Raw genomic sequence first — 72,089 nt, 5'->3', positions numbered from 1 at the left:
GATCCTCCTTTTTCAGGGGAAAAAAAAGGCTACCTGGTATGTCCCAACACAAGGACTCATACAAGGAATGGGCTTGAAATTCCCTATGATAACTCTGTCAGACAAAGGTGGAAGGTTGGTCTTTAAAAACGTTTGTCTAGTTTTTTTGAGACAGTAAAGGAAAATATTTCTTTTTCTCTAATAGTAAGGTCAAAGAATTTGTTTTCTTCCCAGCTAGAGACAAAAACAATAATGGGAAGCTCTTCAAACTAATGTTCAAAAGAGGAAAAGAGAGCCAACAGATTATTAACTTCTTAGCAGGGAAGATATTATTACAGTCAAAAAGACTTCAAAATCCCTTTTCTTATGTGATTCATTAACAGATTTCCAGACCTCTTTGCCCTCGGAAGAGGAGTGTATATGTTTCTCCAGTGGTGTGTCTTTTGGGGAGTTGAGATTATCAGTGCAAATCCTGTTGTCCAATGATTTGTCTCAAATATGGCACTTCTGGAAATGTCAGTGCTAGATGGGTATTAAAGTCATTCATCTGTGCATTCCTCTGAGCTTTATTAAACAATAAAAGAAAATTATATCACTGCACTCTGGAAAAACAACAAAAAAAATTTAACGTCTTTGTTATTTCCTCACTACCCATCACATTAACCAAATATCTCAAGCAGATTCTACATATTAATGAAACTTCTAACACAGTTAATAACAAATTTGAAAATGGGAGGAAAATCCATCTGGTCTCCATCGCAACAAAAAACGTCTCTTGAAAAAATATACTGCAGTTCCTATTGTGGAGCATCATTTTGGGGGGAAAGGGGTGGATGCATTGAATTTTCAGGTAAAAACACATTTCAAAAACCAAACTTAGATTCTAAACTCTTCATATTATCTGAATTTTTTTTTTATCAGGCAATAATAAGCCTACTGGTGTCACTTAATAAAGATATCCCATTCTCATAATTAATAACTATGTTATACTAGTCTTGAGCATTCTAAAAAAGAGTTTACTGGTTAAAGCATTCATGGAATTTATTTTCTGAGACAACAAATACCTTCCCAATATTTACAAAAAGCTCACAACTATGAAGATTTTTAACAGAATTTGTTGTAACTTACACTGATCCAAAAGGAAAAAAGAAGTGTGTAAAATACGCTATCAATAAAATCCAGATATCAATTTCACATATGAATACACATAAATCACAGGCATGAAGAAACTATAATTAATATATTCAACGAAATCATGATGTGATTAAAATCACACAGAAATGCTGATTACATTCACACAAATTGATATAGACATTTGCTGTATTTGTGATATGCTTAAAAATAGCAGACTGGTTACCTCAAACACAAAGATGATGAAAAAATGTCCTCTAAGCTGACTCACTCTTTAAACCATCAATGGCGTCATTGTTTGCCTGACACTGTATAAACTGACTAACAAGACATTTAAAATACGTGGATGTTTTACCAAAAAAAAAGGTAATTGAAGTAGAAAACAAGTGAATTTTGAGTGAGTGTACAGTACAAACAAGTCATTCCTCCTGCTATCCAGCACAGCATGCAATGGTAGCACGTTCTGTAGCGGTCAGATATGTCCCCTGGTTTTGTTTTCTACAAATAGATAATTCCTCCCAGAAACCAAGTCTGGTGTATAATTTATGATTCTCAAATTTAAAAAAAAATTAAATGTATAAACTGCAATCATAGACAAATACCTTTATCAGTTGAAAAAAGTATAATTCCACATTAACAACATAAAAGACTCTATCTCAAAAGTGTTAAATTAACTTCAATAATATTGCGGAACAAGAACTTTGCCTGTCACACAAACCTTTTAAGAATGGCACCACATGCAGTATTTTAGTATAACTATGTGGCAGACCATAATAATTGTGACCATAATAAGTCTATTTTTGCTTTGTGATGGTGCACAAAGCTAAGCCTTTTTTTATACCATCTCTGTAAAAATTTTTAAATCTTTCAGATTTAAAATACAGAAAAAAATTGCAATGCTTTAGAGAAATATCCTTTCACTGAATTTTGAAATTTCTGAGACACAGTTAAATTTGAAGGCTTAAACCTTCTCATAGGAAAATCTTAGAGGCAAAGGTTAATTTCTGATCTGTGGAAATCTGTGAAATACTTTATTTCAAATTCCTTTGTGTTTGGCCTCCTGAACTTTGTGTGTAATACATTAAAATTCACTCAATCACTTCAAAGTCAAAAATTTTGTTAAGTTACTTCTTGCTTAGAAATTACTGTACTCACGGAGCAGCTTCAACTTAAAGGTACAATTGGATCCTCTTCTGCATCAAGGCAAAGCCCCATTCAGTAACCGCTTCAATCCTGTATTTTTGAATACAGCTAGGCTTATTCTCACTTCTGGTTATCCCTACTCCTCACTTTCCCCTAGCTGTGTGCTTACCCTGCTTGAAGCTAAACCTATGAGCCAGCCCTGCCCCAAATCTTAGTTTAGACCCAAATCTTGCCTGTTTTTACAACTTCTTCCCTGCTTTTGCCACCCTGTGTGAGGTATATTTCCCATCTGAGATCGAAGTCATGAAAAGAGAACAGTTGTGCCGTTTATTCTCTGAGCCCTGAATTTCAAACCCTGTGTTTCAAAACAGCCATATATATTTATTGCCAGCATTTTTTCCCCAAACACGGGATGGCTACTAAGTGACTGACATTGGCTTCTGGGGCCCTTACAGATGGAGGAGTCACAGGGAAATAACATGGTTTCATAACACAGTCTTCTGCTTGTCTGCTCATCCCTTTCTTCTTACCATATGATGCCTGTTATGAGTACATAGAAACCCAGAAGCCAAATGGATAATTATTGATATTTGTTTTGCATGTCACTCAAACAAAAAAATAATTAAATCACCTCAATTTTTAGAAATCTGCAGTATAAAGCATTTTCCTATAACTGCTAATCAATTACTAATGAAGTGTTTGGGAAATCATGAAAAGAGAAGAAGACACTTTCTAAAGAAAAATAAAATTAAAATTCACCTTAGCAACAGCTTTCCTGAGCCCCCGCAATGCCACTCACTGCGTGCTCCCTCTTGACAAACAGGCTGCAGGGTTTGTCACCAAAGTGGGCATTGATGGGAAAAAAAACAAGCTAGAATTGCAAAACACTATAAACTCCATGCTGGTTAGACCTTTCCATTCCCCATTACTCATCTCTGGCTCCTCTTTGTTGCAGAGAGACGAGAAGCTCAGGAAGGGCACGCGGCATGCGGAGCTGCAGAATGAGCAGGGAGTGGGAAGCCTCCTCTCTTGCACTGCACAGAGTTCAGAGACCTCTTTACAGGGAATTGCAAGAGTAATCCTGTAATCCACAATCTGTCAAATAATTGATCAAAAACGTCTCATAATTACTCTGTAACTACCGGTAGCCCTGTGTAGAGTAGATTCCCTCAGAGATGGAAGCTAAGAGGGCTCATGCTGGCATTTGCCTTGGAGATCAAAGTGCTCGCTTTATGGGATAAGACTGTGGCTGTGTGGCTGCAGTTCTCTGACTTGCCGTCAGCCTAGGTACATCACTAAACAGATGCACAAGAATGTTAGAAAATGAAGGATTAAATTGCAGGGGACACAATAATACAGATTCAGCACCCGTAAATGTTTCATCTTGTAGTTTAGAAACTTTAACAACAGATCATACTTAAGCCTGAATTCCTAGTCCTATTACTGTATTCAAACAAAAAATGCCTATATAATTTCTAATACAGTCTTGAGTTTTCCTGTGTCTCTTCTAACAGGACATTGCACAGGGCTGTTTCAAAGACGTGTTCATGGCTGAGAGAGAAGCAAACAGCCTCTTGGAAGAAAGAGCAGCAGGAACAAAAAACATGCATCCAGCTGAGCACTAGAGGAATGGAAGATGTTTGAGGCTGGAAATAAAACAGTTATAAAAAATAGACTGCTATAAGAAAAAAATATCCAAATGAGTACCTAAAGCAACTTTGCTTCTTTTGATCCCATGATTGTCTTTCCCTACAATGACAAAACAGCAGTAAAAATTCCCACCTCTGAATAATTATACATGCTGGTGTGCTGTCAATTCAATCAGAAGGTCCTAAATGCCCAAGTAGGTGAGAATGCTTTCCTCAACCCTTGATAGCAGCTGCCTCTTGCTGCTGCTAACACCAGCCAGGCTGAATCCAGCTGGGCTGAATGTGAAGAGAGCTGTGGTATGGATGTCAGACTGCTGGGCTATGGTAGAGCAGAACTGTTTTCCTCCAGCTCCCTCTTCAATTCCTTCCACACCTGACGGTGTGAGCAGTTTCTCAGTATTTGCTCCACAAAAGCCATTCTGAGCAGCAGTGATGGACACACTCCTCTTTCTGCCATTCCAGAGCTACCCTGCTGCAGAAGGCTGGAACAGACACACTGCAACACATTTAGATTAGGATGCAGCAAATTAATTTTGCAAAATTCAGGGGACCTGGCATTGTAGCTCTTGTAAAATTATAAATGAAAATGTGATGGATTACAGGTATGGATGTGATGAGATACAGGCATTATGCAAGTGAATATACATTAACATTATGTACATTAACATATGTCCATTCACCAAACAGCACTTATCACTCAATATACAGACTGTGTCTTCAGTTGTTCACAGAAGCTTACAGGAGGATATAAAAATCTACCAACTACTGATTATCATAAAAATAAATAATAATTTCTAGAAATTCTCAAGGCAAGCCGAAGAGTGTGCGTGTCTTTCTCAACTGAGACACTTAGAGAGTAGTCACAACAAAAATGCAAACTTCTGGGCCTGTTTAATGTTTGAACTCAGGCTAAGTGTAAAGGAGCAAATAGATTTATATATACAAGGTATAAAATGTGGATGAAATTGAAAGCAAGGGCATAGAAAGTATGCCAGAGAAAGATGAAGAATAATAATTGGGGCATTACATTTTATTCTCCTGTTTCCATCAAATTGTGCAATAAAGGACAGCTTGAAAAATAGAGTAAAAACAATCAATGTGATAGCATATATAAGGGAATGTTTAGAGTTTATCAAGGTGAAAAAGAGAAAATAGCCTCCTATCAGCTTTGAAATATCCCCTTTCACTTTCAATATCAATATTCACTATTAAAATCACTGCTCCCCAAATCCAGGGATTCAAACAGTTCTGATATCCCTATATTCGTTTGATCTGTCACTCTCTCTGCATTAATCCATTTTTATGGGCTGACAAAACATTGAAACTGGTAAGAAAGCTGTTTTCAAGGAGTCTCAAAACTGACATGAACAGTGAGGGATGCTACAACATATGGTCACAGTAAGCCTGAGGGCTTGAGGTTGTAGCTGATGCTTCCTCCCCTTGAGCAGGTGACAGATAAACAGACTACAAAGGATTTTTAACCCAAAGTTCATCAAGTAACAGTTCTGTATTTGTGGGTCTATCAGCTCCTCCTCTTCCACTATGAAAGTTTCCATAGTCATGCCTCTCTGAGTGAGGATGTTGTAAAATCACTGTTCCACAAGCAGCTTATTCAAGTAACTGATGCTCTTTTCTTGTTCTGACTGGTTGCTCTTTGTCTTCTAAACACCACCACAAAAATCATCTCTGTCCACATATGCTCCAACACTTCACCTCCACGGCAGTGCTCACGCTGGCTGCCCAGTGCCCCAGAGATGACTGCCAGCTGGCTGATAAAAACCAGGGCTTTCACAGCTGTCCTTGCTTTTTTTCACTTTTTTTCAGTAATCTCATTTCCTGTTTAATATGCATTCACCACCCTGCACAGAAATAGTGAACACATGGTTTGTAAACTTACTCAAAACAAATAAATAATCATTTCTCCTTCCTTTATTTAGAAAACCAAGCTAACACTGCTAGAAGTAATTTTTTTTTTTCTGTCATCGAGCACAATTATTCTGACATTTACTTTTCAGGTTCTCTTCTTTGGCATTAAGACAATACCAAGCAATACACTCCTTTCTGTTATAGGTAAGTTGGAAAACTCACCTTTACGTGTCTGCCACAAGCCACAGCATTAGCAAACAGCACTGTGAGTGGCATTTCAATGGCACAGAGTGGCAACACCTCTGTGCTGCAGATCCTCAGCTTGCATGCTGAAAAGTACTTTCATGGAGAAGGACTATTTTAGTGATGCTGGGGACTGTGAAGAGTGTAAAACATCAGTGTGTGATGCACAGAATGAGCTAGAGGGAAATTGAATATGCATTTATGTAAGCAGTTGTAAAAGTAACTATTTTATGCAAATAAATGCAAACTATGCAGCAGGGGCAGAATCTGACAGAAATTGAGAAGGAGAGAGGGAATGTAAAGATCTCAGACTAGAAAAGCTTGAGAGCTGTGCAATAGAGCACAGCGCTGGTGGCCTTCAGTGTGCCTGGCTCAGCCTGGGAGCACAGCTGGTGCTCTGACACAGCAGCTGCCCTTGCAAAGGACCAGCTGCCTGCAGGTGACAGAGGAAAAGCAAACAGTGTTGGGAACACTGGTACTTCCACTGGCGCTCATGTGACAGGTGACACTGGGAATGTGTGAAAGGCAGTGGGCTCACAAAGCAAACACTTGAGTATGGGCAACAGGAACACACACCGTGGTACCTGAAAGTATGACCATACATTTATCTTTTCTTCTTGGTAGGGCATATCTGCCTTCAAACTCAGTGAATAACCTGAGAAAGTGTATGCAGGGGTCATGCAAATAATTTTAACTTGCATCTTCTGAAAAAATTGTATAGCTACCCCAGCTCAATCCTTGCTCTCCAGCATACTAGTAATTCAAGTTTTAGGAGACAGTCATAGAATCATGGAATGGCATGGGTTGGAAGGGACCTTCAAGATCATCTAGTTCCAACCTCCTTGCAACGGGCAGAGACAGCTTCCACTAGACCAAGTTGCTCAAAGCCCCATCCAGCCTGGCCTTGAACATTTCCAGGGTTGGGATATCAACAACTTCGCTGGGCAACCTATGCCAGTGTCTCACCACTCTCACAGGAAAGAATTTCTTACTAATATCTACTCTATATCTGTCCTACTTCAGCTCATCCTTGCATAAAGGGCATAATCATCAGGAAATAAACCAAATTATTTGGCATTGTCAAAAGCAAAAATTTTTCATCAGATTTGAGATGACCTGTACAACCTGAAACCACCTCTAAGTTACTTCGAGACAGACTGTGCTTTAAATCTGTCCTTCTGGCTATAGCCTATTTCATCTGTAGGCTAATAGACCTATAGAAAGTAATCTTTAGAACGGAAATGTTGCAATAAATAGGTAGAAATGCCTGTCTTATAGGCAGTGGGGCTAGGCTCAGATGGTATTTCACCCTTACTTTTTTTAATTCCTTTTCTCACAGAAACTGGAATGATCAGTCTTGCTGGTAGGAGGTAGCTAGCATTTGTGTTTCCTTGCATGACCATCTTTTTAGGAGGTTGGGGGGATTTTTTTGTTTGTTTGCTTTTGTTTAACATATCTTTACGAACTAAGACAAACAAAGAAATAGGAGCACAGGTGAAAGTTTTCAAGCACACCTGGACAGAAACAGTGTTTCTGCAATCTTGTTTTGCTGCTGTGTGTGCAGGAACCCTTTCTATGTGCAAATCACTTCTCAGCTCTCTTCTTTTGCTTCACATATTTGGATTATGTTCTGTGAAAAAGATTCCTAGAAGTTTATGCAAATACCTTGGATGAAAAACTAAATCATGCTATTACTGTTAGCAGAGTCTCCCATCTCTGTATACCTTCAAACAGTATATATATATACTGTTATACTTCATTCAAGATATGCCTCACAAGAAGGATTAAAACACTGTTACACAAACAAATATCACAAAACAGAGAGGCTCTAAGGAATTCCTTCATCACTGAATCCTTCTTACAGGGAGTTAAGATTTGTCTGGGTGTTTGTCACGGATTGACTCTGGCACAGTGCCAGTGCCCCCATGAAAGGTGTATTTCCCAAAATGGTTACTGTGAGATGTGACCCGGGAACAGAACAAAGCAGGCTTTAACTTGGGAATGGAGGAAAAAAAACAACACTTTATTAATCTACATAGCCACAGAAAGGAAGGGGAAAAAAACTACACACACACCAATCCACAATAGAACACCTTCAAAACACTCCTCCTCCCCCCAGTCCTCTAACATTCAAATCCCCTCTAACACATTAATTCTCAACCCAATCCCCTCCTTCACACAAGCTCCCCGCAGTCCATCAGGAAAGATGAGCCTCCTTCTTGCACCATGGGCCTCTCCAGGAAACACAGCAGAACTTCTGTGCTTCCATGTCACCTGGTCTGCCAGCGGCTGGGCACCTTGTCATCGCCCCCCCCCACCCCACTTCTCCTCCCGACTGCTTTATCCTTCTCTCCCGGGGGGGCTGCCCAAACCATCCCAGGACTCCTCCACCCCTGCATCCCCCAGGGCTCCGGCTTCCCTTTCTCAGACTGCATGGCCTCCCTCTCCCTCACCCAGACACAGCTGGGCGGGGGAGAGGTCAGATCCGCTCACCTGCCGGACTCCAAAGAGGAAGTCTCTCTGGGAGTGCTCTGTTTTTAACCCCTGTGTGTTCTCAGAGGCGTATCCAAGTCCCCAGTGGCCACACCAGGTGCCAATTTGAAATCTGGCCACTGATTGGTTTGACCATAACTTCCCAAAACCTCACTTCCGGGTCAAACCATGACAGTGTTTACTTCAGTTCATTAAAAGTGTTTTGGCTTGTGTTAGATAATTATTACTGGAAAGATACAGAGGCAGTTCTACTTATAAAAAAGGGGGGATAAGAATAATTGCATAGACATTTGTTTCCCTTCTCCACAATGGAATTAGCCCTTCTCACAGTGCAAAGGAGTCCCCAGAGTGTCTAAAATGATGGGAAGAGAAGGGGCTGTGCTGAACTCAGTGGGAAGAGGAGGGAGCAGCCACTCAGAACAAAAGCACACGATGTACCAGGCAGTGTTTGTGTGAGAAGTTAAACATTCTCTACCTTTCCAGTCAATCTTGGGCCTGGAAGACAATGCAGCAGCCTTTCATTTCAGCTTTTAAAGCCAAGTATGAGAACTCATGACTTCCTCTTCAATATACCTACAGAAACAGCAAAGCTATGAAGAGCAAGTCCTGCATTTACTTGTTATCAGCACTACACTCTGCACCAATTGCCTTCTAAAGGTTCATCTGCAAAAGCAGATCCACCACTGTGGATAAGTGCCAAACTGTAGATGCAGTCCAGTCTGGGAGGAAACCTGCAGGCTACACTAGACCAGGACCTCAAATACTGCCTGCTCACAGCAGGCACTGATTTTAATCAGGGTACAAAGGATGCCATGTGATGAGGAATTTCAGACCAGGATATGCCCACGCTCACAGCTGAAGTTAGCACCAGCTGGCATCAATCTGATTGTGGAGCATGTGAACAAAGAAATTCACTCATGAGGAAACAGGATAGGCACATGCCTGTGACAATGAGGCAAAGTGAGATGCAATGTCCTGAGGACCAGCAGAAAGCAAAGGAGAGCTCACCATCATAGTGGCAAAATGCTGGATCAGCAGACATCCACAACTTTTCCCATCTAGTATCTCCTTCTAAAGCGACCTGAGCAATGGATTGTGTGGGAGGAGATCCAGAGAGGCACAGCAGCTGCTTCCAGTAAGGTGTGTGGGCTTGGAAAGGCAAATCCAACATTGGGAAGTAGCTCCAAGTCCTAACTGCCTTTCTTGTGTGAATTATAAAAGGAATGAAGAAGGGTTTGAAACAAACTGAAATACAGATTTTTGCAATGCGTTTGTATTTGCTTAATCCATTCAAACATCCTGCATAAGATAGGTTATGTCGTTCTTCAGCAGAAAAAATGTGAACTACTGCATTTGGTCAACAGGAGAGAAAAAGGGATTTATATTGAGCTTTCCTGGGCCTCAAATTGCTGAGGTACTGAAAAATCTGAATGCATCTTGGGAAAAGATGATAGCATATCTCTTGATCCATGAATAATTAATATTTCACTGAAGATTTAATACAGATCAAAAGTGTTTATTGCAGATCAAAAGGATGTAATATAGATCCTGGAGGTGTTCAAGGCCAGGTTGGATGTGGCCCTGAGCAACCTGATCTAGTGAGTGCCATCCCTGCCCATGGCAGGGAGGTTGAAACTAGGTGGTCTTTAAAGGCCTTTACAACCCAAACCATTCTATGATTCTGTGATTCTAAAACAAAAATTCACAATGTAGAAATGGGACAATTCACTGTAAGTATGCAATACAAACTGTATATGACATTTCCAGAGTTATTAGAAGGAAAAACGGATAAGCCTAACATGACAATGGCAAGAGTCATATTGAATTTCAAGCAAATACCAGGTCACAGTGTGTGTGGATGTTGAGTTTTACAGGCCATTCTCTCTGAAGATTTTCCCACATTGCACTATAGTGTGCAATCAAGTGATAGATAATGCCATGTAACCACAAAGCCTCAGGGAACCACTGATTATGATTGCCAGTGTCCACATCCCCAAAACCAGGAGACTTTTCAATTGTACAGCTTTGTATTAATCATGCAATTGTCTTCCCACTGCACTCAAAGGAGAATTTGTCCATAGTCTGTGGGGAGCTCGCTGACCTTCTTTTTCTCCAGCTGCCAAACTGCACTAATGGATTCAAAAACATACACAAGAGACATTCCAAAAAATATTTGTCAGTAAACAACAGCAGCCCTGCCACAGAGACATTATTGCAACTAAGCGCAAGCCACAATATAGTTTCTTTATTAACAGGAGGCCAATATACAAAGTGGAAAGCTTAGTTAGCTAGGCTTAGTTATCCACACTTGCTGTTCAATCTTCTTTTTGTTCACACCCTAGTCAAATTACCATGTTTCCTCTCTGCCCACATTAGTACCGACAAACCTTCATTGCAGCAGCTCAAATATCTGAACTTTTTGATAATTGCCAACATGGACTCACACTCTCTGCTCTCACAGGCCAGCTAGTTCTTTCTATGGACAATTTATGTCCAGACAAATAATTATTTTGTGCACTGGTTTTCACCATTTATTTCAGCTTTCTCAAGGGAGCAGTCACAATATTTCCTCCTCTCTGCAAAGCCAGTCCCTGTATTCATGAAAACCCTGGGGTAAGGTTTGCCATCAACATCATTTCTTCACTAATGTTTCCAGGTTAAACTGAATGAAGAACAAATATACCTCAAATCCTCTTTCCCTACAGTTACCCAGGATACATGACTTTGACTGGAGAATCATCCCACCTCCCTCCAAAACAGTGCTGCTTTAGACTCCATTAGGGTCCATCATCATTAATTGCTCTGCTCTCTTCTTTTCTGGGGGTGCAGGTCAAGAGATTGACAAAAATTTGAGGCTCCATCAAAACTATTCCAAAGTCCCATTTGTGCATTCTCATGAAAAATGCTCCAATGTCATCCCCCGCATATTTAGCTACCAAAGCTGAAATACCTGGAAATGATGCTAAAAGAAAGCACCCTTAGGGTTCTGAGTCACAGAAACCCTCTGGGAATTATTACTAGTTTGTGACTGTGGCCAGTCCACAGAGGTTATTTTTCCTAGCTGCAAGGTCTAAGCAACAGCACCTCAAGAAACACATTATTTTAGCTCTAGAGATCACTTTTCCAGCTCCTACACAATCTCCCAGTGCAAAATCACCCACCATAAGCGTGGAGATAGAAAAGAAGAGAACAGGAAATGAATATGAGCATTTAAGTAAAAATCCTTCATGACAAGACTGACTACAACTGGAGTAGATGACCCACAAAGATTGTGGCAATTCCACGCTGAAGAGTTTAAAAATTTGACTCAACAAAGTCCTGGAGTACCTGATTCTGCTTTGAGCAGGACTCTGAACTGGGCAACATCCAGAGATCCATTCCAGCCCTCATTTTGCCATGATTCTTTATTCTCATGTGCACTATTGTGCGTGGAATGGAGCCTACCTGCACAGCAGCAGATGTGCCACAGTAAGATCCAACAGGACTCTCACTCTTGTCAGCCACTAGAAAACCACTTCCAGTTTTGTACAAGGAGAGGAAACCATGAGCAGCATAGGAAGACACTTGGATTCCTAAAAGGCTTCTGATTCCAGTCCCAAATACAATGCAGCATTGAAGATGTTGACTTCTGCAATTTGTTGTAAGGCTGCTAGAGGAGCTTTGAAATGAAATATTTCTAACTTCTCTCTCAACACAGAAGCAATAATGACCAACATGTTTTCTGTGATGTTCAGGAGGGATACAGAAGGTATTGGTCTGTTAGACTCAAGTGAGAGACATCTACTTCATATCTATGGGGTATTCTTTTACATTCAACCATAGGACAGTGTTAAGTCTGCAGCCATGACATGACAGCATGTCAGGTGTGATGCTCTCTTCTTGCAAGCACTGACATCTTTTAATTAAACAAGTATTTTAAGTACTTTTGGTGTTTCATTTCATTAGGTTCATGTATGTGTTCTCCTGGAGGCTTCCTTTCCTCCTTCTTTTATATAACTGTCCCATAAACTATGACAAAATGTTGAATAATAATATGCAATGCTGAATTCACACAAATCAGCAGAGGAATGTGTAATTTATGTGGGTCATTATAATTTAGTGATTGTCAGGAGCCATTTTTTATGCTAAAAGTAAGCATTGTAGCAACTTCCAGGATTAAAAATCTTTGAAGTGACAGCACTGAAAAAGTTTCTAAAGACAATCAATTGATGAAGAACAGAGCTAATGAAACTTAAATTTATGTTTTCTCTGTCTTTGCTCTGTGGATTCTGATGTCTCATAAAGGGTGAACCTCTCAGCACTCCTATCTACAAGGAGACCTGTTCTCCTAAGTCTTGTAAGAGTTTAGAAGCTAAGAGGTTTCCTAAATTCTGTTAAGCGTGTTGAAATTGAGCAAGTTCAAAGCTTGCTATGGGTAGTCTGATACAAGAACATGCACACACAGTAGGACTACACAGACCCAATTTCCTTCAGAAATGTAGGTATAAAAAAACAGGATATGAAAGTAAAACATACCTTTGGAAGAAAGGTGGAAATTTATGCCGAGAAACTCAACATCTTGATTCTGGGAAAAGAAAACATTACTTAAAAAGGGAAAAAAACAAAATGAAACAAAAATAAAAATGAAACAGAAGCAACCATTCTTGTCCCCAGAGTAACTTCAACCACACCATGACAGTGTGGTAAAAGAGAGATATCTACATACAATGAAAGCTGATGTGTTTTAAACTACACTTTGTCTAACAGCCTGATAAGCAAACTGGGAAGAAGGGAATGGGGAATTTACAACACCCCTTAGGATTTCCATTACCTAGAATAAATTTGTTGCTTCCCATTTGTTTTTGCTTTGTTTTGAAACAATGAAAGCTCTTGAATACTACTAAGAAATGCAGTCATCAGAGTATTTATTGTATGCCATGAGTGCTATTGAGTATGTTTCAAGATAACAATAGCAAAAAGTATCTCTCACCATAACAGGCATTCATGGAATGCAGAAATAAATATGACATTACACTCTCAACAATTACAAATACACAAATGTGCTGTGTCTCACTGTGATACAAAGGGTCAGGGATCAGTAGAAGTAATAAAAATTCTTGTTGATTTTGTCAATTTAGTGGTAGGTGATAAAGCAAATTGAAAAAATAATTTGGGGGGGTAATAGATACCTTTATATAACGGTATACCTAGATGTCACACCAAAACCTAACATTACATCTCTATTTTATTCTCCACAATAAATTACAATTTCACTTTCTGAAGAAAAGTTGTGGTTTCTACAGAAAAAAAAGTGCAAGTGGCACACAAAAAAAAAAAAGTTCATGTGATGAAATACAGTTTTAAGAAACGTGAATCAGGGCAATAGCTCATTTTTCTTGCCATTACTTTTACACATAAGTCACTGCCACAAGATTTTCATCCCCATGAATTACATCCTTCCAAATCAGTACACTGAATCACAGACCTTTCTGATTAGTTGCTTTTATTTAGCTGCCCCATGATCATTTGATTTTCTCCATTCAAGTAAAAAACAGGTCTGTGATCCATCTGTTAAGTTATAGACCATAAGTTCCCATCTGTCACCCATGGACCAGTGGTAGTCCCTGGAGCAGTCTCTGTCTGTCTGTAGAGAGTTGGCTGCTCTTCTGGTGCTGCCATCTCCTCATCTCCAGCTGTTAAATCACATTAAAAGATGGGTTAAAAAAATGCAGAAGTAAAAAAAGTGAGTAACATCACTTTTCCCTGTAAACACTTGTTTTAACTGCCAAAGGGATGTTATACAATTATTAGTAACACAGGGAAAAACCTCAGAGAGAATCTCTGCCTTTCTCAGGGAGAGCTTCGTGCACCCAGGTCCCTGCCAGAACCTGCAACAAGGGCTGTGAGGTGCTCCTCCAGAAACTCAGGGCCCACGTTCAAGAGCCACACCATTAACTGATTCACTGCTGATTGCTTCCACAGAAATATCTACCACTTTGGGGAAGAAACAGCTGGTTTCCCTTGAATAGGCTGGATCAGCTGCTTCCCCCTCAGCTGTTCATCTGGTCCTGCACCCGGAGCACCAGCCCAGACCACAGCTGAGCAGTCTTGTGACAACTCTCCCATTTGCACAGTTTACAGCCTGGGGTATGAAACATCATTTTTGTTTGCTTCAATCTGTTAAATTGACGTAGTTCAGTAATTGCTACAGATTACACTCCTGGAAATGAGGAACTAGTGGTGCATTTCAGTCATTCCAGTTCACTCTCACCCCATGCACAAGGTGACTTTGCCAAGTACCTACTCCTCATCCTGTCTGACAGGCCACGGTGTGGCCACAGCAGCAGAGATTTCTGTCCCCTCATTCCCTAACCCTACCTGCCCGAGGTTCCCAATCCCACCCACACCACAGATGAACGTGCTGTCCAGCCCCCTCACTCGCAGCCCAGCATGTGAGTCACTGTGCCATCAGTTCTGGTTTGTTTTAAAATCACTCAGGCTTTTGCACACCCAATCCCCAACAGGTGATCTGACAGCATTTCTTCAGCTATCACACTGAAATCTGACTGAGACCCTGAAAGCAATCATACAGTCCCATTCTGTCTCACAGGTACGTGAGCCCATCCTGTCCTTCAGCCAGCACCCCCAGGCTCTACACACAATATTCCCATTACAGATCAGGCTGGAAACTGAGGATGCACGAACATCTTAACCAACCAATATTTAATTTCACCTAAGAATACCTGAAGGGAAGATGGGTGTGGCAGTGGATCTGTTATCAGATTTTACTCACATTTAACTCAGTGACGTTTCCCATTTCAATGTGTGACAAAATACTTAAAGAGTTCCTGTGCACCATGCCAAAGATATATAGGCAAGAGCCGCTGGAAAAGGCAAGATTTAGGTGTTTGTTGAGCTGGTACATGCTGTTTGTTCTCCTCTGCACAGGAGAGACTGACACACATGGGTAAGCACCTGCAGCCTGCCTGCCTGCCTGAATCCTAGCCGCTGGAAAAGGCAAGATTTAGGTGTTTGTTGAGCTGGTACATGCTGTTTGTTCTCCTCTGCACAGGAGAGACTGACACACATGGGTAAGCACCTGCAGCCTGCCTGCCTGAATCCATTTGGTACAGCAAAAGTATTTCTGTAGCCAACAACTCACCACAGAGCAGTGCTGCTGACATCCATCACGACTTCTAACAGCCCAGCACCAATTTACTGCTGGGACTGGTGGGAGCACCCCTACACAAACAGCTGGGACAGGCTTCAATTCATGCATGTGGGTTAACACAGAGCTCTGCTGCCAGTCCTCACAGCAGCACTGTGGCTAGAAACAGGCTGTGGGAATACTCTGAGACAAAGTAAAATATCCCTTACTTAACTATTCCCAAAAGTGCTATTTCACACCTGACCTTCTCATTCTTTGAGCACACAAGCATTCACTTACTGCCTAATAAAACCAGACCTACTAACTATACTTGAATTACAACATGAGTGAAGATGAATATGGTTGTAGGCATACACAGCAGTATCTTCCTGGGGTCCACCGTGCCAGGCTGAAGGTTCTTTGGCCACTTGAAAATCAGCATGTGCTTTAGCACTTTACACAGATTAATTCTGGATTTATAGGAGCCCAGAATATCCCACTAAATATACTAAATATGTTGAGCAATTGACAGCCCTCAGTGTCTCTCAGTTATTCACTTGGAACAAAAGGCTGTGCTTTTCCTGGGCTTTATACTTTGCTAGCCTGGAATTAGCTTTTTGCCAGCCCCTAAAGCCCAAATCTGATCTCATCCAAACTTTGGGAAAGATGGATCTGGCTCCAAGCCCTGTATTTCAAGGCCATCTTTAATCTTCAGCTAGCAAAGGGTTGGGGGGGTTTATGCCAATTCCCTGCTTTCTCATCAACTAATGGAACAAAAAGAAGGAAAAACTGCCTGGGTCCTAGGAATATCATCTTCGCTTTCTTTTGGAAATAGAGGATGAACGAATCAGGCTGTGAATGATAAACAACTGTTTTAAATAGATAAGAAGCAAATAGGCAAAGAGAAAATAAGGTTATTAAGGGATCATATTGGGAAACTGAGTGGTAGATGATTATCTGAATTTCATTTAATTTCAAATTTAGCATTTATTTTATGCTCATTCCTATAATTTTTCTTTTCCCTTTTGTTCACATGCACTTTCTGGGAAAAAAATACAGAATTTGTCTTCATCTAAAGCAAAAATTTAATGACTCCCAAAAAGATTAGTACCTTGCCACAGGTCTCCAGGATTACATGTAGGGTCTCTCATGGAGAAGCCAACAGTGGCTGACACAGGAGCAGTTCAGTGCACTTGGTGAGTCCTGCCTTCTCTGCCTGCTTTTGAGACTTGCTCTGGCTCTGTTGTCTGCTGCCCTGGAGCATGGGCAGAGCTAACATGTGGCTTTCTATCCCAATAATGTGGGCATCACTTCAGAAACTTTTGCTTATACACACAAATGTAAAGATCAAAAGACTCACTTGGATTATTTTTTTATTAATTAATAAGACAAAACTTACTTGTGAGACACATCGGTTCATTTTGCTGTTCATTTCCCTGAGAATAAAGAGGAAATTTGATTAACTGAGATTGTCTTCGCTTCATGGGCCTGGTTAGTGAGATCCTCTTTTATCCACATACAGGGGAAGGGCTAAATGCTCTCCAGGATGGCCTTGCTAGTTTCTGGACACAGTGGGAAAAGGAGGGAAGGACTGATTGTGCACCAAAATCCATGGAAGGAGCAGCAATGTGCCTCATATGTGGAAATTGGCTATTTTAAAACTGCTGACCTGCAGCTCCATAACTCTGTCATGCACTGTTCCTAAAAAAGCTGACACTAAACCTTCACTCAGTTCTCTCCTCTATATTTGGAGACCCCAAAACCATCAGATAGCTTCCATGCAAAAGTACAGAGCACCCCTTGCTCTAAATTTTATCACCTTGAGCAAAAAGAAATTCTTATTCTCTCACCCTCCCCACTACCCTCACCTTACTCCATAGCGTTTGTCTGTTCAGGGATGAGTAGCTTACAACATCTTTCAATAAAGTATTCAGCACTTTTCCCATGCATGGTTTCATTCACTTGGCAGTTTTACAGCTGCTAATGCTACTGTGGATACCATCTTTTTAAATAATGCCTGAAACTATTGTCATTTTACCCTCAGAAAGTAGCAAGGTTATGCAGTTCTATTGGTTTGTGAACATGCCATTCTTTAACAAAAATGGGTCATTATATTGTATTAAATAGCTTTTAATCCCACCAACAAGAAAAGTAAAAAAAAAATCCTGCTTTTATATTAAATGAAGGCAAAAGACTCCTGCAAGAGTATCTATGATTTTATGTGCATAAAGCATACAAAGTGATAAAATAAGCATCACTTCAGTACTGATACTTTTCATCAAAAGAATAATTCGATATGGAATGACATCAGCATTCCAACTAAGACTTCTTCATTGGTTTTTGGCAAAACATCAAAGAAATGCTATGAACTGATTTTTCATTCTGTTTAGTTGAGGTATTCAAGAAACATCTTATGACTTTTCAGATAAGACATTAGCTAGTAGGAAATGTAGGACAGACATAGATAAACTTAACAACCATTGACCAGCACCACGGAAAACAACTTTTTCTTTGTGGAAAATTCAGACTACTAATAATCCTTAAAAGGATTCAGCCAATCAGGTTGTAAAGAACGTCAGCAGGGTTTTGTTAAAATTAACCTAAAAACTCAGTACTTTTTATTTTTTTTGAGGGGGCTACTGTTTTTTGCTCATTCAGAGGAGATATTTTGTTAAATGTTATTTGATTTTTTTAACTGTTCCCAAATTCAGCTAAATTCCACATGACTGTAGGCAAATAGTCCCTGCTGTAATGCAGAAGAACACAGATAAAAGCAGGAGAGGAGGCCTTTGGGGAACACTGCTGCACATTAGGGGAAATACATGTAGCTTGCCGTGAGTTAAACTCCGTGAATTTATGTACTAAATGTATTCCAACACAACCACAACTCTGCAGATAATAATGTAATATAGACCCTTTCTAGTTAAAAATTGCTTCATCCCAGAATCTCTTGGGCATAACACTTACAAGCAAGTCCCCTAGCATTATTTCACTGGAAAAGCTTTACTCAGTTAGCTCATGGAAATACAAAGCAAGCTAAATATAACCTCATTTGCCTTCTGGAAATTGTAGCAGTTCTTTGGGGGATCTTTTACATTTACACCAAATTCTCTGGAAGTTAGAGCAAGAGAGAGATCCCATGCCCTCAGAGTGGAACTATAGACTAGAATTGAACCTGGATTTGAGCTTACATCTTTCTACAGTGAGAAAAATAAATGGGCCACCACCATGTTTTTCAGAACCCGTCAAATGGAATGGAGCACCAATGTAAAGAAGAACAGCTGCTGCTGACAAACAGCAGCAAAGACATTCTGTTGTGAGGGTAGAGTAAATCTAAAAAAAAAAAGGCAAGCAAGCTGATGTGAACCGCCTGCTGTTCATTATCCTCTTGAGAAATATGTTCAGAGCATCATACTGCCAGAGATATTGAAGAATCAGTAATGCTTTGACATGTCTCTACATTATCCTGCTTACAAAACAAGCACTGTTCTTTCTGCCAGTGAAGCTTGGAATTTCATTTCCAATTATTCACTTTGCCTACCAAAGAACAATAAGGTAAAAGCTTATTACTATGAAGCTTGTGCAGAACTAGTGTCTAGTGTAAAAGTAAATCATGAAACTACACTTTTAGTTGTGCTATGGTGCTACATTGTCTGTCAAGTACAGCTACAGTAATGCAAAGAAAACCAATCCACCTACACTCTACAGTTAATACAGCAGCAAGTCTGATCTGCACATTTTAGCATGCATTTTACTTTTACCATAGAATGTCTGTGTAAAAGAAGCATACATCTGAGCTGATATGAAAAACAAGTTTGCACTAATTTGTGCCGATGTATGGGGCAGGAGCACTGCTCATACAGCTTTAGCAATGGGGGTGATGGTGACAGTAGCACAGAGCAGAGGGAGCGTTCCTGAGCCTGAGTGATGCTTTCTTCTACACATAAGATGTGCTCAGCACTCTTTAAAAATATGTCAGCCTAAAAGGAACAGATGTCTTCATCTTCTTTCTAAGCATATAACCAAGTACTTCAAAAAGTAAACAGTTGCATGAGTATATGCTCATATATTAGACACATGCACAATGCATATATATTAGACACATGCACAATTTCCCCCCTGGACTCCTAAAACAGGTATTGTGTATCCTCCCAATGTTCAAATCCATGATTTCTTAAGGCAAATAGGAAAGCCAAAACTAATGAAGACATCCCTATAAATGTTTTAGGAGGAAAACTTTACTATTTATAAATCCATGGTCCATCCACATCATGAACAAAACACACTTCTGATCTCCTCATCTTTAAGAAAGATACAGAACTAGAAAACTTTCAGAGCAGGGCAGGAAGGGGAATCAGGTTTAAAGACGAGTTTCTCTGTGAGGAACTGCTTTGTAAACCAATGTCTTTCTACTTGGGAAAGGAAATACTGATGGAGATACAAAAGAAAGCTGCAAAATCATCAGTGATCGGGAAAGGGTGGATATGATTCAACTGTTCACTGCCTCTTCTCATATCGGAACTGAAAATGAAGCTACCAGGACTCATCTTAAAAAAGGATTTGGATTAGGGAAGCTGGTGTTCCCTCACCTATGGAGTAGCAGATCTACAGAGCTCCTGAGAGATGACCCAGTGAACACTAAAAACTGATGAAGTTGCCAGGGAAGCTGCTAACGTGAGAGCAGTTGTTTGCTATGGGACACACAAGCACTAATCCAGCCCAGGAGGTGCCCATGCTGAAATGAAAATATAAGAGGGAAGTATTACAAATGCTTGGCCTGCTTTTGCACTTTCCTAGACAGGGATGTAACTGAGTACTTATGGACACGGTGGGATACTGGATTTTGAACTAAATGGGTTGTTGGTCTAAGCCAGGATGGCTCATTTTTTAGGATGAGAAAAGGCAAAATGGATTTTTTCAACAGGAAAAAATATTTTAAAAAATTACCTTGGTTTATGATCATGAATTCTCATGCTTTGCTTTAAGCAATGAAGAGAAAATGCATCAGTATCTATCCAGACTCCTGCTCTTTTTTTCATTTTTTCCATCAAAATATCACCAGTATTCAGGTTAAACACACTTCTAGTTCACAAAGCCAACATTTCATAACCACATCTTATCCTTAGCTCCTATTGATTTCAAGGGCTCAGCAGTTTTGAAAATCTGACTGCAGGATTGCAGAGGTAGGCAGGCAATCAAGTAATTTTCTACAAATGTGCTAGAAAAAGAATAATTATAAAGATTGTCACAAAATAGGAGTTATTTCATCATGGATCTCTATAAACTTCAAGTGTTTTCTGGCTATCCTCCTTCAAAGAGTGTGTTGTGATCTTGCACTTTGAGAGCTGCTCTCAAACCATTTTCCAGGATTGTTTCCTTTCTGTCAAAGGGGTGGCTAGGGAGCACACAGGATTCTGCATGTCCCAGGCTGTAAGACAGTTACAGTGCTCAGATCAGTGAAGTTCATTTCTGAGAGGAGTTTTGTTAAATATAAAGAAGCATCTATAAGCTTTCTGCCTTTTTCAGCTCTCGACAAATGCTATAAAGATAGTCTTTTGTAGTATTTAAGTAGCAAAAACTGTGCTTAGGATCTTTCAGTCTGCCAATTGTGTAAAATGATTGTGTAGAATATTAACTACTTGGAATAAAATCATTAATTGTCTCATTAAGATAGCCATGAGCTACCTGGACACGGTGCCAGTGGATTGGTATAAAAGAGAGCTTTCAATGGGCTGGGGAAAAAGAAACAAGAGAAATAGTCAGGCTCTGTTCTAATTGCTTCAGTATTAAAATAACTGCATAGGGAGATGAGCATGAGTCATTTTCTTTGGGGCCAAATTTTTCTAATTTTGAGTCACGTTGAGCAATACCATTCTGCATGTGTGGTTCTGCAGAAATCAATGCAATTCTCAATAAATTATTCAGTGTTAATCAGAATACCTGCAACTGGCCTGTAGAGTTTGAGAGTGAATTTTGAAATGAGCTTGGGATGAAGAAATAGATCATGGCATGGATAGAAACCTTTTCTCCTTTCAGTAGCATCTCCTGGCACCACAGAGCATTCATATCTCATTCTTACCATTCTGGTTGCTTTCTAAACTTGCAGATTACCTCCAAAGTTTTCACACAATTTAGATTATCTTTCATAATGAGCAATCCCTCCTCCTACCCTAAGAAAGAGGCTTTGACACACTTAATTTTAAGACATTTCAGGAGAGGTAAAGTGTTGAAGGGGGAAGCTAACCACTTTTTAAGGGAAGCTTGGAATCTGTAAGATGTCAAGCATTTGCAATTCCCAAGGATGTTAGAGGGGGAAAAAAATGGTTATTTGATTTATCATGAATATTTGTTGACATTCCTGTTTGTGCTAGAGATAGGGAGACTGTTTCTTCAGGTATGAGCTAAAATAATTGCAGATTCAATAGAAAACTAAGGAGCATTTACCAATAAAAAAGTAGCTAACATTTGTCAATGTGACAAAAAAAATTATGTCAAAAAGGTCTGATTTCCTTCTTTAAGATAACAACATTGATAAAGATCAGTGCTGGAATGATGCGTCCACTTCTGGGATCAATGTTCTCTAAAGGCATTAGGAAAACAGAGAGACTGTAAAATTATTTGAGAGTTGGACAAAATCCTTCACTGTGACAGACCAGACAAGACAGACTTTAATAACTCATTTGAAAAAGTACATTTAGAAAATATCTGATTATAGTGGATAAACACTGCCCTGGAAAGAAAACATCAGACGGAAAGGCTGTGTAATATGCAGAAGGAAGATTACAAGGATAAAGAGCTGAACCCTAAGCAAAATTAATCTAAATTAAAAATTAGGCATCACTACTTAATTATGGGGAAAGAGGTTAATTTCTGGGGGAAAAAAAAACCTTTGAAAACAATCTGAGCTCTCTACCCCACTGGATACCATTACAACAACATGCTGCTTCTAAAGCCAAGGCGTTGCCTTTTAACAGGGTAACTGGACGGAGTCGACTGACCTAGAATGACAAGAAGGTAGGATTAGCCTTACTAGTCAATTTTGGTCCTACAATCAGCAGTAAATAATAAGAATAAAAATTTAGAAAACTGAAAAATGTGCTTAATAATTACTCTGCAGACTTCATGGAGTCCCCACTCACCTGCACAAGTACTGCTTCTGAAACACCACAGCGCTTAGGTGCAAAGTCATAGCCTAAAGGGCAATCTGCTGTAGTAGTACAAGGCAGAAAAAAACAAACAAAAGTGTTTTGGTTGTCTTTATGCTTGAAAAAAGTGTAAACAAGTTCCCAGATATTTTGCAGTGCTCACCTTCAGAATAAGAGAATAACAACTTAAAAAGTGAAATAACTTGCATCTTAAAGTCCTTTCAATAAATTGATGCATCCAACTAATGGCTCTTGATGAATGTACACAGAAATGGAAAGTACTTCAAACAGAATCTAAGACTTTCTAAAACTCAGGGAATTGAAAGAGGAAATTTAAATAGACAGTTTTGACCTCGTGTGACAAGATGCAAAAGGAAATTGCATGGAAAGTCATTTCACAAATTTCAGATTTAACACCTGAGGTTTTTAATGAAATTGTGACCAATTTCATTTTAACAAGACAACTAATATGCACTATTTTCATGGAATTTATTGGAGGGAAGTGATTCAAGAAGATACTTATTAGACCTTAGCATTGATTTCTATGATTATCTGAAAATAATAATTTCTATGCTTGTGATAGCTTTAAATGTTATAAATGGGGCCTTTTTATGATTGGTAAAATTAATCCTTCCTGATATCTATGATAAGAGGACATTGGGTGGTTAATTTTTTTTCTTTTATTGCTATCATACTTCATTTAAAAAAATATCACTCATCATCTGGCAACAAAAAATAGGATGCCTTTGCTTTTCAGGGCAGAAGAATGAGGGTTGGACTTAAAAGAAAAGCTAACATTTGTATTTGGTATTTCACAATGAAAAGGAATTATTGAGAACGGCTTTAGCCCCATTTATTTAACAGCTGCAAAGGCTTTGTCTCTTTAAAAGCCAGCTAGTATGAACTCATTTGTGGTTACATGGGATTCAAATAAAAATGTCAGAACTAAGTCCTTGGTTTAATACCTCTTTCATTAAAAAGTAATGTTAAATATCTTTATGTATATTGAACAAAGATAATGAGGGCAAAAAGCATTAGCAGAACACAGGAACATGTGCACTGCATTTTCAGGGAGCAGTACACGACAGACAGACACAAATTGCTCACACACAAAAGCAACACTTCATCCACAGACTGCATTTCAGAGGGAGAAAGTAATTGCAATGCCTGCAACACAACACAGCACAGAATTGGACTGGAACTTCTTTCATGTTTGTCATAAACTACTAAAATCTATGAAAACTGAACAAAAGTTGGATGAAACCTAAATCCTTCATGAATTAGAGATGACAGTGTTGTTCCTCAGCCACAGAACTCCTCAAAAGCATAATAATGACCATTCAAAATGCTTTAATCTCTGGGTGTTTCTGCACTTCTTTTGTGCCTGCAGGCTGCTGTACATAGATCAGCACTGTTTGGCTACCATTTCCTTCTGAGCTTCCTAAGTCATGGAGAGAATCCTCGGCTATTTCAGCCCTCCAACTTACAAGAAGCTTCTCTGCTCAACAGTGGCTTGTTTCACTAAACAGCCTGAGCAACTCGTGGCTCTTATAACTTTGTCAGTGGCCAATTTATTCCAGCACTTTTCCATGCCAGAAGGACTGAAGAGCTGCTCTTTCCTACGTTTTTAGATGAGACAGGCAATGCTATATTGCAGGCTTCCAGGACTGCATTTCACTTGAAGACCCACACATGATGAATAAATATAGATTTTTATCCCTTGAAAGTCAACTTTAAAATAAGAATAATCAACATATTTCTGTGACAGAGACTTTTATTGTTAGGCAAGACTTAGCAAGATAATGTGCTGCCTAGATCTAGGTTACTTCCCAAAGTTTTTTTCCATATTGACCAATTTACTACACAAAACTTGCTTTCCAGTGTAAGGAGTACATACAACAGGCTGTGATGTGCAGTCTGAAATGGAGGAAAGCTATCCTTTGTGCAAGTAATCCTACCTTATCAAATCTGTCTTGCAGTAAATCAAGATGCAGAAAGTGATGGATGAGAAATAATTTACTGCCCAGATAACCTCAGCCCGACTGAGCCTTGCAGACTGCAGCTTCCAATTATTTATCAGACTTTACAGAGTTTGTCTTGGATTTGACAAATGTAGACACATTAGGCAAAGGTCTAAATACTATAACTGAAATGTGTAATTACATATATTTATTTTTTGCTTCATCTCTTTTGCATTTTGCTGTCTCTGTGCTGCTTCTTCTAAAATGGAAAAGTTTAAAAATTGTGTTATGAAAAGTTTATATTTTCTGCCTCCTGTGCGTGAGTAGTAAAAGACATCATTGTTTAATCAATGGAAATGAAATTTCATCTCATGATGCTACCAACATTTTCTACCAACATAGCTCTCTTTTATTCATAAACAATTCGACTGACAGACAGTTAACATTTTCTGATCGTTATCTGCCATTACCTACATTTTTGAAACTTGTTTACAGAATTGCTTTTGAAACTTCAAGAAATTGAAATAAGACTTCTCCCTATCAAGACAAATCAGGAGGAGTCATCTGTAAGAGAAGCAGCAAAGCTGGAGCGTAACACAGTAAAACTCAATCAGCTGAGGGCTATAGATGGCTTTAAAATAAATATAAGCACCTATTTGAATATGAAGAATTGCTTTGCTTTTATATATATATATATTTATAATAAATATGCAACCCCAATTTAGCTGAATTAAAATTCAGCAGAATCTGTAGCACATGTATTTTGTGTACAAGACAATACAAGTCCTTGAAATCTATGCACATCAACACTTAGAAATGTGGCCACATAAAGCATGTTCTGTCAGCAAAGGAAATCGTTGTCTATTCTATTATGCTGTCTGAGATGCAGCAATGTGAATATTAAATGGGAAATGTCATTCAAGAGGACACAGAAATAAGAATCACAAAGTTCTGATCTTCTCACTACTCATGAAGGCACAAACCTGAGAAAACAAAGAAATGTCAAATTTTTGCAAATGTCACTCTTGAAAGGTTTAGTAATCTGTAGTCACTCTTCAGGTAAAGGCTTCACTTCCCCACATATTTTTAAGGACATTACAGAAAATTGACAAAGTAACATCAGAAAAGTTCAAAGTATATAGGAACACACAGAAGAAATGAATGCTATATGAACACAATTCTAAATAGTTGGTTTGGAAGGAAGCAATTCAGGTACATAGCATCAATAGCATTACATTCATCCCTGAACCACATAGAGAGTAATGCTGTTGTAAGAATGAGATTGACTAAATCAAGGGCTTTGAGATTCTTGGATGGGAAGAGTACAGACTTTAAAAAAATATCAAAATTGTATTGAATTTTAAAAGAATTAGGGGTTTTCTTGGTTCTGTTAAGTTTGCCTTCGTCAATAGTAACAGAATTAAGAAGCTTTCCAAGGCCTCTATTCAATGTATAGATATTTATGGGTTTATAGGTATACTTGTTGAAATAAGCTGTGCATCAAAGCATCAAAATAAGAGTCAAAGTGACCTTTCCTAAACATCCATACTGCACTGATATACTGTTCCCCAGTGCATAATTAAATCAACTGGCTGAAACTAAATAAAGTGACAGGGGTGCCACCACTTACCTTATATGCAGTTCAATATAGGGAAACAATCACTATCTTAAAAGGTTTTCCTGAAAAGTACATCAGATGTTAGCTCAGTTTAATGTTAGTGCTCACCATCCCACATCTCTCTTCTTCTTTTCTGGTGTTTTTTTCTTTATAATAAAGCAGTTATAAATAATTTTCTGCAATGGAATTAAATCAAATGATGCATAACAAGTAAAAAGATCAGTGCCATAAAAACTGGCAGACTGGAAAAATATTAACATGAGTACATGACACATAGACAAGAAAAAGTAGTTTTGAACTTCATCAAGAATACAAAATATGGCATCACTGTAGCTACATGAATTTGGACCAGCCAAGATATTGGCAGTAATTTCTAAAGGGTGACACTTTGTACTCCTCAGCCATGAAAGATTCCTCATGGGACTGAGACAATGGATTTTAATTGTTATGTAGAGATTAAGTAAGATTAGCCAAGGAGATTGCTCTGAATAGCAGGGAAGGGTGGAGTACTGAAAATCTCTCATTGTTTCATGGATTATTTTATTAAAGAGTGAATTACATGCTGATATTTGGGGTCCTCTCAAGATACCCAGTAGATTACCTGTAACCCTTTCCTTCCACTTAAAAAAAAAAAAATAAAAATAAAATAAATAAATAAATAAAAAGCAGAACAAAAAGGAGCAACCTGGAGGGTAAATATTAGCAGGAGTACTATTTCCATGAGTTTCTTTTCTGTACTGTAATTTCTAGCTATTTTAATACTATGTTTGAGAAGCAATTATTTAATACTTAGATCACTGCACTTCAGACACTATTCCCCCACAGCTTCCTCACATTCTGATTTGTAACTCAGGTAACTGCACAAAAGACATTAATCACAACTCAAACAAAGGGAAGAGTTTCTTTGCACAAGATCAAGGAAAGAGTACACGATTGAAACCAAACCTCTGTTTTTAATTGGCCTCCTGGAACTAAATATCATACAGCCACATAGAAAATAGCCATAAACCTCTGCAAAAATTAAATGAAGAGTTTTACAAAATGACATTAATTGTCTTTGCAAAATGCGTTAGAAAATACCAGATTCAGTTTGAGTACAGTTTTCCTTCAGATGAAAATGTTTACAGGAATATTCTCATCCTGTAAAAAATATATGTGTTAATCACTTCTGTGTGTGTATCGTGAACATTACTGAATTCTGCTCATTCCTAATGGCAACCTTGTGAGAAACTACAAATTATAATTTAATTAAACTCTTTACTGAAAACATTACTGAGAGGTAAGGTCACCACCTTTCTTTCAAGTGCATATCACTCCATACTACTTACATTTAATTTAGCATTTTATTGCCATAAACAAAAACTAATTAATCTATATCTGATTAATTTAAAATGTACTTACCCTTTAAAGAATTAAAACTTACATCCCTCTTCAGTATTCTCAATCCATTTTATAGAGTATTTGGAATGCCTCAGATTACAGTTTCCTTCTTTGAAAAGATGCAATAAGATTACTGTATTGTACTATGAAATATTCTCATAAATCATACCTAAGACATAGATGTCAAATAAATTAACACTGAATTGCCCTGCCTTTTGCTTTCATTTTTTTCCTTATTAGCTTAATGACCATAATAGCCTATAAGTGGTTCCTAAAGTTACATAATAGCCTGTAAGTTACATAATAGCCTGTAAGTTTTCAATTAGAATTCTGTTGCCTAACTTTTTGATGAAAAGCTTTGCAGGTGTAAAATAGAAAGTGCACACTCCTGTGAATCCTAGCAGAGCAGGCAGGTAGCTAGGGAGAAAGGAAGGTGTGATTTGTAAAGTCAAAGCACTGAGACTCAGAAACAAGTGCAGTTCATCACAGTTAAAAAGTCAAGCCAGGCTCAAAGCACCAACCTTGGATTTCAACCTTGGATCTCCATACAGAGCACATTTTTATTAAAAGGGATTGGTAATTATTTTCTTGGCCTCAAGTGCACATTTAGACTATGGAATCACTTCTCTTCTCCAAAGTACCTTTCAACAGCCCATGGAAAGGATAATACAAGTATGGATATCAGACTAAACCTCATAATGTGTGGAAGATTTTCACCATAAGATTAAATAACTGGCAAAATTTAAAAATATGATGAGCCTTAGAGTTTCTCCCATCTCTGTTTTCTATTGCTACAGCTATATTTTTAATGAGAAGTATTTGGAGGAGATTTTCATTTGGTCATGGCACACCACACCACACTCCCTGGAGACAGGGAGCTCCACCTGGGACACAGAGAACCTGGAGGTTATCAGGCATTCAGAAGACTAAAGGAAACAACAGACAAGATAAAGCAGAAACCACTGGAACGGTATGTGTCTAGCAGACCTGCCAAAAACTATATTTTGAAAGACTTGGAAATTACATAAATGAAGCATTTTCTGTGACATTCTTCCTCACGAGCTCTACCTTTGTTACATTTCACTGATTCATAATTATGGTTTGCTGATTTATGGTTATTTTACTTCACAAGGCCTTTCACTAGGCCTACATACATGCGAGTCATGTTGGGCATCCCATGTGCAACTCTGTTCTGAGTTCATTTATGGTCTTAACAGAAGAACCAGAAGCTCAGCTTCTGAGTGCTGTCAGAGGCTCCATCATTCTCCTAACAAAAACAGAAATGTACCATGGAGAAAAAAATTGATATCTCACACATGTTTAGAAGGCAACTGGCCTGCATTTTGTCTCAGTGATAAAATCTGTTCCCCTGCCAGGAACCCCTCCACTTTCAGGTAATTCTATATGTTTCTGCACTGCCTAAAAAGTAAAATCAATGGGCTAAGGCTCAAAACAACAGTCAGCTCTTCCATCTACAATATACATCCCATCTCCAAAGGAAACAAAGCACCTGTGAGATAACACACAGCTCAATGCCCAAGGGCTGCAGCCAGGAGCTGCACAACCAGGCTGGTCACAGTGTAGCCTTGCCTAGAAGCTCCCTGTCAGGGGTATTTTTGATCGGCTGACCAGCAGTACACTGCTGTATTTTTAGAGACCAGTCCTCATTTCAGTAAATGCTTTATGTCTAGCTACAGTGTGCCATGATAAAACTCCATCCTGAAGATATGGGTGAGGTGGAAAGGCAGATACCAGAATGCTCTCAGAACCAGGCACAGTGTCTGCCTCAGGCACTGATCAGCACTGCTGCCTGCAGAGAAGCGGCAAATGCACAGCAGGAAACAGCAGAAAAGACAGAGAAATATAATCAGCTTGAGGAATGCTTAATACATAAACTAGCTCAATCCCAAAAACACTTCAAAACTGTCACTTGCAGTAGTCATTATCTATATTTAAGGTGCTGATGCACTTGAGCAAGCTGAAGTACAACTTATTACTGCTTGAAACACATCAGTATTTTAATATTGTGAGAGTTGTATTATTTTATATTCCAATTTTTTTTCTGAGATCTTAGCACACACCAGTCTCTTTACCTTATATGTGTCTGAACACAACCGCTGATTAAATCCTAGGGTACCACTGTAGACAAGAGATATTCCAAAGGAAGTTCAAATCCCTAAGCTAAAAGTCTGAAATACCTGATTTTTTTAGTCCTGTCTTAGAAGTATAAATACTATACCTCATATTTGAATTAACACAATCAGAGGCTATAAAATGGCATCAATTACTCTGTGTAGCAAAACGCTGCAAAGCTAGTCATTATCAGGTCCTAATTGGTAGCAGTTATGTTACATTGGAAGGAAGAGGTGAAATCACCGCTTTGAGGTGGTACAGAAAGCTTTTGCCAAGATAGACAGTGCTGGTTAGCTGTGTGGAAATGTTATTGTTACAGAGCATTTTTATATTAAAAATATCCTTGTATTGTACCTCCACTTTAGCAGTGGTTGACACCTTAATCTTTCAAGCTTTCACATTGACAAAGGAAAAACTAGATACCATAATAAGGACGTATAACAATCAAAATGCAAAATGCCCCTTTGCTACTTTGGAAAGGGTCTGCCACAAGGCAATCTTCTGCAATACATTTATGTCATCACAAAATAATCAAAACATCACACCTGTTGTTTTCCTTTCTTGTGTACTGTCACTGCACCTCCATCTTCACTCAACATGGTAACTCTTCTGCTTCCAAAGCCATTCAGGATCTTCCCAACTCCTTAAATTCAGTCTTCAATCTTCAGATCAAACCTAGACCCCTGTCAAATACTATGTTTCAACCTTCATGAAATATTTTCACCAGTTTGCTACAGCAAAAGCAATAAGGACTCAGCTGGCTGAGGTTTTGAAGTATTCAATTATGCAGCAGCAGAAATGAAATGACTTTCAAGTATAAAGCAAGCAGATTGGAAGGAAAGGAAAATAATCAGAGAAGGGAAAGGTCAGAGTTCAATTTCCAGGTTTTTTAATAGAAATTCAAAGCACAAAGAAGTACAATGACCAGCAGAACAGGTCAAATATGTGTAAAATGAGGGAATGTGATGATAATATTTCTTATTTCATTTTTAAATGCTCTTAGGATTATTTTTATGTCAACATCTTCTTCCAGTTCCTAGCTAGATAACTTGATAAATTGAACCTTTCCTTCCCTATGGAAAACAGTTTCTGGAACATAACTGGGGACCCAATTTGAGCAAAACAGCTGAAAATCATTTATCCTGAAAGAAAAATTATGGACCTTTGATATGATACTAGTGAGAACCCTGTGTTTGTGTACCTTTACCACTCAATTTTTTGCATGAGCATCATCCACTTAGTACTTGCATTTCCACGGGGATTACAACTGTGACAGTAGCTAATCTAGAGTGGACTCTACCTCCAATGAGCAATAAGATGATTTTGCAGCTGAGGAACTTATGCCAGTGTTAAACCAAGGTATGTTGTAAGAGCACAAGAGGCTCAATGCTGCTTGCACAGCCACAGCAAGCTGAGGCAGACAGACCCCCAGCACGAGCCAGGGAATTCCAGCAGGGGTGTAACAAAATGAAGTACCTCCCTTATTGCTATCCCCATCACTTCTGGGGGATCCCTCCTGCAGAAGAGGAAGAGTACACAGAGCCCTTTGCTGCTCCTTCATGGCCCAGAGACGGCAGGAGAGAGTTGGTGCTCAGGCCCTGGTGGGGATGGGAAGGAGAGAGCCCAGTGATCACCTGAGAAACACTCCGTGTTTTGTGCTGCTGGAAAGCACAGCAACCACCAACACCGTTTCAAGCTGCATTTCTGAAGCGCCCAAAATCTGGGAGTTTCAAGCCATCTCTGCCTGCCCTGCAGCACCATGCTGTGCCCCACGAGGAGGAACCCAGCCAGCCCTTACCCTGCCTGCCTGTAACACACCAGGCTCTCCTCACAGCTCCAGTCTGCAAAAACAACTTGTTTTGCATATTGTGCTACAGTGTGAACACAGCACTCCCCAACTGGGCAATAAAATACTAGCAGTGAAAACGTAAGGCTGGAACTAGAGAAAAAGCTCCAAAATTCTGCTGCCTCAATGTGAATAATGAGAAAATAATTGAAACTCACCCTCCAAATACATTATTTAGATTCTGATTGTTTGCTTTCCTTAGTATGAGTGAAGTGATCAAAGCCTCTCATTTACAATTTTCAGCTAATCCTTCCACATATGCATTAGACAGTGAAATCCTTTTCATAGACGGAGTCTAATACTTCCTTTGTAATTCATGGACGAGTTTTCTTAATTGAAAAAATTAGGATAAATCGCTCCACTTATATGGAGTAGTTATTGTCTTAAATAATAATCACTGTGTCTGTATTCCATCACAATTTATTCTGCTACGGAGCACCCTGTTTTCTTCTTATTTTATTGGAAATATCTCTCCTATGATCTCAGAAATCTTCATCTGTCTCTGAGAAGCACAGAAGAATGTAACAAAGTGAATCTCCGTGTGTTTCTATAGAATAGTATGAAATTCTTTGCTTCATTGTTACTTTGTCTGATACAATTCCAGGTAAATAAACACACTAATAATTGCACTTGCTGTGTGCTTATACTGAATGCATGTCACACTCTTTATTTCACTCAGACAAAGTAGCATGAAGCCTCCTCTCCCCTTACACTGCTACAGGGTATCAACCACTAGGCAGGGACAGCAGCAGTCAGTGCTCTTTCCGTGAAAATATCACCTTGCTGACACCTGACCTGTTCGCAGTTTTGCCTTCTAGAAGAGGTGTAAATTGTTCAAAGGCAAAAATATTATTAATAAGAGCCAGCTTCATCCGAGACCCAAAGTTTAGCATTCCAGTTCTTCATACAAGATTACCTTCAGCAGCTCTGAGCAGGAATGTCTGCATCATTGAGATCTTACTTTTTCATATCTTAAATGATACACCTAGACATTTATTAAGGAATGTACAGATATCTGGGAAGGACTGGGAGCATCTCTGTCCTGTAAAGGTACATTTTAGGCAATGCATACCAACTGTAATTGGCTTTGACCACCTCTCTGCATTACAGCTCCTCTCTGCTTACATTAGATATAATTTAATAAAGATATTTAAAAAGTAACAATGCATGTCTTGTATATACAGATTAATAACTCATGTCTTTTAATGCCTTAGGTTATATTTGGTATAAGAGAGTTGACCTGCAACGTCTTTCTTGGCTCTGATACCAGTTATGTATTTTCCCAATAAAAATTAAGCCAGTTTAGGCTGAGCTAAATGGAACCCAACTGTTTGATCTTAAGAAATACTGTGACCTTTTACACTGAGCTGAAGAAAATAATCAACATGCTTCTGTACATTCCTTACTCTTCAATTCTTTCAAAAAGGCTCTGTGTTGTGAGGAGGATTGCTTGAGGGGATAAAGGCATGTTTATTTCATATTTATATTAATTCATCTTCATTTAATGACTTTGTAGCATCTTGATTAGCATGATGAGTATAGTTTGGAAAAGAAAGCTGGTTCTGCAGAACAGATACCAATGTGAATTCTAAGAGAGAATCCATTTCTAACTTAGCTGCTCATTTTTTGCTACAGTTCAGAAATTCACTCAGACGAATTCTTGATCAGCAAAATGAAGACGATTTCACCTTGGTTTCACCTCATTCTGCCTTAAGTTTAGGAGTTAGACAAACCGTAGGGCAACAAGGCCCTTGGCACTGCAAGCACTACTGTTGTAAAAACAGTTTTGTTTTGGCTGGTATATTTTGATGGCAGATAAAAAGCAGTTGGTGTCTGTGGTAATTCTGGATTATACAAATGCTAAAGTTTTTATCAATACCAGGACATTTTTATTATAACATTAGTAGCAAACAACAAGATATTGTCTTTACTGCTGTGAAAATTGTTCTCTTTCTCTTTCTGCCTCCTTATTTCTTTGTTTCTCAGTTCATCATTGCAGAAGAAAAATTACCCTCCATGCCTACAGTAATTTTCCTTATGTAGGTTTTGCTCTGTAGTATTTTGGCAAAATTTGCTAAATTCTCTTTTTGTTTCATCCTCTCTGGGCAAAGAATACTTTCCCTGTACAAAACTGAACTCAGACAGGGAATCACAGAGCTTTCATTTGCTGATACTGGGAAAAGTGAGCTCTTCAAGAAATATCCTCTACATCACTCCTTTCTTGTATCACATCCTCTGTGAATATTAGCATCTTTCAGGAGGAAGGAAAGGACTCTGTGTAGCAGGAACTGTAGGAAAGGGTAAAACAAGAGTCCAGCTGGGACCTTCATCCCACTCTCCACTCTGCCAGGCCTTGAGGACCCCTTTACAACCTCCATAAGGATGTAGGATGAGGACCAGTGATAGAGAAGAGCCAGCTAAAGATGCAAGTGACAGATAGGAAGCAGCCGATGAACCAGTCAGGGATACCTGTAGTACTTGCAACAGCCACAGCTGGATTTCTTCTGCCCAGTGCTGGCTGTACACAGATACCTCTGCTCTCTCTCTCTCTCTCATTTGCTGAATATGTCCTTGCAGATGTGCATTTCACACTAGATCTCTTCCCACCTTTTCCCTGTTTTCCACCATCAGCCAAAAGACTTATGCACAGTAAAATAACCCTCTTCGCTAGTTCACTTCTACAGAGCCCTTAGAAGCCTTTTATTTGGTCCTTTTATATGCTTTACTCCTACTTCATCCTTTATCTTTTCCTGTTATAGCCTGTATTTTACCCACAGGGATTATCTGCACCCCTGTACACAGTGAGATTCTAACACTGGCTGGTTTTCATCATGAACAGATGCAGCACAATGAGTGACATTAAACAGAGTAGTGAAGGCTATGGCAGGCTGAGGAGCAGAGTGAGCTGGCTGAGCACAGATGCTCTTGTGCAGAATGATGAAAGCAGCAGCCTCTCAGCCCAGGGACATGGCATGTACGCTGCTAGAGGAACAGTCATGGCACTACTGGGCTGTCTGTCCTGTCACACCACACTGACTATTAGAGAGCAAGCCAATAAATGATGGCAGAGCTGAGAGTCAGTAAGTGACCCAGAGGACTACTCTGATGATGTCCATCACAAAAAGCTCTGCTTGTACTGAGCAACTTTACAGCAAAGGAGACATCAAATGTGTCACTTCTAGAGTTAGTCAGTGCTTCCCTAACCAACTCAGGAACAAACTTGAAAGCAATCCTGCTGATTCAGTGGCATAGCAATTTGTTCATTGTTCCAAATGTAGATCACTCACATGCTAACATAAATATACCCACTGGGATGATTTTTAAAATGTCTACCTCTTCTCTTGAGGGTTCAAGAGAACCCTTACAAAGTTGGCTGATATTACTGCATCAACAGGGAGCCTGATTCTCTTCTCACATATACTGATTATAGGCAAGAGCAATGCCTTTGGCTTGAAGGGATGTATTTCTGAAAATCCACACATTCATTTGAGCATCCTTAACCTGAGTCTGATTGCTAATGTAAAGACAAGGCAGCAAAAAATCACAGTTTGCATACAGTAATAGTACTGGACATCCTATTACTTCTAAAGGATAAAGATCTGGCTGTATCCCAGTGAGTGTGTGACATCAATGTACTGCAGCATCAGGAAAGGCAAATGAGACCTGGGGAGGTATAAATTGAGGTGTCTTCTTCCTCCAGGGAACTTAATTACGCATTATTGTCCTAATGAAATTTCAACTGACATACTGTGTTCTGTTCCCATCACTCATGCACAGAAATTATGAACTCCAACCAAAGCAAATGCAGAGCAGAACATTCACATGACATCTTAGGACAGACTGATGAAGAGCACAGCTTGTTCACTTCAGCAAAATGAGGACTATAGAGAATAATCCCACTCCAGAAACACACTAGCATGAGGGAAAATGCTCTTTTGACTGAGGAATAATGCTGAGAGAAAATCAAGTTAATATAAACCAGCTAGAAATAATTTGGGGCTGGAAGTAGAAGTTGGCATCTGACAGTCAAAAAAATGCAGCTGAGCATGGTGGGGGCAGAGCCCTCTACAAACAAGAGGTGTCAGGGATCAGTGTCACTGCTTTATGCCTGTTCCCCAAGATGTCAGTCAGAGCACAACAGTGAGCAGCCCAAGCTGCTGTGCTTGAGAACCTTGTAGAAGTGCTTGGAGGTTTGCTTGTCTCTGGTTCATTCCTATTTGTGTGTTCCTGAGCACAAAATTGTGACAACAATGCAAATCTACCCATACTTGTGAATTCCAATAGTTTCAAATTGAAACCCTTGTCTTCTTTCTTGGTCTAATAAAATCTGCTTCCCCCAAACTGTTTTACACCAGAGGCTCAGGAGAGAGGCAGAAGACGTGCAGCAAGAACTCGCAGCACCAGCAGCTTGGGGGTTTGGCGGAGTAGCAGAGAGGCAGAAAACAAAGAAGGAAAAAAGAATTAAAAACAAACAAAACAAAACAAAAAACTCAACAAAAAAACAACCTCCCCATACCAAAAATTCCCAAATCCAATCCCACTCTCCGCGCTGTGCGAGGCTCTTTCGGGAACCTGTCTCCGTTGCCCCGGGGAGTGGGGTTACCTCCGAGGGGCTGCCGTCGGGCTCGGGGCGCCTTTCCCGGTCCCTCACGCCCACCCCCGCATGACTCACGCGCTGTCTCATTCCCCGCCCGCCCCCGCTGAAAACTTCCCCCGGTAACTTTCCCGGGGCCGGTTCCCCGCTCCCCCCTCCCCGATGGCAGGGGCACACACACCCCCTCATCCCAAGCCCCGCTGGAGTCACGGACGGCGGGGCGGTGGTGCCGGGGGGGATGTCGTAGTCGCCGCGTCAGCGGGAGCCCGGCGGCGATTGGGGGAGGCCGCCTTCTCCCCGCGGTCACGAATTATAAAGTGCCGCCGCCGCCGCCCGCACACGCTCCGCAGCGGCGCGCCCGGCCCCGGCAGCGGGCTCGGCTCGGCGCCCCCCGAGCCGCCCTCGCTAGAGCTGCCAGCGGGTCCGCTTGTGCGTGCCTTCCCCGGGCTTCTCCGGAGGCTGCTCCGTCTCCCTATAAATATTAGTGGCTCCGACGCCGAGGCTTCAGCAGGGCGCAGCTTCTTTCTCGGCAACTCCCGGGAGCCCCGAGGGCAGCGTGTGTGTGAGTGAGGGAGCTGCTCTGCCCGCGGTCGGGACCGAGGGAGGGCCGGGGAGGCTCTGCCGGGGTTGGTGCTCGGTGTCGGGGAGGCAGCGCGGGGCGTCCCGGTGGGAAACCCTTCCCGGGAGGGACCGGGATCCCGTCCGTGCCGCTCCGCGGTGCGTCCCTTCTGCCCCAGTCGTGCCGGCTTTTGCAGGCAGGGAGGGATAAAAGTGTTTGGGGACGAACACTGTCACCAAACGGAGCGCTCCATCCTCCGGGTCCGCTCCCGTTCCGAACGCAGGTCAGTTGCCTTGCAGCTGCCAAGCGTCTGCTTACTTAAAGCTCCCGCTTACCTCGCAAGCGCAATCTAAAAAGCGTGAGTTTAGCGGAGTTGGTTTGAACCCTTTCACGCCGCATTTCCTTCTCCGAGCTGGGGTTGGGAGCGGGAGGAGGCGGCTGCCGGCTGACCTGTCCTTCTTGCAGCCCCATGGCGTTGCTCCTGAGACTCGGCTGTTCGCTGCTGGCCCTCAGCACCTGCCTGCTCCCGAGGGTGCGGGCCGACTGCGGCCGCGACTGCGCCGCCTGCGCCTACCACCTGGGACCCCGCGCCGGCATCCACCCCCTGGTAAGCGGCACCGGGGCCGGGAAAGCCTCAGAGCCCCGGAATCCCCGCGGCCGGGCCGCTTCCCCGCTAACTTTGAAGGGAGGAAAGGGGGAGCGGGAAAAAACAGCGAAATAAGAAAAATAAATAGTGAGGGAAGCCACCGGGGTCGCTTGGAAGACCCTTATTCTAAAGAGGGGAGAGAGGGAGAAGCGGGCTCGGGGGCGCTGGGCAGAGGGCGAGGAGCGGGCAGAGAGCGCTGATACAAACCCAGAGCGCCCCGAGGAGCGCCCCCAGCCCGCCCGCCCCTCCGCTGCCCGGAGCGGCGACCTTCGGGGACGGGGACAAACGACACCGCCGAGCAGCCCCGCGGGGAGCCAGGAAAAGGCCGAATGAAAACGCAAGGAGGAAGGGAAATCCGACCGGAGACGGCATCTCTGGAAGGGAAGGAGGGGTCGCTGCCGGGCATTCCAGCACCGACAGGACGGGGGGAAGCCGAGCGGAACGGGAGGGAGGGTCCCGACGCTTGTCCGCTGGCTCCATGGTACGATGAGCTCTCTCCGGGCAGGATGGGTGTCGAGCTGAAAAGATCTGCCTGAGATCTCACTAAAAAGAAGTGGGTTTAAAGCCTATTTGAGTAGCAGTACCTTGACTGTTTCTCCTCCCTGCACGCTGCTGCACAGCGTTAGGAATATGCCTGTGGAAGATGTTGACAAATCGTGCTAAGTCCGGAATGAGGGGGACAGGGGGGTGGGCGTTATCTGTAATTTTTATGATGTTGAAATAATTTAAAAGAACAGTCGCAGAAGAAATTCAACTTGAAATTTAAAGATTGGGGGTCAGTGAAAGTCTGGGGTCCCCCAGCCCTTCCTGAATAAGAAGAGATCTCTAGCTGCCAAGTACTTTGGCATCGGTTGTTCCTGATCTCAAATGCACATACTTTGAGGCAACATGCTCTCGGCACATCTAAATGATCTTAAAAATTTGTTCCTCTCATGTCATGTTCCTCATGCAAAAGGAAGGACTCAGCTCTCTAGCCTCACACAGAATTAGGAACCAGCGAGTATTTCTGCTTACTACAAAAGCTCAAGAGCTCTTAGCCATAGCAGGCTCAAAAGGGCAATATTATTTGGACAGCTGGCCAAACAGTTCCCTCTACTTTTTTTTTTTTTTTTTTTTTCTCTCTGCTTACATTAGCTTTCCATCGAAGTTTAGCTTTAGTGCCAGCTAGGGTAAAAAAAGTGGTAGTTTGCTGTTATGGAGGGAGAGCTTTCCAGAGTACATGTTCTGCATGTCTACTTTGACAGTCTGTCTTCCACACCTTCAGTAATCATTAAAGAAATAATCCAAGTCCTATTTTGTAAGAATGTTTATTAACTAAATAGGTAAAGAAGCAATGTAGCATACCTTGTATTTGTCAAACATGTATGAACAATTCTTGGAAACTGTTGTTTCTAGGTATTAGTATCTAGGAACATTATTGAATTTATTGCATTGTATTTGTTAGATACGAGACATTCCACACTGTACTTGGTGACAACTCACTTATGAAGTATGTTCATTTGACAAAAAGAGGTTATTAAAACTAACTGAGAAAGGGAGAGACTTATTCTTGCTTTGATTTAGAGCAATTCCAAAGTCAGACTGAAGCTGAAATCTTAATCTCTTTGCAGCATGACTATAATATATACTAATAACTAATTTGTAGTGCTAGTTAAATTATTGTGTTACAAAATATATAAATCCTTTTAATTTTCTTGTGATCATGCCAAAAAATCATATTTAAATTTCTTAGAGTAAAGTGAGTCTGAAGAGACAGATTGTGCAGTGGACAATAAGCTATCAGAGAGAGCTGTGCTGGAGTTAAATTTCAGATTTTAAAGTATGTTAGGATCCTTAGAACACATTGTCTATAGTCGGAATGAGTGCTTCTCTTATTGAAAATAGTGATGATTTTTCTTTACCTATTGTGGTATGAAAACCACGGGCAAGAAGAAAAAAGACTGGAATCACCTTATTTTTCAACTGAAGGGTATGGCTGCACAAGAATTTCCCTGACACAAGAAAGATAATAGTAGCTAATATCCGTGTTATTATCATCAGAAGACAGGCTATGAGATATGCATAAAGTACTGAAAGCTTTTTTCATGTTGTAGCCTGAAAATTTTTCAATACAGTCAGAAACAACACAGTTTAGGATTTTTTCCCTCTCTTTGATGGTTCCTGCTTTCCAGCTAACAAAAATGGAACTTTGATCCTTCCCTAAGAGAGCCTGTATTTCTACATTTCTTTTGGTACACGTTGGAATGATCTGTTCCACAAAGAGAAACAAATGGTAACACACAGCCTTTAAAGCAGGGTATTGAAGATACTGAACACTGCAGTATGGAACAGCTGGCTTCTTTGCAATGACCATGCTGTGCAGCTTTTCTAAAATTTCTGAATGATACTTTTAATTATGAAGATTGAATACGTTTCTACACGTGCATTATGAAGCAAGCCACAATTGTTTTTTAGCTTCCCAGTAGTAAATTTTAAAAAAAATAGATTATTTAAAAAAAAAATAGATTATTACACAAGTGTAAGGGAGATACAGGAACTGTACTTGTGGCTTCCTTTGAAACAGAAACATAGTGGCAACCTTGACATAGAGGACCCACAATTCATATTATCTGGTGGTTTGTCTCTTATAGTGGAGACTACCTTGTCCTTCAGAGAGGGATATGAAGAACTTCAGAACAGATGGGTACCAAACCAACTGGTCCCAAAGAGCATTTCTTCCAAGCCACTCACAAAGACAGGCTCGCTCATGCTCTTTTGTAAAAAAGTAAATCTAAGATAAGGTCATACCTAGGTGATAGTTGCTATCAAATAATTCTCAGTAAACCATATCCATTTTTCAGGCATGTACACTAGAATGTGAAGGAAAACTGCCTTCTGCCAAAGCCTGGGAGACCTGCAAGGAGCTCTTGCAGCTGGCAAAGCTGGATCTTTCTGAGGATGGCAACATTGCTCCAGGAGACAAGAAAGAGGTGGATGAGAACCATTTGCTTGCAAAGAAATACGGAGGCTTCATGAAAAGATATGGGGGTTTCATGAAGAAAATGGATGAGCTCTATAGGGCAGAACCAGAGGATGAAGCTAATGGAGGAGAAATCCTGGCTAAGAGGTATGGAGGGTTTATGAAGAAAGACTCAGATGACGATGCCCTTGCCAACTCCTCTGATCTGCTGAAGGAGCTTCTGGGAACAGGGGACAACCCTGAAGCGGCGCACTATCGAGAGATAAATGAAAATGACGGCGATGTCAGCAAAAGATACGGAGGCTTCATGAGAAGCATAAAGCGCAGCCCTGAATTGGAAGATGAGGCCAAAGAGCTGCAAAAGAGATACGGTGGCTTCATGAGAAGAGTGGGCAGGCCAGAGTGGTGGCTGGATTACCAGAAACGATATGGTGGGTTCCTTAAACGCTTTGCCGACTCCATTCTCCCTTCAGAAGAAGATGGGGAAACTTATTCCAAAGAAGTCCCAGAGATGGAAAAGAGATATGGTGGTTTTATGAGATTTTAATACCTTTCCCTTTTTCCCTTTTGTCCTAAATGAGAAAGACTGCCTTATTTGTCATAACTTATTGTAACGTGTTGCTTGTACTGTACAGTTTTTTACTGTCCTTGGTTAATGATGAAAACTGCGATTTGTTGTTTCAGGTTCTGTGTTCTTTCAAGTCAAATAACTAATTTCTGGTTTAGTCAAGTTTCAGTCTGTATTGTAATTTCCATGGTAGAACTATTTTGATTACTGTATTAGTTTTCTTTAAAGAGGAACTACATCTACAGTAGAGTTGCTTAACTGTACATACAATAAATTCTTCATCCTAACTGCAAAAATTCTGATGTGCTATTTCTTCTCACTGTCATTTAATCAAATATCTCAAATATATCTTCTTTAAGCCACCAGAGCAATGCCAACCTTTTTTTTTTCCGTAATTGTACAGAATGTGTACAATTGAAACATACTTTTGTCTTTAGTTTTCTGTTGAAAGCAAAAAGTCTAAGAGCAGAATAATAAATAATTTTAATCAGTTAACAGAATAAATATTTAAAGCCTAAATTCATAATTCATAGTGTTCAACAATTTTGTTCAACTAAACCTTTAAATATATATCAATATATACTGGTGGCAATCACCTTTGCCACAATCTCTGTTGCTTTTTGAGCCCTAAAATCAAGAGCCACACAAGGTTAGGTGATAAAATGTGGTTATGATTTTAATGAAGAACCCTCCAGGTGCACAACACACTGAAATGCACGCCAAAAATGCACCAAAGATGCACACATGATATAGGGCACGTAGAGTTTTATAAGTTTAGCAAATTAGCATAATTGACAAGAGTCCCCAATTAGAAACACAAGTGATGAATTCCCCCTCTTGGTTCAAACCCTTTCTAAAGCCCACCTTCCTTGGTAGTTGTTAATGGGAAAGTGTCTTGGGAAGGTTTCTTGATCTTCATTCCTATAAGAAGTGAGATTAGAACAGGCCCTTGGGATTTTTTTTGTCTAATAGGAAAAGTACTGAAGTTAAGTAACTGTACAATTATATAATAACAGTCTACAGAGCTATAAATACATATGAACAATATATATATGTATATATATATAAAAGGAATAATCATTTTGGCATCATCTTCCACGGCATACTCCTGCAAAAGCTGGCAGCCCACATCTTGGCCAGGAGAACTCTTCACTGAGTTAAGAACTGTCTGGTTGGCAAGACCCAGAGAGTGGTGGTGCTGCATCCAGTTGGTATCCAGTCATTAGTGGGGTCCAGCAGGGATAGGTGCTGGGGCCAGTCCTGTTTAATATCTTCACTGATGATCTGGATGAAGGGATTGAATCAGCAAATTCATGGACAACACTGAATTGGGTGTAAGTGTCAATCTGCTGGAGGGTAGGAGGGCTCTGCAGAAGGACCTGGACAGGCTGGATAGACGGGCAGAATTCAATATGAGGTTTAACAAGTCCAAGTGCCAGGTCCTGCACTTTGGCCACAACAACCCTTGCAGTGCCACAGGCTGCGGATGGAGTGGCTGGACAGCGGCCTGGTGGAGAAGGACCGTGAAGCTCTGGTTATCAGCTTCTGAACATGAGCCAGCAGTGTGCCCACATGGCCAAGAAGGTCAACGGCATCCTGGCCTGTATTAGGAATAGTGTGACCAGCAGAAGCAGGGCAGTGATTGTCAGGCCACACCTCAAGTCCTGAGTCCAGTTCTGAGCCTCTCAGTTCACAGGAAGGACTTTGAGGTGCTAGGGTGTATCCAGAGAAGTGCAACAAAGCTGGTGAAGGGCCCAGAGTACAAATCTGATGACTCTCTGAGGGAGCTGGGGTTGTTTATCCTGTAGAAAAGGAGTCTTGGGGGAAATTTTACTGCTTTTTATAACTCCCTAAAAGGACAGTTGTGGGGTTCAGCCTCTTCTCCAAGGCAGCCAGCAACAGGATACAAGAACATAGTCTTAAGGTATACCAGGGGAGGTTAGGAAGAATTTCTTTACAGAAAGGGCATTTAGATGTTAGAATTGGCTGCCCAGGAAGGTGGGAAGTCGCCCTCCCCAGAGGTGTTTGAGGAAAGACTGGATGTGGCACTCTGTGCCATGGTCTAGCTGACGTGGTGGTGCTGGATCACAGGTTGGACTCAAAGATCTCAGAAGTCTTGTCCAACATAATTGGCTCTGTGAATTTATACAGAAAAACTAAAGCACTTGGTACAAATATCTAACTGGGATATATGCATGCAACCCAAAACTGGAGTAAGGCCATCCAAAGTGAAATCTCTTCCAAGGCTGAACAGGTAGGAGGCAATGTACATGGGAGATGTGACTTTTTGATTCTTAGAGTGAAACAGTGAAACTGAATAGTCCCCATTCCCTCCATTACAACTAAAAGTATCTCCAGTCACACTTTTTCTTGCTTCGATAACTACAATTTAAAAGATGTGAAATTAGAATAAGATCTAATTTCTTCTGTTGATGTGGAATTTCTTATTTTATGACTTTCAGTTATGCCATCATTCAGGCCCTTTTTAACTCTAAAGTGTTCTAACATTTCCAGTAATTAACATGTCAAATTAAATCAGCTCAAAATGTGCCAGTGAATCAATCAAGATTTACTGAATCACAAATAAAAAAAAAGGTTGGAGATAGGGTTTTCTGAGCTGGGAGATGAAAAAAGGCATCTCGCCCTCATTCCAAGCTCTGAATGGCTCCACTAATTTTCCTCTTACAATACATTCCTAGAACTATCACTTCATCAGAAGATTATTGAAATAGCTGTATTGCTTTATATAAATAAAAGCAGAAAGGAGGAAAGCCTGATGTCTAGAAAGAAAATTAATTGCAAGAGTATTTTGAAGAAAGAAATGTCATTCTGGGACCAAAACCAGGATTATATATTTCCTTTTTCTGGCTTTTATCATTGTTCCAGAACAGAATCATTGGTTTGAATTCTGAGTAAGTATATAAAAAAAATTAATATGAACAATGTATGCTGGAAGGGTCCAGACCAGTCAAAGAGATTAATGCCTCTGCATAAGGAACAAAAGAGAAAAAAAGATAGTCTAATTGAGGTTAGACAAGGATGAGTTGAGCTTTTTAATAGGAACTAATTACAGGAAGGAACAACAACAAAAAAAGTATTTCCTGAACTAAATGGAGTTCACATACAGGAGAGAGACAGAAGCTGATGAATATAGTGATTTCTGAATACCAAACTGCTTGCAGCTGAAGCTCTGCCTGAAAACCTCATCTTAAATCTTGGGATAATGGGCAAAGACCATAAATCTATTTCCACATTTCAGTTGAACTTGGCATATTCTGAAATATGAGCTGAAATATGCACAGCATAATTTTGAATTTCCTGTTTGTTTATTTCTGGTAAATTAAAATATAGTATGATATCTAATAAATATAAATAATTACAAGGTTATTATTACAATCATTATTTTGCAATTATTTCTAAATAGTTACAATAATTTACTTTAAAATTGTTTATAACTATATCATAAATACAAGTAATTATAACATTTAATGTTGTTAGCTCTTTCAGATAATGCTTCCCAAGATAGAATCTTTAGAACAGAAGCATGTTCTAATTTAATATACTGAAATAAGTATTATTATACTGTGTTCAACAGAGACTCTAAATATGCACTGACTCATTTTAATTCTGAAGGGAACTTAATTAAGAAGAACCTAAATTTTTGGTTTATGGTGTATAAGGATCTCTCTGACATTAGGAGTGGTTTTGGAGGCTTACATGTAAGGCAAAATGACAAATTCATAGCACAGCTCTGTAATTTATGCATACATGGGAGTGCCTCAGAAAGTTTTCCTTATAGCTTTCTTCCTCAAGAACTACAGTGATCAGCTGGACACAAAAAACAAAATTCCTTTTTATACCAACAAGACCATGCTAGAATTCTCAACTTAAAAGGGAAACAAATGGTAACATTTTCTGACTCTGGGTTGCTGTGAGAATAAAGAAATTCCTGGAACAGGTTAGCTGGCCCTGAAAGCTGTGACACCCCAAGGAGCACACTGCATTTCTGGTCTTTTAAAACAGCAAAGAGGGATCTTAAAAATCACACAGAGAACAGTGTAACCACTTCCCTATCAGAGTCATGATGCTTCCATCCTTCTCTTCAGTTCCTAACAAGATGAGAGATTCAAGCATCACCATTGAGACACCTCTACATGACTGCACTTGGCAGTCGGGTCTCTTTCTCCAACAGCAGTCACTTTGGCAGAGACTTCATCTCTCCCACCCCCTTTGAAGTCCCACTACCTCTTGCAGAAATCCTCTTTGTCAGCCTCCACTCACAGCCTTAGATTTAATTTCACCACACTGAGGTTTGCTTTCTGACTCAAACCATAAAAGAGTACTTTAATTGGAGAGTGACTGAGACCTTCAGTTCCAGCTGCTAGCTGTGGAAGTTAGGCAGCTGCTCTTAGACTTCTTGCTTTTAGCATTTTGATCATAATTCTTTGCTCCCTGCAGTATTAATTTTTTTTCTCTGTGTCAACAGGAATACACCGGCTACATCAAACCTGTATCATACCTGTATTTCATTCTTTCACAACTATATTGCAGTTACTCTATTACACAATTCCATCCATCTGAGAAGGATAGGGAGTTATCAGAGGCATAGCTGTAAGCAAGGAACAGGGCAGAAAAACCAGCTGTAAATCATTAATCCAAGCATTCAATTACTAATCCCATCAGCCTCATTTAAAGCATTTAAACTGACAGTTGCATATCCAATTAACTGTTGCTATAGAAAATGAAAATGCTTAGAGGTATTTGACAGACAAATCTTTACTGGCCCAGCAGGGATTTAGACTGAATTTGTTTAATTAGATTGTGACTTTACCTAAATTGATCATTTACTGTAATCCTTGCTGAAACCATGGAATGAAATCTCTCAGGGTTAAATAGTTGTCACAAAAGCACATCACTCTGCTAAAAGATTAGATAAAAGCTCTGTGCTGTGCTGTACTGCTTTCTCAAGGAGAAGGATGGCATTTCCTTGTGCATAAACCTTTTCATAGCTGTCCATGGCTGCCAGGACATAGATGACCTTTGTCTCTTGCCTCTCTGTCTTTACTCTGTTTCTCAACACAGTCTTCCCCAGCCCATGTGGCTGCTTACAAGGAACCCTGTATTTTCCTACTTTTTAAATGTTTGCACTGTTAAATGTGTGCACTGACTTGCACTCCAGTTGCAGTGAGATCTGTGTGTGTTCGTCTGGTCTGAGCACATCACAATTCCGAACCATATAAAACTACAGGATACCGATTAGGAAAACCACTCCTACAGTCCTCTGAGAATCTGCAACTTAACTTTTAGGCTTGATGCCCTGTAAAATACTCTAAAGCCCTTCTTCAGGCAACGCTTTTTTCTTGAGCAGGAGAAAATGGCAGCAACAGCACAAATGATAGGCAATTTTCTTTCATAAGAGCAGTTGAAGCAGATAAGCCACATAAGCCTCTCTTAGTACATATAAACCAGCGTTTTTCAATCATGACCTGCAGTATAAATGGGTTTTACAGCGGGACTTTCACATTTCTCTACATTTTCATCTCTGCAAATAACTAGCTGACAAGGGCTGAAATATCAACTGCACCACATTTCTCTATCTAGAAAAATATTATGTGGAATTATACCTTTTTTTTTAATTTTTTGTTAATACAGCATAGCTGTCATACTATGACAGCAGTTGACACAGTCAATGTGACAAAGTCATTCTCAGAACATGATTAACTGATTCTTTGCCCATCAACCAGAAGAAAAGCTGTCAGCTTCCATCTGAACAGATGCAGTGGAAATTAATAAAAGCATAGAGCTTCTATGGGAGCCATTGCATGCTTAAACTTTGCTAACCAAGCTGTTGATCAGCACACTGAAGACAGGGGATATGTTTCACTCCCAGGTATCCATCATACTGAATTTCTCTGTAATAACTGAGACAAAAGTCTGAAACAGGGTTCTCAGGCTAGATGAGGTTTAGAAGTAGTATCTTCTCTCTGTGGATTCTTCAGGGTTCTTTTAGACTCCAGGAGTTTCACCATCACTGCATATCAAATCTGTTCCCAGCATCCTGACCATTCAGAACCTGTGGTGCCTGCTAATGCCTTTTAAACTTACCAACCTCACTGTCCCAGCACCAAACCTTGCAGGCCCTTGAAAGGCTGAGGTCACTGGTGAAGCATGACCAAAATGATGACAGCATGACAACAAATCTGTTCTACACTCTTTGTGTAAATGTGAATACCATCGTCACTCAGTTTCTCGGTATCTTAATGAGAAGAGCAATTAAATTACTAAATGACCTTAACCTGAAGCAAAATAAATTGGTATTGCAGTGATAAAGATAAATTCTTAGAGGAAATCCTTTTCCGAATAATATTCGTCACTACTGAAGACATCCTCTCCAGTTCTTGCACTGCTTTGAGATCTTTTGTGGTTTGCTGGCACTGTCAGTGTACTCCAGCTCTTCTGGCCTCCTGTTTGCACTTCTTCCTGGGGTAATTACTCTTTGGTTAGTGATTTTCAGACTATTTGATTGTTCAAGTTCAGCAGGTGCATTGAGTCACACCTTGAGGAAGCTTCAGCTATTATAAAACAGCAGGTTGTCAGCCTAAGTTCCCAGACATCCATCAGCACATCCCCTCTGTCTTCTGTTCTGTATTTTTGGAGTTCAAGGTCCCTAAGCCAACCCAGTCCCTGATCTCAGAAAGTGGTCTCAGAATAAGGGATACTTCCTGAGCAGGAATACCATCTTTCCTTCCCCTTATTATCAGTCTCCCCATAACTCCTATTACTGTCCCATCACTATTAGGTTCTACAGCTGCACAGTGATAGTGAATATTTTTTAGTCAGGCTAAAAGAGATCAGGTTATCCATTTTTGTAGTCCTCAGTACTACCATCATTTAAATAAGAACTCATTTTTTTTCAGCACACAAGAAAATATGTAAATTATTTACGACAACTTTCAAGTGTCATTATACCTACATGTCAATAAACAACCCATCCTAGTAAAAGAGTCTAAATACTTGTCATTCAAGCTGAAAAGAGTTAAAGAGGGTTATTTCAGCCTTTCAATTAATTGGGAGGAAAGGAATACCATTTGACAGGAAGAACTGGTCAAACTACACACAAAATGACTTTGTATGTCTGACTTTGTTAGTCTTTGTCTGACTAACTTAAAGAAGACATCATTCTCCTCCCTGGCTTTTTTTGGGGGATATGCTATTTCTGGGAAGCAAAATCAGTTTTCTACCTATGACAGAAAACTTTATAATTTTATCTTCTCCTCATTTGCCTAAAATTGTCCCCAAGATACCCATATTTTCCCTTGTAAAGAGCACAGTCAACAGAAGCTTTTTCCCAAATGTTTCACATTTTCAGGGATGTGAGACTCTGCAGCTTAAATTCTCAAGTGTCTTTAGACACAATAATGACAGGCTCTGTGCTCTGTGCCCTCTTCCCAGGGAATGTCGCATCAGCTGTGTGTTTTTACTGGAATGAAGCAGCAGACAAGCAGTGGTGCCCTTACACCAGGTATGACTGTAATCTCACATTACCACACCTGGATGCTGCCAGCTCACAGACCGGGAGCTGCTGAGGCACATACTCCAAGCACCTTCTCAGGCACAGGGTGGAGCTGCCCTTTGACTGACATGGTGGTTACCAGCTGGCAGAACATTAAGCAGCTGCAGGGTCAGATGTGGATCCAGATATGCAACATCTTAGAAGATGGATGAGGCACGCACAGACCTGCAGAGGGATCCCCGCACATCTCCACAGCTCCAGAGCTGCAGTGTCTCTGTAGGCTCGCGGTAGGATGGCTTAAATTCATTAGCTAAGGATTTTCTTTACAGTATTGAAAGTTTTTCTTACGTGCCAGTAAGCAAAAATATTGAAAGTTTTTCTTACGTGCCCTCCCACAGCTGTAGTAGCCTATAGTTATCCCCTGGATCATGCCTCAGCAGTATTACAACAGCTGCCTCCTACAGCAGCTACTAATTTTTAGTGCAGTGGAGATTAAATTAGTTTGGCTGACTGCGTGATGAAGTATATTGAGCCAATTAAAAGAAAAAAAAAAACATAGGAAAGGAGGTTTTCTGTGATCACTACTATTCCTTGGAAAGGAAGCAACTCATGCTTTGATTCAGGATACAAGATTCAAGTCTTTTGAGCTGGAACTCCATTTCTTCTTCATTTATAGAGTGTACAGCCACTTCCTGCATACCTCTAATCAACTTCATCTTGAGGCAGGATGACAGGTTAGCTGCACAGTGCATTGCCTAGTGGGTGCTCCCCTGTAGTCCCGAGTTTTGGCCAAAGCTGTTAGAAAGAGTAGGCACAGATCCAAGGGATTTTTTGAACTTGTGCTGAGGATTTCCTTCTGATTAATTAATAAAACTATTACTTAGATTTAAGACATAGCTATCTGGTGAGATTTCAGGCTGATGCCTTTGACCTCTATGGATCAGAAACATGTTTTGACACAGGAAAAAAACTGGAGCTTTTCCTGCCATTCTGAAAGTTAAAATTATTAAAACTGGAGAGTTAAAGTTGCCACATACACTGTAGTAAGGGATTCCCACTTGTCATTTTGTATTCAATTTTCGATTACTCTAAAAAGTCAAGCACATGGTTTAATTCACTATCACAGACAGCACTATTTGCTTCTTTCTGGGTCCTTATAAACATGGACTTTTTGTTTTTATGATATCAGTTCACTAACTTCAACAAATACTAGTGACCTACAGAGAGGTTCTTTTCCTCACCAGTCTTTACCAGTGCTAAACAGTTCACCTTTTGAGGAATTATGTGTATTTGTGAGGTTTTTTTGTTCCTCCAAACACAAATTGTCACATGATTTAAACAACTACATTAATTGTTAGCACTGATATGATATCAAACCATTTGAATGTCAAATAAAATTCTTCCATAAATTCAACAGAGACCAAAAGAACTGTTAGACCCTGCAGAAATTAGTTTTGTCAGAAAATGTTAAAATATCCCTTGTCTGTATTTATCAAGGAATTTCTCACATCTGTTTGCAGTGTGTGAATGGCTTGCATTATGTTTTAAAAAGACAAACCCAAGTCATTCAGCTTCCGAGTAAGGTAATTATTTATCAAGCACTTTAGTAAAGTAATCATATTGTACTAAATCCATATTTTTCTTTTTGGCAGTAGAGTTTTAAGTTTGCATGCTGATAATATATTAATGACATTAATATATTGAAAAATACTTAATAACCATTTATTAAGAGCTGTGGGATATAATAATTAATAAAATATTAATTATACATAATTAATAACATATATTTAAAGCATCTATTGCAACTCAGCAGTGAAAATACTTTTCAATACCATTCATCTCAGCACCTGCAAGTAAACATCTTCACATTTTTAGTAAGAAAAAGTACTGATCAATGTATAATCCACCAGAAATATTCAAAAGGTCCAGCTGGCTTGAGGACAAGAGTAATTATCTAACCCTAATCTTTACTACCAATCAAAAGGCTAGCCAATAAAATGAATTATACTTAATTACTATGCATGGTCATTAGCAACCATGACAATTTCACACATCAAACAAGCATATACTCACTGAAATACTGCCAACTTTATCACCTTGACAATTCCAAGTATGCCAGAGGATTTACACAATGAGAAAACCTCACCCAAATCCCTCACTACCTGGGTAGATTTTAGCATATCTGTTTGACTGAGTCTTACTTACATAAAAAAAAGGAGACTGAGTTATTTTAGTAGACTTGCTTGGCAGACTTGATAGGGTTAATTTGACATGCCTCTGTGCTGGTTTTGGCTGGAGTAGTTTTCTTCACAGCGGCTGATTTGGGGCTTGGTTTTGGATTTTTGTGCTGAACAAGGGGTTGATAATGTAAAAATGCTTTTGTTGTTGTTGAGCAGGACTTACACAGAGCCAAGGCCTTTTCTGCTTCTCCTGCTGCCCTGAGTGTATGGGAGTGCATGGGAAGCTGGGAGAAGACACAGCCAGGACAAGTGACCCCAACTGACCAAGGAGATACTCCAGAACTTATGGCATCATGTCCAGTATACGATGTGGGGGGGAGAAGGAGGAAGGGGGATGTTTGGAGTGATGGCATTTGTTTTCCCAACAACCATTACGTGTGATGGGGCCCTGCTCTCCTGGAGATGGCCAAACACCTGCTTGCCCATGGGAAACAGTGAAATAATTCCTTCTTTTGCTTTGCTTGTGTGCACAGCTTTTGCTTTCCTTATTAAACTGCCTTTATCTCAATAGTTTTCTAGTTTTTTCACTCCAAGTTCTCTCCCAGATTCCACTGGTGGGAAGACAGCAAACACCTGCATGGGGCTTGGTTGATGTCTGGAGTTAAACCACAACAGCCTCTTATGATGTCTCTCAACTTCTCATAACATGGAGTATATACAAGGTGTAAGAGGTGAATAAACATGCTGGTGAACTGTTCTTTTAAGGCATTCTTGGTTGTGTGGTAATCCCTGCTCTCGATATCGTTAGTGATGTACTTTTAATTTTTAGATTGATCTATTTGTGCATTTGCCCCGTTTCCTATGTTTAATAGATTTGTTATGATTAAAACAAATTACAGATGTGGGAAGGTCTGTTACTGGAAGGTCAATAGTAAAAATGTCACTCACAGAACTGTTTCCATGGCTTCTCCAGCTACAGCAGTTGGGTTTTGTTTCAGTACAGTCATATGTGGACAATTTCATTCCTGTGCTCTTACTATCACTTAGTAAATGGTTGCCCCGTTTCCTATGTTTAATAGATTTGTTATGATTAAAACAAATGACAGACATGTGAAGGTCTGTTACTGGAAGGTCAATAATAAAAATGTCACTCACAGAACTGTTTCTGTGGCTTCTCCAGCTGCAGCAGTTTTGTTTGGTTTTTTTTTTTCAGTGCAGTCATATGTGGACAATTTAATTCCTGTGCTCTTACTACCACTTAGTAAATGAAGCTTCTGGTACAAATTCAAAGTTAATTGCAGAGAAAGGCAAGTTTGGGGCTAGAGACCAGTTATCTGTGCATACATCAGTCAGGAGAATAAGTTTCTCTTTGACAACAAAATTCAATGTTTTGGAACACTGGGACAAAACTGAGACAAAGAGCCACACACAAATACTTAATTTCAAAACGCTAAACAATTCTCTAAAGGAATGATCAAATCTAGCTGGCAGTGAGTGGAATGCAAGCTATCCTAAATCACTTTGTGTTCCCCAAGACCCTTGTCACTTTACCACATCCACTCTTTACCTCAAGATAGCAATGAGCTGTAACATTCCATTACCACACCAAAGCATCTAATTTAGGTATATAAATTATTAATCATCACTGTCATTTTCATCACTTATAGAATGATAACTGGCTGCTCCTTAGGTCATTTCAGCATAAGAGCAAGGAAGTCAGTGTTTTCACGCTTGCATAAGCACGTGCTTTGGAAACAGGCTCCTCCTGTCAACTTACAGCTTACGAAGTTCTGGTTGCAACACCACTCCTCACCAATGTTGCTCACATTGAAATGTCATCATAATAAACAAGCATCTTCCCAGGTTTGTTTCATAACCAGGAATTCATTGCTGAATCATCTCAGCTTCCCCTCACCGTAATCTGCTGCTTTTGCCATGTAATTACTGATTACAGCATGGGACACTTGCAGTTAGGTTACCCGCCTATTTTGCATTTCTTGGCACCTTGTTTGGAGCCACAGTGCACTGAGGTTTTGAGATCTGCCTTCATCCTCAGTGGGGGTATTTCAGCTTCCCCTTTTGCTGGCACCTACATAGAGTATTCAACAGTTAACTGTGCATGGAAACATACCCCTTCCATACAGCTGTCTACACTGACAGCATACAGTCTTACACCATATTTCTTGGTGTAAATGACACCAAATTTTGTGAGCTATCATTTTATCTCAGCTTAACAGAAAAATATCTTATGAATTCCCATATACTGTAATCTGAATGGTGTATACAACACAGAGGTGTACATCTGAGCACACTGTGAATTTATTCCATTTCTTTCGTTTTATGACTTGACAATAAACAAGGCCTCTAATGTAACTCATTTGAAATGCAAAGAACACCAACTCAGTAGTCTTCTCTTCATTGCCTTTTTACATAAACAATATGTGGAAGACATCACGGTGATTGATACAAGCTGATGCCGCAGGAGAAGCACATTCTTACGGACCTAAGTATGTGTGTGGCTTTCTGTTCAAAAATATTCATGATACAGTGGTGTAGGGCTGTACTTTTCAAGTTGGATAACTCATGTATGGGAAACTGAGGACCCATACAAGTAATTTTAAAGGTGTGAAATTATAATCAGAGGATTCACTGTTTTAGGGGCCACACTTATGATCATCACCTGCCTTTTCGCTCCCTGCCCGACAAGCTGGAGAGCAGTAATTTATGATATAAATTGAGAAATGTTTAACTTTGTACCTCCAGCGAAGTAGCCACAGAGGAAAAAGAGAGCGTTTGCTCTCCGAGCGCTCGGCCGGGTGGGATGGAGCGGCCAGCTGGGATGGGGCCAGTGGTGCCTTCCCGCTGGCCGGGCCGGCCGGGCAAGGGAGGGCCACCGACGTGGCACCAGCAGCAGCAGCAGCGGGATGTCCCGAGGTGGGCGAGGCCGCTGCCGCCCAACAGGTGCCCTCGGGAAGGCGCCCAGCTAGCCTGAGCCGCAGAGCCGGGTGGCCCCGCCGGCATCCCGCACCCGCCCAGCCGGGAAGCGCCGCCCGCCCGGGCCCGCACCCCGCACCTGCCCGGCCGCCCCCGCACGGAGCCAAGCCCTCGGGACGGGCTGGGCAGGGCCGGGACAGCCCTGGTCCCGGCGGGCAGGCAGTGCGGGACAGTCGGGAGCCGGCCGTGAGTGCGGGGGGACCGGGGCCGGGGAGGGGGCGAAGATGTGGCTGCTGGGGCAGGGCCGGGAGGGCGCCAAGGGGCCGGGACGGGTCGGGTCGGGTCCGATCGGGTCCGATCGGATCCGAGACGAGCCGACGGGATGGCGCGGGCGCTCCTTCTCCTGAGCCTCTCCTGCCCCGTCCCAAACACTGTAAAGGCAGTGGTGCAGCCTAAAGCAGGATGAAAAGCAAGGCTCCTAAGTGCCAGGGCCAGGCTTTTCCCTGCGGCTGGCCGGTTGCTGGCAAATGGGAATGCGTGGTGCGATTTCGGCCGCACGGCACTGGAAGAGGCACAGGGTGTGGGAATGTTCCAATTGCCTGGCTTCCGAAAGAGGTCACGTTTCCTGCTAAGGGCACCTTCCTTCCTAAGGGTGATATCGCACCAGTGTGTTCAGTACTTTTTTGTTCAGCTAGCTTCACCTTGCTGCGAAAACAAAGTGCTATTGCTGTAACACACCTGCCTAAAATGTATGTTACTGAACGTTTTTAAAACCAGAGTTGAAAGGTGAGGAACCTGGGATAAAACAGGTCTGTAGGATCTAGAGGAAGACAGTTGCTTTAATCCTACTAGTAAGGTAGCTTTCACAAAACAAGTCTTTAATAATGTATTTTGTATCTGCACAGAAGAACACTGCAAAGGAACTTGCTGTTTGAAGGTCAACCTCTTCTTTTTTTCAGTCAATATCCCGCTGTTGTAATGTATTGTGTTTCTGGGTTTGCACAACAGAAGAGTGGTGCTTGTACCTAGAAATCATGTTCAACTTCAGATGCATCAAGAAGTTACTACAGTACCTGAAATTTTTTATTTTTTTAATTATCGAGAACATCTTCTGTGTATTTTCTTTCCCCAAAAAATATTTTGCTGGTGAAATTGTACTTATTACTGGCTCTGCAAATGGGATTGGAAGGCAGGTTGCCTTAAAATTGGCCCCTTTGGGAGTAACCTTGGTTCTTTGGGACATTGATGATGAAGGTAACAAAGAAACAAGCAGATTGGCCCAACAAAATGGAGCCAGCCGGGTGTTTGTCTACCACTGTGACTGCAGCAGGAGGGAGGATATCTACGAACAGGCAGACAAGGTAAGATCTGCTTTTTTGCTTCTTTTTAATAGAATATCCTATTGAATTTATTGTTTCTTTAGAAACCATCCCTAGAGGGAAGTAATCATGTAGGGAAATGTCTTTCTCCTTTTGAATAGTTTCTAGATAGAACTTAAACTATGGTTGCAACAAAGTAACTGGGTTTAATAAGTTCTGTTGAGATTTATCCATTTCTGTTCTTCATTCTAATATGGTAATGTTTAGATTAAGAGTGTGGTAAAACCTGCAGCAGAGGTTATCTCCATATATTAACCTATATAGGCTTTATAGTTTCTTTAAGATATCAATAAATAATTTTAAAAGAAAAGAACAATCAGTGGACATTGTAAAATGGGGATTATTTCCCTTTCCTATTTGTTTAGAAAGGAAACTATAGTTCTTTAAGGGTGATGTGTGATGTAATGTTTTCAGACATGTCATTGGGCTAGTCTCCAGTCAAATTGATGATTCAATTTCAGTTATTTTTTAGATCAATACAGGTGGAAAATAAGGTAAAGAGCTCCATTTTCAAGGAAACTCTTCTGCTGTGCTGACCTATGCCTTGTAAACTATTACCTTATTAATATCATTGTCAGAGTTCAGGATTTGGACATTGAATTAACATGGTTAATTTTTACTTTTTCTTAAACTGCCTGAAAATGCTTCTCAGTGTAACTTCACTTATAATCCAGTTAGCCACTCTGCAAACTTAATTCAAGTGTAAACTTCTGTTAAATTCTCAATGTATGTGGTTATATACACGACTTTAAGGTCACAGCTGTGACATTCTGTGTCTGAAGGCCTACATCAGAGAAATTAGCTAAATTATTTTATTATGTGAATGTTGATAGATTGTTTCAGAATAGACCTGAAGTGTAACACTACTTTTCTATGAGTTGTGGGTGGAAAGGTGGGGACATGGGGGGGCTCAGCTCTTTGTTTTGTGGTTGTTGTTTTTAATTTTAACCAAATCAGATTAAGTCTTTCTGAGCAAGGTAATGAAAGTTTGAAACACATTTTTTCCTCAAGAAATGTTCTTGAGGAAAAGTACTTTTAAAAGGTAAGTTGGATTCAGGATCTGTAAGTATGTGGAGCTGCAATTCTCATGCTTTCAAATCGTCAAGGGTTTCTTATACCCATACTCATAAGTAGCACGTGGGCCACAGCTCACTCACACTGTAGATAAAAAAATGAACATTTTGAAATTATTTGTTTGCTCTTACTTTAGAAGAGCCTCAAAAGGTTTGCTCTGTGCCCCTCAGTAATTTTCAATCTCCAAACACATTAACCAGATCAGCCACAGGACTCCAGCCTGTGGAATTTGCTGTGCCCAAATCAGCAAACATCATTCTGGAGTGCACAGATTGACCTGCCAACAGAAACTTAAAGAGCAGTTCAAAATTTAAAAATTGCTGTTAAGGTGTCAAATTATTGTTAACAACACCAACATATTCACACATATTTGCATGTATTGTTCAGTCCTGGTGGAGATAGAAGTTTTCTTACATGAAGAGTTTTTCAAATATCGGCCTCCTCTACTGTTGGAAATACCTGCAAATTTTTTGGTTTGTGATATGAAAAGACTTGACCTTGGACACAGAAGAGAAAGCAATAGCAAGGAAGTTAAATTAGTTGGTTTTATTTTATATACTCATTGTTGCAAAGCATAAGTATTTTCCCATAAATGTAAGTTTTGTTTCTTGGAAACAAATAAGATCATTGGAGTCTCTAAAGAAGAAGTTTCAGAACAAGCTTGTCAAGTGAACAACAACTAATTTTCAGGAACAAGAGGTGTCCACCTGTGAATTCTGAAGGAAATCAGACATGGATCTGGTGGGCTAGAAATGCAGAATGTGTGTTTTGCTATAACAGATGATCAAGGAACAAAGCATAGTAAATGTGCAATTCTTAAAAGGCACTTGAGAGGACACAAACACACTATGAACCTGTGTTACAGAAAACTAGTAGAAATTATGTTAACAGAAGAATAAACAGACACCTAAAAATATACATAATGTAGAATAATCATCTTGACTTTTTCTAAATGGAAGCCAAGCTTCACACATATTTTGTAGTAATGAGTAAACAGGACGACCAATGCCATGGTGAATAAAATGCTGCCATTGGTGAAGATATGTTGTCATGTTAAGAAAAAGAAGATCATCATATGGACTGACACAGTAGTTAAAAGAGTGGGGAGAAAGTACAGATGTGTGCCTCAAAGGAAGAATTGAGTTATCCTGCCATACTGAACAGTGTCTAGATTTGCATTCATTTATGAAGGTGGAAAGGTGCAAGTGTGTGAGCCCTACTTGTCAATGAGAAGGCTGAAACCTGACACAGCTGGAGAAATGTCAAATCTTCACTGAATGCTAAAGTTTCCTGAGAGAGCCAAAGGAAGGTCAAATGTTGGGGCACCAGATCCACTCACCTGTTTCCAAATTGCCAGAGAGCAGCTCATGTAGGATTTTAATGTTTTTGTAGCCATAACATAATTTTTGAGACCACAGATAATCATCCACCTTTAGTAGAGAAATCTGTGAGGCTGATTCTTCATACTATAAGTAAATCTTGGCCATCTCCTTTGATACAAATCCAAATCATGGCACATAATCTTTTGAAAACAAACCCAAGTGAAGCTAATGATCATTTTATCTATTTCATAGTAGATGCTGTTGTGTTCAGATGATGGTATCTCCCAGTTATCTGAGCTGAATTCCTTCCAGTTCAGTGGAAATTATATGGAAAAGGGGGGGTAGGCTTAGCAGAGGAATACAGGTTCTCACAATACCAAAAGTAGGGGACTGGAAGTGTCCTGATTGCAGTTAAAGTGTGCTCGTGGTGCATACTAAAGCTGCATAATGTTTTACCTTTCATTTCTGTGGAAACCAAATGTATTCTGGAGTTCAGGGAGCAATTAGACAAATTTGGGGAAGAGGGCAGGGTGGAGAACCACTGGGATATATTAAAGACAATGATATAGATATCTTATACCTCTCAAAAGATCCTAAACTGCAGCATGTGAAAAGTTGAGCACATGGGAGCCGTTAGAGCCAGGTCCTTTTTTCATTGTTTTCCACCATAAAACAAGGCCTGGGGGGCTTAGATGGACCTTTGATCTGATGCAATGCAACAGTTCTTGCATACTTATGTTTTCATGCATATCAATTATTGAAAATATTACTAAACATTTTCATAAATGCAGCACAAGAGGCAAGGATACCTTCTAAAGCTTTCTGTTTATCCTTTCTGGTTTTTCTAAAATTCAGGTTAAAAAAGAAATTGGGGATGTTACTATTCTAATCAATAATGCTGGCATACTGATTGGGAAAAAGTTCTGTGAGCTTACAGATGAAGACTTTGAAAAGACCTTCAGAATCAACTTCTTTTCTCAAGTCTGGGTAAAGTTTTTGTGTGTTTTTTACTCCTGAGTGACCAAAAGGTACAGACAAGTGTTTTGGTGTGAAAACCACAATGGTGGCATCTACCTTAAAATCTCAGCTGGGAATAGGGATGTGAAGGGCCTTGATTGGGGAAACAAATGTTTTCATGATCATCCTGTAATTGGAGACAATCTCCCCAGTATGTCTCAGTAAAGTTAAGAGAAACCTGCCTGGGCACTCTGGTAAATCCAAGTTTGTGCAGCCGTATCATGAAACACACCCTACCTGAAACAGCTGTGGTTGAAAGGAGAGTGCTGACATGATGGCATGTGACTTCCCTGCTCCTGATGTTTCCAAAGCGTGTGAAGGCTTTGCCTAAGAGACTTGCAGCACTCAGGGAGACACAACCATGGTTTACTGGCAGACTTAGCAGTGGTACATTTAGAGTTGGATTCAATGATTTTAAAGGTCTCTTCCAGCCCAAATGATTCCATGATTTTATGCTGCACATGTTGCCCTTCAGGCTGTGCTTTCATTCCTGGTCACCATCTGATTGAAGTGCATAGAAAACGAATCTGGCTAGTAAGAATTTGTTTTGGTTTTTTTTACCTCTGGAGGAATTTGCAGTTATTTGGGGTCTCAGTAGATTTAGGAGAGGTTTTGTTTGGTTTTTTTTTGTTTTTTTTGTTTTTTTTTTTTTTTTTTTTGTGAGAGAGTGTTACTATTGCCCCCTCTTGCAGTTTTTGTTTATATGCCTGAGTGAACAGCCTGAATCAGGGAACAATGTATCATTGCACCTCCTTTGTTAAAAGGCATTCCTCAATGGAAAATCATTGCAGATAGAAGTTGTCTAAGAATTCCCCAGTCACACTGCATCATTCTTCCAAACACTTGAGGAAAATGGACTGGGAGAGGTGTTCCCCCTGACAGGTCTGAAGAAACCCAGGGTAGAAGGATATCAATGTACCAAGCACTCACATCTGGAGTTTAATAGAATTCCTTAGCTATTGAAAAAAAAATTGTTACTGCTCGGGTCTCATTTTTATATCTCCCCCTTTGTAAAACACTAGCATTCTTCCCAGTTATCATCACCCACAGTGGTGTCCTGGAGTGCTGGAATTGCCAGGCAGCTCGGCTGATAACAAAAAGGACCCACAGACAGCTGAACTCTCCTTAGTGTGTTGACGTCTAGCTCCCTCTTGTGTACCAAACCTTTAGCAATAGACAAATTGTGAGGAATAGGGAAAGCAGAGAAAATACAAACTTTGCTGCTTTTAATAAGATGCTTTTAATGCTGTTAGATCTTCAGGCAGAGGGCAGTCATTCAAGGAAATGCTGTCTCTCGTTTAAAAATTGTTACAGAAATAAAATGTTGTTTGCACTTCTTGTATATTGAAGACCCAGAGAGCAGGTCAGGTTGTACTGCCTAATTTTGGAGAAACATTTTTGTTATGCCTATTTATAAAGGAGATTTTAAAATAAATGTATTTATATTCTTTTAGACTTGCAAGGCCTTTCTTCCAGCCATGGTGGCCTGCAATCGTGGGCACCTGGTTAGCACAGCCAGTGCAGCCGGAGTACTGGGACTCTACAGGCTGTCAGGTAATTATTGTCAAGTGCCACTACAAAGCAGATCTACATACTAATCACTTTTCTTGGATGCTTCATAAATGCTTGGCTTAAGCTGCCTGGACTGATAAGAACCTGTGGTGCCAGAAGTGATGGTGTGCTGACGTGGGATGGCATCGTGTGCCTGAGCGACACAAGGAGCTCTCTGCAGGTTTTGCTGTCTGCTTACAGACTATCTTTTCTCCACACAAGAAGGACAATTCAGCTCGTACAGGTGCAGTGGGAGGGAACCCTGCATATATGTTGTCTAATGTTTTCTCATGACAGCTTTTCTGAAGGTGAATGTTCAGAGACCTGAGGCACACAAGGGTTGTGCCTGAAAATACACATTCATTTGGTTTATCAAGTGCAGAAGGCATTCTGGCAGAATTTTAAATAAAATTAATTTGAATTAAGTATGGTTTAAGCTATTTAAAGCTCACTATTCTCAGCTGTTTCCCTCAGGAGAGCAGTCTGCTAGTCTAGCCTATTTTATCAATCTGGGTCTGCTTCCCAGTCTCTCCTCAAGCCTCTCTTACATGGTGACTGTATCTCTGAGGTCACCCTATGAGAACTTGAATTTCAGTGTAATAAGAATTTCTTGTTTTTTCTGCTGATTGATGGTGTTACTGTAGTGTTTATTTGCCACCTGTTACCTAGGGGTTACCTTAATACATTATCAGTATTTGGTATTGATAATACAAGTCACATTCAGCTTTCATCATATAAAGCTTATGGCAGTGGGCCTTCCCATCCATGCATTATAACCTCTTACACCTTAGATATATATTTTTAGGCTGTGTGGTTCCATCATTCACTGCAGGTGAACTCCTGAAGAATAGCAAACTACTTCTGATGCCAGTCTTTGGAGTCAATCTTTTAGCAAAATTGGATTTCATTGCATCTAGCAACTATTTTCATACACATTTGAGAAGGTTTTAGGAAATTACATGTAAGGTACTGCATTAAATTCATTTCTAACAACTGGAAAACTGAAGAATAATTTGTGTGGGAAGCAATCTGTGAAGGTCACTTGCTCCATATCCCCAGATAAAAACAGGTCCAGCTTAGGTTAGGTTGCACAGGGCTGTGTGAGGGCAAGTTTTGATTATCTCCAAGGATGGGGTTCCATACATTCATCAAAAAATAAAAATCAGATGAAGTTCAGTCTTCCTGGGCAAACAAAATAGTATTTTAGTTGCAGGGCAAATCAGAAGTAATAGGCTGAAGCAGCATTTAAGAAAGGTATTTTTATTTTACCACTATAAATAGTTCTCTCTGAAATGTAGCCTGTGATATTAAAGTTGAAGACATTCTGAACTGAAAGAATGCCTGGTTGGTATATGAGTATCTGGAAATTTACAGAAAATGCTGAATAAGCTCATTTGCCTATATCTTTCCATAGTGCACTGAAAAGAAAAAAAAAAAACTCCTCTGAAAAGGATTTATTTTATCTTTAGGGTACTGTGCATCATTCATGGGAAGAGGCATTAATCTCCAGAGCTGGATCACCAATATGCTTTAAATACTAATTACAAGACTGCCAATGATAGAACTAAATAATATTGTGGCTCAAATAGTATCACAAATAATTCAGTTCTGTATATAGCTTTTACTGTGGTGCTTTTAAAATTTTGGATATTTCTATTTTCTTCCCTTTCTAGATTATTCAGCAAGTAAGTCTGCAGTCATTGCAATGATGGAAGCCATAAATTCTGAACTGTGTCATGGAGGAAAACGTGGCATTAAAACCACAATCATTTGCCCTTATTTTATTAGTACTAGGTTAAGCAAAGGCTTCAAAAGCGCGTAAGTAAAGCTTAGATTTGTATTATTTCATATACAAAAAATCATTGCCACTCACTGGGTATATCACATTCAGTTTTTGGCTGGTTGATTTGATTTTCAATTCAGTATTTTTGCCCTGTTGGCACAGACATAAAGAAATGCAAGTCTTGCATACAGTGAATAACAAGAACTGTGCAATAACCTTAACCTTGACCAGTCTTAGGCAAGGAACAGCTGGGGATACACAGCAGTACTTGAGGGTTAAGAGAACCTTATTTGTCAGGAGAGTGCTGGTGTTCTCTGCCCCAAGTAATTTTGGCAGTATAATTACAGTTATGGCTGTCAAGATACCCATGTCCTGTCCTTATTAAGTGTGTGCACTGGCAGGGACTGTACTTCTGAGTGAGAGCAGCTGTGGTGATGGTATCTGCTGGGTGGCTCTGTGGCTGCACTGATGGGAGAGGCTGCAAGCACCGAACCAGCCATTGCAGGAGTGCAGGACCAGTGATCTTGGTTTTTCAGCGCTCTGCTCCTGCTTGCACCATTCATCATCGTGCAGCAGCACGTGTGTGCAGAGCAGAGCCCTTCTTCTGGCTGGTGACAAGCCTGGTCCTGGTCTATTCAGCTGTCACCTCAGCATTTACAGCAGAAAAGGACTTCTGGAGAGCAATGATGCATAGAACAGCACATAGTATGGCTAAGTTTGGAAGTTTCCAGAGCTGCAATCAATGTGGGTATCAACCTCATTGTGGTCAGCTTACAAAAAAGTCATTAAATTCATAACATCATCAAAGTGTTTTCAATTTATTTTGATGATAGCGGGAACGAAAAGGTTTGGAGATTCCTTTTCAAGACTATGTGAGGGGAAGGGGGGAAATGCATAAATTATTCAATTATGTATGTCTGTGTATTTATCACCAAAGTTAAGTTTTATAATGTCATAACCCTTTTTTCTTGTTTTACAGAAAACCCTGTTTGTTTCCTGTTTATGATCCAGAGTATGCAGCCAGCAGGATCGTGGATGCAATTAAAAAGGAGAAACATTATCTGATCATGCCTCCAGCTGTATACTTGCTTGGTCTCAAAATGTAAGCACATGACTTGTCTTCTAGCATTACCTTCTTTCCTTTGCCACTAGTCTGTAAAATCAGCAGGAATGTTTAGTCAAAACAGTCCTTTAGTTAGTATTCCTGCAGTCAATCCAGTTATATGTACCCAATTTTAAAGAAACAGTGGGTTTGATTTTTTAATAATCTAGGTGAATAACATTCCTCTGGCCTCTTCTATCTCTAAGAAATGTTTTAAGCTGCAGTTGGGTATAGAAACTTCAAAAATTTTCCTGAGATGGTACACTGGGAGCAATGTCTGGTCTAGCCCTGTCTGCTTCCAGTCCCTGCTGCCACTGCAGGCTGGGCTTTCACAAAATGTCTTGGTTTGTCATTCATTTTCCCAATTTATAACATTGAAGTGCCAAATGTGTTGCTACCAGACATTAGAAGTATTAAGCACATATAATGTATTTGTCATTTCTTTATTTGCAGAGTACCTTTACCTAAAAAAAAAAAAATAAAAAAAAAATAGGCTAATTCAATGTTTGTCTCCTCAGTTTCCTTCCTAGAAAAGCAGTGCTATTCCTCGAGTCTTACGTTAAGTTTCCTGAGAGCATGGAAGAAGCCTTTGGTCAGAAGAAAAAGGATTGAAACAAAAAGTATTCTGAAGACCTCAAGCACTATCTAATTGAACATTTTCAGTAAAAAAATAATTTTAAATCCTATTTATTCCTTGACAAAAAAAAAAAAATCACTTATTTTGTGCTATTTTACATTGGTCAGCCTGCCATTTAATTCTTCACAACTGTCTTTTAAGCCTTTGTGTTGGCAATTTTCTGATAAACTTTTGAAAAATCACTAAAATCTAAAATTAATTAGGTTTTATGTTGAATGACCAAGCAACTTTGCATGGACTGTACTGTTTTCAGACTGAAGTTTCAATGAGGTATCCTGTTAGTGTGAAACACAATTCTGTTGTAAATCATGGGAAAATGAAGACAGGAGGAATACCTGGAAAATTACAGGTGAAATCTCTCCTTGTATTTGGAGAGAAGTCACACTCATGTTCTTCAACTGTCTTCAAACGAAATTACACTGTAAAGGTCCTAAAGGACAAAAAAATTCCCCAATAGCAGAAGTTTGGAGATTAGTTACACTAAATATGTGCTGGTACTTGATTGATAAAAATCAATCCTGATGTAAATTTTCAGAAAATGCTAACATTAAATGTTCATAATTGGCTTAATTTGAAAACAAATAAATAAACTGCATAGAAGAACAGTGAATCTACAAAGCCTAGTTTATAAAACCTGAAGGAATTACAGAGAATATTTAACAGAACACATTTGCCATCATAATTAAATTGTACTTAACTCATATTCACAAGCTCCCAGATAAAAATAGTTATGAGTATACACTATTGAAATCCCTGTTTCCAAAGTATGTATGCATTCAATAAATTCTTTCATGTACCAGTAGATATTACAGGGAAACTTTTCTCTGAGAGAAGAAAAAAGCTGTCTAAAGTTTGGCTCTTTGGAAAGCAAGGTTTATTGATTTATATTGTTTAAAACTCTCTAAATGATGAGAAATTAAATATTATTTTCTTCTTATTAATGAGACAGCAAAGTCTAAATTGCTTCCTGCAAATACCAATAATTTTCTCAATTGCAGGGAAATATGTTGAGTATTGGGATTCCCTTGTTCTGCATGAATGTTGCTATTTGGCTCTAGATCTATGATCATTTTTAAGTATGATTACAGCAGTCAATGCAAATTGACATGACATTATGTTTGGGCATATATTGAGAAGCCGAACATCTTAATGCATAATTTCATTGCTGGTGCTGCGGAGCTTAAGAGCAGGGCTCGTGAGGTGAGAAAAATTTATTTTAAATTATTTGTGAAACAAGACTCCAACTTGAAGTAGTGTCACATGCTAGTGACAGTAATATATGGTTAAATGTTAAAAGGTCTCAGGATGAAATATTTGCAGGCAAGGAGCTCATTATAAGGGCTCACTTTTAAGGATGCCTTTCTTGTTTTCAGTTGTTTTAGCTAAAGTGTATCTACCTTACCACCTACATCTGCAGTTGTAAGTTCACCGACCATATAGGCAGGACATGAGTATGTTAAGAATAATGCAAAGGAAATAATACCCTGTTTTCTAAGCTATATTTCAGCTATTCTGCACAGCCACCCTGCAAATCTTTGTTCTGTACTGCTGCAAGCTCAGCCAAGGGCACTTTTGGCTCCATATTCCTTTCAGGCTAATCTGCTTGTCTCAAGAAGGAATTTGTAAAGCTTATACTTTCTAAGTCTCACAGTGATCTGTCAGATTTTCTTATCAGTTCTAGACATCAGTAACTCACTCTTTTCTGTGAAAATACCAGGAAAATAGTTTTGGGATTTGGGGTTAGTTGGTTGTGGAGGTGGTGTTTGGGGGGGAGTAGTTTCTTTTTCATACAGAAAAGAAGTGTGATAGATCCAGTAATACAATTCTAAAACTGTAAGCCAAAGCCTTCTTGTTAAAGCTCAGAAGATGCATTTAATGGTGTTCATGTTTTTTAATAGAAAATTATCATCGTATTTTGAAATACAGTGTGCCATTTGAGAAGAATCTCAGACTTATCAACAACTCTTGAGAATCGTGTCCTTTCTTTGAGGTTTTCATCTTATTTGTAAGCCCTTCAGAGCACATTTTTCATATAAAGGAAGTTGTAGTATTGTGTGTCTTATGAAGAACATTAGTCATATTCAAATTGTAAGCCTTTTGAGAAAGAAACGTCTGAATTATTCTGGGTCACTTTGTAATCTAAATCTTTGGATAAACCTTAGAGGCAATGATATGCAACTTTGATTTCTCATTAATTTCATTCTTCTACATTACTTAGTTCCTCTTTTACTTCTGAGTTTAATGTTTCCACCCAAATTCATTATGTGTTCCCTGTAAGTCATTATTAGAGTTTTCATAGATGCTCAAGTTTTTAATTTATCTACATAATCATGTAATAAAAGCCCAGAGACACTGAGATGCAACTTGCAGGAAATCATAGAAACAAGTGGACTTTCCCAGAAATTCTGATAGCCTGTTCTGCTTTATCACCTGAATTGGCATTGCCCCATTATGTTTGAAAACACTCCCATAAAAACCTCCATCTTTTGAAAGGTCTGATCATCCTCTATTATTTTAGAAGGATGGCTTTCATAGAAGACACTCTAAGAATACTCAAAGCTAATTTGAGGCAAGTTTCATATACTAAAATGAAAAACATATTTCCAAATCCTGCAATTTTTGGAGTCTTTTTCATTAGTAACTTGTGTTTTCTCAGCCTACCTTTGGAAACATGTTTAGTTCACAGTTCCCACAGGTTATGGGACAATTGTGGAGGGATAGATTTGGCACTGGAAGTCGGGAAATTCCCTGTCACTTACTTTTGTCTTTGACCTTATTTGTACCCTGAGAAACACAAAATATAGTGGAAGCTGCATAAACTACTTAGAGGTGTACTGTCCCTGCCTTTCATCCCTGTCCTGGGAAAAGGAGCCTTCATGCTTATACAAATCTTCATGGTAACTAGAAAAAGAATTTTTATCTCTTTACTTTTACACCTAGAGAAATGTTACTACTTTCTGTATTGCCTGATGATTTTCAATATTTCATATAATTTAATGAGGAAGAAAGATCTGAATCAATCCAAAGAGCCCAGTTATTAACAGATCAAAATTCTACATTGATTACTATTATGGATTTTTCTAGTTTCTTTCTTCAGTCAATACAATGCCTCTGTTCAAGACTTCAGATCCCTCAGGATGCTACAGACTGCTAATAAAGAATGACTGTGTAATTTAAAAAATAATTAATACAGTTCTAATTGCCTTCTGCCATTGCACAGAACTGTTGCTGAAGCCAAATAAATGGTCAGGTGGCCTTCCACTTCATTGACTAATCTCAGCTGGCAGCAGTGCCTGAGGTAGCAGTGATTTAAAGTCACAAGGCATTGCTCAATGCTTTCATAAACTCCACACTTCCGTGGTGCTCACTGATAAGTGCACTGCGGTGGTGGAAGGGGCATTCTAGCAGTTGCTCTGTTGCTTCCTCCAATAGCTTCTTTCTCAGAAATGTAGTTAACAAATTAAATGTAAATAGTTCCAATAGCCATTTTGGATGGATATTGGATTTAAAGTCCAGCTGGATATTGGACTTAGAGATACTTTGTTTTCTGCAGCTGAATGGGGTGAGTCCACTGTGTTGCCTGTCTGCCTGGGATGATATGCTAGCAGGTAACAGGAAATAAGGAATTAGATACTCCTACAGAGCAGGAAAAGAAGCCAGAGAGTGCGACAGTCCTGAAAAGATCTTTGAAAGCTACTTAGAGTGTGACAGCAAATAAATTAAAAGTAGGAAATCAGGCTAGACCTGATGTCTACTTTGTTGTCTAAAGCCCTTCATCATCTATAGCTTGGATTTCCCTGGAAGCTGAAGGAATATGAGTGCCTCAGCTGCTAAACTAGCAAATCTAAGAGTCCCCATGCAAGCTAAGAGAAGATCCATGATTCTAACCATGTCTGCAAAAGCAGGAGATGAGAGACCACACTGTGGGACCATGCAGGAATGGAAATTAGAAGGAAATTGTTCCTCTTCAATATTTAAGCCATGTTACATAGGACTCTGCATGCCTTACACACATCTGTTTACCACCTGGTAAACTGGTAGTGGTTATTTAATATGCATGATTCTTTAATACATCATTTCATGGCAGCTGATTTCCTGTTTTGCAAAGGTTTTACATGACTTTCTAATCAATTATTTCCTTCCATTTGCATTTTTACAATCTGCTTTCAGAAACATACTTCTACACGCAAGTCAGAAGCCACTACAATAACTAAAGTAAGAATCAGAAAAATAAATACCACTTGTTTTATGTATGGAAAAAGTTTTTTATATATCAGCAGAGGCAACACACAAGAACAACCCCCATAATTTGAGAATCCTGGTAGAGATGTCACAATGGAAAACTTAAATTACTTCAACCACTCATAATGGCAACTTGATGCACTGTTGGGATAAATTCTCATCACACATACTTTGTAAATGAAAGGTGCTTCCATCTTGGAGATGGCATCATATCTAGTGACGCTGATGATAACAAGTAGTTTTAGTGGTTTGCATTCCACCACACGCAAAATACCTTTAAAATAGCTTCTGCAATACTATTGCAACACAGATGCATTCAGATACTTCTTAACCTGATAAAATATCTAAAAGGGAAGTGCAAAAGGCTGTTATTAGAAGAATTTGATAATACTACACTTGCAGCATTGTGTTGCTTTTGTAATATTAATAGAAAATGTCATATTTCTGGGGAAATATGAAAAAAAAAAAGCATTTACTATTATGTGGTACTTCATGCAAGAGAGAGGTTGTACATGTTTAATTCTTAAGTGCACAAGCCTCCTTTTGTCCTAGTATTTTTATCTTTCCAGCTTTTTGATTCTGGTTTCTTTGCTATCTTATTAGAAAATTTTCCTTAGAATTTTTTATGTGTAATTTTAAAACTTTCTCAGAGACAGTTCAGTCACAGGCAATCTTCTTTGATGCTTTTGTATCATTCTTATTTCCTCCAAAACAATAAAATCAGAACTTCAGGTTGTATGAAAGGTAATTTGCCTTAAACTGAGACACATTTGGACCTACCCTAGTGTTCTAGGTCACTGACAGAGAATGCAAAAAAGAACATTAGGTTATCTGGACCAAATGATGTGTAAGGAACGCTTGCCTCCTAACACAGCTGCAGGAGTTAGGAGGAAGGCCATAGAGGAAGGACAGGATTTCTTGCTTATGTGTTGTTATTCATTAAAGGAGTAAATCTTCCAAAATCATGTATTAAATTGTGACATTTGGGAAAGAGGAGTAAACAAACAGGTCTGTGGTCTTTCTCTAATTCAACAAGGAAGTTGTAAAAAACCATTTAAACTGTGTCTGTAATAAATAGCCTCAGAACATACTTCACTTTATGCTTTCCCATAAAGCATATTAGCTGCTTTGGTCAAAGATCAGAATTAGCCGTAAAAATTGAAGTTTTTCCCTTTGTCTGGATGAGACGCAGAATTTCCAAAGGATACCAAGAAAGAAAAAGGAGCAGGAAACTGCTGGTTTTTCCCTTTATGTTTAGTCAAAAGTGTATGAGCAGCAGTGCCTGGTATACTGTGGTTTCGGGGTGTGTCTAGGATCCAGGACAATGCCAGGTTCTCACAGAGCCTCAGCCTTGCTGCTGCCTCCTGCCTGGGTGGCACAAGAAGAGGAAAGCTCTGCTTGTGATGTTCACTGGAGCTACAGCACAAAGACCCACCATGCTGTGCCTTCACTTGGCTCTTCTACCTCACCTCTCATCAGCTTTGCTCTCTGGCACCTAAATGTTGCTAAAATCTAATAGCCAAACAATATTACACTGATTGCAAATATGAAAAAAATCCATTTTCTAAATCTCATGGCTTGTAAATGATGCCCATTTACAAGAGACAAAAACTTCAAAGACTCTTTCTTATAAGGAATACTTATCTCCAGACACATTTATTTCAGACTGCCAAATTCAGAAAGAACTAATCACCTTGCCTACAACTGTAAGTCACAACAAGATCAATGAAAAACAACAAAATAGAAAGCTAAAAGGAAAAATATTTTAGCACCTTTGCCAAATCAGTGTGCAAATTCTCAGATATGGAAGAGCATTTTTGTTTGCTTCCCTAGAATATGCTTTTAAGCAAAGAGAGCAAGGAATTACTGACATGAGTCACAGATTTGGTAGAAAGAGCCAACAATTTGGCAGAAAGGGGATTTATCCCGAGTAGATATTGGCAGAACAATTACATCTGTGATATTAGTGACCTCCTGCATCCACACAAATGTGGGGGGAAAAACACAGAAGTTTGCAGTTGTTTTGAGAAACATGTATCAGAAAGGTACTGGATAACAATGTGCCTCCAAACAATGTAATGCTCTGCAGAAATATTCTGTAAAAAAATGGCTATTTCACTAGTAATACACATTTTCATTTAAGCAGAAACTGTTCCTACAAGTCTGATAAATGCCTAGCTGACTGCTGGTCCAAAGTTTAAATTTTCTTACCTTAAAAAAGGAACCAAGGAAAGAATAGGTGAGTCAGAAAAAGGAAAAGTGTGTTTAAAGTTGGCTGCCACCATTCTTAGCACAAACAGGAGAGGCTTGTTCTTGTAAGCAAGGATACTTTCTCTGAAAAATACTGCTTCACAATACTAAGAAAGGCAGAAAAGCTGTCTTCCCTGCCAGTAAAATTCTATGACTGAACTAAAAATACTGAAGGAGTTGGGTTTTGTTTTTTTTTTTTTTAACTAATCATTGTGAAACAGTTTTGATTAATAAATTTCAAATGTATTTACAGCATTTTCTAGATGTCCTCTTTTAAAAAAAAAAGCAGAATAAACAATGCCAATTAAATCTATTTGAATATTTCCTAATTTTTACTTTGTAATAACATGATAGCATTTGCTTTGCTTACACATCAACATTTTCGTTTCAATTACCAACTATCATGTAAGATCCCTGCAGAGCCTAAACAGCAGAATGAATATTCCTGACGGTGCTAGTTTGAATTCAAAGTGCAATACATAGAATTGCAGCACACTTTAAACTGAAGATTGAACGGTGCAGCTCTTGCTTATTTAAGCTAAAATGTATTTGCTCACCTGAATGATCCTGCAGCAGTAAGCAAGCGATCTGCCTCATTTAATTTTAGTTACCTGGTGGTGAGGTGGCAGACCCAAACTACTCATTCCGCTGCCTAATTGCTTTCTGAGAGTAGCAATTTATTTCCACCAGCAGATGAGGAAGTTTGGATGGATTTCCTATCCTGAGGTGTCAACTTTATCATTTAAAAATGGGATAAAGGAGTTTCAACCTATAGTCTTATTGATATCAGCTCAAATATTTGGACATTTAATACGCATCACAAAACAGACAGGAAGGATATAGCTAACTTATATCCAAGTTTAAACATATTAAAAATAACATGTCTATTATAACTCCATGTAATGCCAAAACATCAGCATGCTGTTCATATGTTGGATCATTCCTTCTTTCTTTACTTCAAAGATTAGAAATTACTTTTAACTAATAAATTTGTACTGGCTGGGCAAGCTGGAAACAGTGGATTCTCAGCTGAGTGCAGCAAGTAATTGAAACACCAGGTGTCTTCCCTATGGCTGTTGAATTAGCAATAGGTGTTCAAACTGGTGTTTTAGGTAAAAACCTTCTGGAAAAATCTGGCTAACATCACTCATTCCCCATGGAGATCAATGTGAAGTGAAAGGCTTTTACATTTTAGAGGATATTATCCTCAGAAGTGCTGCTGAGGTTAGGAATGAGGTTACTTCCCATTTCTAAAGCAGCTTTGGTGAATGTGGTCTTGGCTCAAAGGTTTGCCTGTCCTTTCTTATTCACAGCTTCAGAAAGGAAACCATGTCCTGAAATGCACTGATGTAGACATGAAATTTGAGTTCAAGTTCTGAATTTTTTATCCCTTTATTACCACGCAAATTTCCAAGGTGCCCTTTAAGATTTTATGTTAATTAGAAATGCTGGTTTTCACTTATGAAAGCTAAGTTGTTATAAACCAGAAAATTAGGGCCCTTGTATAGGTAAACAGGGTGGGCTTAGTATGGAAGAACAACTAGAAGGTGTGAAGAGTTATTTCCAGAGTGGAGGTGGGCTGTTTGGGAAACCCCAGAGAAACCTGTGCTGAGGGCTGTGCTCATTTCGTGTTTTTGTTACTTATCTGGAATGGAGGATGAAGTAGCAAAATCATCTGACAATATTAAGGACACCTGAATTATTTATTTCACTCCCTTCTTCATTTGGCATCTTTGTGTCCCAGGCACCCCTAGAGTAGATGTAATAGCTAAACTAAGGCAAACCTCAGTTTCATTTCTTCCCCAAATGAAAACAGGTCAACATTTTCAGGTTAGTTGATGGAAGGCATGACTGTGGGGCTGGTGAACGGCTCTGTGGTCAGGTATGTGAGCAAGGGGAAAAGGTGTCATGGTCCCTGTGAGCCTGGCACTCAGAAGTAACTCAATTTTACATACCAACAGGTACGCTAAACTTCAGAGAACACCCTGGCACAACGGCATTCCACGACACACACATAGATTCCTTTATGTTGGAAAAGACCTATAAGATCATCAAGTCCAACTGTT

The 72,089-nt window shown here is 39.8% G+C and overlaps 2 protein-coding genes across 4 annotated transcripts; both read left to right on the top strand.

Moving 5' to 3' along the window:
- The first annotated feature begins 36,642 nt into the window (after nucleotides 1-36,642).
- On the top strand, nucleotides 36,643-41,335 carry PENK (proenkephalin). 3 transcript variants are annotated; one of them, XM_041412739.1, is made up of 3 exons: nucleotides 36,643-36,869; nucleotides 37,332-37,473; nucleotides 40,353-41,335. In XM_041412739.1, exons 2-3 carry the CDS (start codon nucleotides 37,336-37,338, stop codon nucleotides 41,016-41,018), a joined length of 804 nt encoding a protein of 267 aa, XP_041268673.1. In that variant the 5' UTR covers nucleotides 36,643-36,869; nucleotides 37,332-37,335; the 3' UTR covers nucleotides 41,019-41,335. The 3 variants fall into 3 exon arrangements, with proteins under 3 accessions (XP_041268673.1, XP_041268672.1, XP_041268675.1); XM_041412738.1 differs by lacking the exon at nucleotides 36,643-36,869 and adding an exon at nucleotides 36,886-37,149; XM_041412741.1 differs by lacking the exon at nucleotides 36,643-36,869 and having other exon boundaries at nucleotides 37,382-37,993.
- A 13,365-nt stretch (nucleotides 41,336-54,700) lies between these two features.
- Nucleotides 54,701-63,506, top strand: LOC121340263 (epidermal retinol dehydrogenase 2-like). The gene is made up of 6 exons (XM_041412905.1): nucleotides 54,701-55,027; nucleotides 58,297-58,428; nucleotides 59,913-60,012; nucleotides 61,683-61,827; nucleotides 62,772-62,894; nucleotides 63,413-63,506. The coding sequence occupies exons 1-6, from the start codon at nucleotides 54,701-54,703 to the stop codon at nucleotides 63,504-63,506; spliced, it is 921 nt and encodes a 306-aa protein (XP_041268839.1).
- Nucleotides 63,507-72,089: the final 8,583 nt, after the last annotated feature.

The sequence above is a fragment of the Onychostruthus taczanowskii genome, unplaced genomic scaffold (assembly GCF_017590055.1).
Source record: "Onychostruthus taczanowskii isolate IOZ18803 unplaced genomic scaffold, ASM1759005v1 scaffold4, whole genome shotgun sequence".
In the NCBI taxonomy this organism is placed as follows: domain Eukaryota; kingdom Metazoa; phylum Chordata; class Aves; order Passeriformes; family Passeridae; genus Onychostruthus; species Onychostruthus taczanowskii.
Note: the sequence above shows the minus strand (reverse complement) of the source record. Positions and strands in the feature narration are given on the sequence as shown.

Bases quoted from the DNA above. Each gene is read 5' to 3' on its own strand.
- PENK (XM_041412739.1), top strand. From the start codon at position 37,336: ATGGCGTTGCTCCTGAGACTCGGCTGTTCGCTGCTGGCCCTCAGCACC. The intron at 37,474-40,352 runs GTAAGCGGCACC...TCCATTTTTCAG, and splicing joins GCGCCGGCATCCACCCCCTG to GCATGTACACTAGAATGTGA.
- LOC121340263 (XM_041412905.1), top strand. From the start codon at position 54,701: ATGTTCAACTTCAGATGCATCAAGAAGTTACTACAGTACCTGAAATTT. The intron at 58,429-59,912 runs GTAAAGTTTTTG...ATATTCTTTTAG, and splicing joins ACTTCTTTTCTCAAGTCTGG to ACTTGCAAGGCCTTTCTTCC. The intron at 62,895-63,412 runs GTAAGCACATGA...TTGTCTCCTCAG, and splicing joins TACTTGCTTGGTCTCAAAAT to TTTCCTTCCTAGAAAAGCAG.